Below are 72,089 nucleotides of genomic sequence, written 5' to 3' on the forward strand. Positions count from 1 at the left end.
CGAAACCGTGTCCATGACTGCAGTAGTGACAGGCAACCTCCGATTTTTGCTCTCCTCGGTCGCGTCGCCCCGCACATCTCCCGATATAACGTTGCTAAGACGGCAGACCCTCAACTCAATTCACCAGCTGCTCTAAAATCAACGAGTTTCAGCAGCCATCTTAGATGTATGCGGCTCCGTGACAAGTCGGGCATCAGATAACCTCCAATTAATTGAAGAATGTATGCCCAACCATATCAGATTCTTTCAATTTCGGTTGAATCTTCATCCGGTTCAGGTAACGTGTCACGTAACCAGCCCATCTCGATCTTAACTCCGTCCATTTTTTCCGGAATAGCGCCCAAAAGCTCGTAGCACACCGCTCCCCAATCACTAGATTGGGCAGACCCGGTGACTGAGTACCCGTCCACCGGCAATCCCAATTGCAGACTGACATCTTCTAGAGTGATAGTGCACTCTCCACATGGAAGATGGAATGTATGCGTCTCGGGTCTTCACCTCTCGATCAATGCACTGATTAGTTTTGGGTCCACCTTGCATCCCCGGCCTACAGTCGCCACGTGCCAAAAACTCGCTTCCCGCAGGTAGTTCTCTACCAACGGTGATGGAGGACCATGCATATTCCGGATATTGCATTCCAATACACGATCTACAGACTTTTATAACAAATAATTAATTAATAATTATCTAAAAATGCAAAAATAAAAAATTCTTAAATAATATTTAAAAATTAAATTTAACGCTTACCATTTTCATTTGTTCCACCGATATGTGATGCTTATCACGACGAGTCAATTCTCCGGCCATTGCTAAAATCGTACAAATTTTTACGGTTTAAAAAAATTAAAAAAAATTAAAATTATTTAAAAAAAGGGATTTAAGAGAAATTTAAGAGGAACTTGAGAGCAAATTGAGATTAAATATGGATTTGAGAGAAATTTGGAAGGAATTTGAAAGGAAATTTGAGAGAGGATTAGTTTGTGAAAAAAAAATGGTGGGGGTATTTATAGTTTTTTTTTACCGTTGTGGGGGGCAACGGTCAAATTTTTTACCATTGCACTGTTCACGCGCGAGGCAAGTCGCGATCACGTCAGCGCGCTTTGCTGACGTGGTCACGATTTCCTGGCACGTCCCCTGACATCGTGCTGACGTGGACGCGATTTGCTGGAAAAGGCACATTCCGGTAAATAATAAAATTTCGGGCCCATTTCGATAATTTTAAAAAAAAATAGGCTTTTTTTGGTAAATTGCCCATTATTTACTCATTCATACCTCTTTTAATTTCAAATTTAGTTATATATATACATACATACATTTTCATAATATATATCAATGTACACATATATATTTTTACAACTTATTTATATATATATACATACATACTCATATATATATATATTAATTTATATACATATCTATATATATATATATATACATTTTTTTATTTTTTATTTTCATGAATATATATACATACTTATATATATTTTTCATATTTTATAATTTTATATTCATATATATACATACATATATATCTTTTACATTTTATAATTTTATTCATTTTCTTTGTTTATTTATTTATTTACATTTCCATTATTATTTTGAAAGAATGTTTTACTTTTATTTGCTTATATACTTGTTATTTTGTATGTTATTGATTTGTCCTTTTATTTATCTTATTTTCGTTGTTATTGCTCGTATTATTTTTACATCATTGTATTCATTTTTGTTTTGTTACGCATATTGACATCGTGTTTCATTTCTACTATTTCATGTTAGATTAATTTTATTCAATGCATAAATTATGATTTTTGAATAAGCAAAATCTCGTGTTTAGATTCGAGAATGTCGTACCCTAACTACGAGGTTTCGATTTTCACAATAAATTTAAATACACGAATCTTTTCAAACTCAAGTTTTAAATGATCTCGGGAATTAACAAAAGATCGTGTTCTAACTTACTGGGCATGATCCCTTTTTTAATCTGAGATAGCTAAATATCTTTTAAATAAGTAAATTTTTGGCATCCATTTAAATAAGTAAATTTTAAATATCTTTTAAATAAGTAAATTTTTCGCATCCATTTCGCGCATCAGGAATTCAAGACATTGTGTCTTAACTTACTGGATATAATTCTCTTTCTCGATTAACGTGAAATATGCCCTTTTCTCGAGAATTAACAAAAGATCGTGTTCTAACTTACGGGGCATGATCTCTTTTCTAAACCCGAGATAATTAAATATCTTTTTAAATAAGTAAGTTTTCGGCGTTTATTCGCGCATCGAGACTTCAAGACATTGTGTCCTAACTTACGGGATATAATTCTCTTTCCCGATTAACTTGAAACATTCCCCTTTTTTCTCAAAAATTTTTTGCATTTCGACAAAGGATTGTATTTTTAAATCTCTTTAAAGTTTCTAATTCTCGACATAAAGACACTAAATAATCAACTAGGTACCAATTTTAGGCGTTACGAGGGTGCTAATCCTTCCTCATACGTAACTGACTCCCGAACCCATTTTTCTGAATTTCGCGGACCAAGATCGTTGTTTTAATAAAATCAAATCGTTTATTAAAAACAACCACTTTTCGAGGTGATCCGATCACACTTCATCAAAAAGGATTGGTGGCGACTTCCGTTTTTGTTTTCGTTTTCAAAATTCAAGTCGACCCCGTTTTCACAAAAAAATGGTGTCAACAGGCGAGATTCCAATATTGGGCAAGAGCTCGGAACAAGTGATTATCCACTTTGACATCGAGTAAATAAGGCAAATCACCATAGTTACAGTAGAATAACTGATTGGTTTCGTCGTCCTATTGGTCTCATACCTCTTTCAACTCTTGGATATTATTCTGAGTCACACTGATGCGAGTGAAATCTCATAATTCTGACACGTACCCCTCCGTCAGGCTGTTATCCTTCTCTTGTTTTGTCTTCTAAGACCACATTCGGATGGCCGTATTATTTTCCACTTTATCAAGAAATCCTTTTTCCATGACAAGCTCTCTATTTAGCAACTAAACGTGAATCAACACCCTTTTCTATGATGAAAATGCAATGCAATCATAGTAAAAAAAAAAAGAAACAAGTCAGTACATTTCATACAAAGCTAGAATTTAAAGCAAATAAGAAATAATAAATAGAGCACCTATTCGGGTGACCACTAAGGGTTTGGGTGTGGTTCTACATAGGGTGAGTTCTTAGGGATCATTATATGCGGTTTGGTTCTAAAGTAAGGGTTCCTGAACCAACAGATTTCTTGATCCTCACCCATTATAGGCTCATACGGACCGAGTTCGGTTCAAGGGAATACATTTCCCGATGGCTATACGGAGATGAAGGTCTCACGAAGACATAGGTGCGGATGTATCCCAAAAGTGATCCACTATCCTATACGGAGGTGAAAACCTCACGAAGGAATAGCTTTTTACTCCCACTTAAGAAGGGAAAAATCGAACGATTAAGCAATGCAATATGAGGAAATATACCAAGAGACTCGAACCAAGAAAGCAAACATATCATTATGTAACAAAGTGATAAAGACCACAAAAATGAATGATGAAATGCAATGAAGGGATCGTAAATTTAAACCAAATTTTTAATTTTCAACATTAATACATCAAGTAATCAACTCGCGGTTTGACTCTCTTATTATGTCCCCAGTGGAGTCGTCAAGCTGTTGAAACTTTTTTTGAAATTGACTTATATTTTGAAAACAAAAATGGGAGTTGCCACCAATCATTTTATCTACTAGGTGTGATCGGGTCACCTCATAATTTGATTATTTTAATAAGAATCTAGATTTACCAAAACGATGATTTTCGGTTAAAAATTTAGGAAAATGGGTTCGGGAGACAGTTATGCACGAGAAAGGGTTAGCACACTCGTGACGCCCAAAATTGGTACCTATTTGATTAATTAGCGTCTTAATGTAGAAAGTTGAAAATTTGAAAATTTAAATATAATCCCTCTTTGCATGTTTTTAATTTGAACCATTTAGTTAAATCAAAACTTATATAAGAAGCCTTTGTATTTCGAGATAACGAAAAAGGTCATGTCCTGTAAGTTAGGACACGAGATCTCGAATTCTCAAAAATAAAATTGCTCCTTATTCAATTATTATTTTAAGTCTCATGTGTTTTTGGTTTTAAAAGGATGTTCGATTATTTAGGTTCAAAGAGAAAATCAAACCCCGTAAGTTAGGGCTGATTTCTCGAATCTCTAAATAAGAACGTTGCCTTCGTTTTAAAATTTTTCTTTTACGCATCGAGTAAAAAGATAATATAACGTTTAAAGTGATGTATATTTAGTTTATTCGGGTATAGTATAAAATGGGCAAATACATTTAAAGACAGTGTAGAATATATGATAATGAAATAATATAAAATGGCCATACAGGTAGAATATTAAAATGATAAATAATAAATAAATAATAGAATACTATGATAACAATGATGTAATTATAATAATAGTATTGGTATTAATAATTATATCATAATAATAATAAAATAAATAATGTAACTTAAAATAAAAAATTAATATAAAAAGAATAAAAATGCTTGATAATGAATGTAGGAGAACATTAAAAGAAATGATAACATAACAAAAATAAGATAAAAATAATAGCAACAATAATAATAAATAAACAGAAAATGTACAAATAAAATGTAAATAACCTTATTTTTAATATGTAAAATAATAAAATAAATAAGTAATAAATAAATAAGCAAATAAATAAAATAAAAAAATTATAAAAGGTTAAAGTTAAATGAATAAAGGACTAAATCGAAATTGGAATGAAATTAAGAGGACAAATTGTAAAAAAAATAGATTGACTAATAAGGATTAAAACGTAATGAGCTAAAAATAACAAGCGCTAAATGGGAAAATATCCCAAAACCCGTGACACGTGTCATCCCCTCGGATCCACAATGGTCCAAGGACTAAATTGCACAAAAACAAAACCATAGGGGAAAAAATAAAAAATAATAAACAATAGGACGAAATTGAAAAGTAACAAAAAAGCGGAAGGGCCAAAGCAACAATTAGACTTCCCTTTAAAAAAAACGTGGATCCTACTAAGTAAACGTGTCGAGTTGAAAAATTAGGGAAAAAAATTCATTTTGCCCACTGTTTTTTTTTTTAAATTCCTTTTTCTCCTTTTTCTCTAAAAGGTTCTTCAGATCTGGTCATAGGCCTCCGTGGGCCACCACAGCCGCCGATCGCCGGTGACAGTGACCACCGTCTCTGGTGGCCAAAAATCGCTCAAAAATATTTTAAAACCCTCTTTTTTCATAGAACATAGATCTATGGACAAAATCCCCGAAAAAGCACCCCAAAGTTCAAAACAGTGATGAAACCTTTCGGTTTTTTTATTTTTTTTTTAAAAGAAGAAGAACGAAGGCCCTTACATTTTCGATCCGGCGAAAGCTTTTATTTTTTATTTTTCTTTTTCGAAAATAAATAATAACTGAAATAAAATAGACTACCTTTGTTTTTTAGAAATTTTGTTGTTTTCTTTTTTTGTATTTTTCTTCTTTTTTCGTATTCGCTAAAAAAAATCCTCGAATACAATTTGTTTTCCGACTTTTATAGCCAATACATTTTTATTTTTTTTACTGTTTCAATTGCTTGTGTTTGGTTTCTGTCTTTTCTTCCTTTTCCTTGCAAGCGGTGATGGTGGCAGAGCAGTCGGTGGTGGCAGGCGATAGGGTGCGACGGCAGCTCTAGGCTATGGTTTCTGTTTCTTTTCTGAAACAATTTAGGTGTTGGACCTATTGGGCCATTAGGGCTTTTCTTTGTTTTCGGCTATTTGGACTTGTAACTGGACTGTTTTTTTATTTTATAATTTGGACTTTATTATTTTTGGTTTAATTTTTTTTATTTGTTTGTAATCTGGGCCCGAGCTAAATTGGGCCATTATAGACTGTATTAATTTTGAATTCCTCTTAATTTTTGGTAAAGAGACCTCTGTAATTCCTCTTAATTTTGAAATTGACCCTTCTTAGAAAAATAGAAGCAATTTAATCCTTGTCAATTTCAAAAGCAAGCAACTAAGAACAATTAATCATGATGTTAATGCCTTCCACTAATTGTATGTAGTTTTATTGGTATAATAACAAATTTAGTCTTCTATATCTACATATTTTGTCATTTTGACTTTGATTCTAAAAAGTTAAAAATTTGGCCTCAAGATTTATACATTTACACAAATGTTGCAGACTAAATTTGTTAAATTAGGAGCAAATTGACAAAATGTGTAAATTTTGAGATCTAAATTTGTTATTATGTCAATCAAAATTTGAGCAAATTGATAGAAAACAACAACATCGTAATTAATTGTCCTTAGTTGCTCACTTTCAAAATTGACAGGGATTAATTTGTTCTAAATTTTTTTAGAGGAACCACTTTGCTCAATTTTGAAATTGAGATGAACTTGAGAGATTTTTACTAAAAATATTTACATACCAAAATAAGAAAATTATATAATTTAAGATCCAAATTATGTATGTGAAGAATGGACAAGACTCTTCCCTTCATAATTTTCATTTGTAATGTTGTTTTCATAATAAAAATTTGCATAAGTGAAAGTAATTTTCTTTTCTAAGTTTCGATTAAATTTAAAATCGAATCAAATAAAATTTTAAATAAAAATATTTTTATTAACATTATTTTCTCGATTCATAAAATTAAAATTTGAAAATTTACTCAATTAAATTTCTTATAAAGAAAAAGAAAAGTGGAGGGAGCCACCATCAACATGCCAACATTCTAAATGAAACTTCTTGGTTCTTTTTTTTTTTCCACTTTAACTTAGATCATGTGCTCAACAGCTAATTACCAAATTTATAGATAAGGGTCTTGGCTATTGATGAATTTTTATTTTAATCCCTTTAAAACATTATGAGATTATAAGTAATATCATGGTAAAAGTATATTTTAGTCCCTTAAAATAATAAATTTTAAATTAATCGCTTTAAAATTATAAAAAAAAAGTTTATGATGATAGAATTATAATTTCACCTCCTTTAAAATAAAATTTTGACTTTGTCACTAGATAACAAATTGATTAATTGAACTAACAATTATAATATGATCTTTGTTTTACAGTTCACGAAGATTAATTATTTTAAAATTTATGATTATCTCTCTCAACAGTGTTATCTAAAGGCAAATAAAAAGGGAGCAGTAGGAGCTTTGCCTCCCAAATGAAATATCGCTTTTAGTTCTTTTACAAATGATGAAATTAGAAGTTTATATGTGGTAAAATTATCGTTGATCCCTGAATATGAAAATATTTCTATTTAGTCGCTTTATAAGTTAATACATGACAAAATTACACTTTGATCTTTCAAAATTTTATAATTCAATTCTGATATCTCTAAAGCCAATTCTATATTCGACTGATGTTATCTTTAGAGTTCAAACATAATTTTCTATTTTTCTCTTTAAAGTAAATCATATCTTACCGTTACACACTTCTTTTCTTTTTTATAGTTTTCGTTTTCACATATTAGCCATAACAATTTTTGATAATTATATTTTGGGTAAACTACAGCATTAGTCACTTAATTATATATAAATTTTTGTTTTGGTCATTAAATTATGAAAAGTTATAATTTAGTCATTAAAATTTTTAAGATTATTATTTTTAGTCATCCATCCGTTAACTTATAATAGAATGGTGATGTGGCGCTAACTAAGATAAGTTTAATCCACCTAAATATGTAATGTGTATTTTACAATTTCCACATAATTTCCTTGTTAAATCAAACGATGCGTTTTACACTAATAAAAGCCATGTCTTCAGCTTCTTTCTCCTTTACCCCTCTACTGCTCTCTCAGAGTTAATTGAAAAATTAAACTAAACCCAGAATTCGACACCCACAAATTTCAAGCCACTGTACCCCCATCACAAGTTGATCTAAAACTTTGACCCATAATAGTTTTCACCTAAACTCTTCAAATCCAAACTTTGTTTCAAAGTTATTTTGTGCCTAAGTACTCGAGAACACAAGAAGGAAAATGTAAGTTGTGATATAACAATTATTACTGTAAGAGTGCGTGCATTTATTTCTAAATTCGAAAATCCTGCATAAAATAGTGAAAGACTGATAGAAGAACAAGAAAGTCTAAGACAAAAAAAGAAAAAAAGAGAAAACTTAAATGGAAATTTATAATATTAGTCTAAAAAACGATTTGGTGATATTTTTTTTAGCTTCACTGTAAATGTATTTCTTTTTCGATAACTTTACAAAATTTCTATTTATGAGCGTTAATGGAGTTAAAATGATACTCCCTCTCTCTTAGAGTCAAAAGCAAAGAACTTGAAGATGAAGCTTACTTACTACATTCAATATTAAAGTAACTGATATCTCCAGGTTAGCTTAGCAATGAAATTTTTGAAGGTCAAGTCAAATGGTTTAAGAGTTATAATTCGGTTTAGCTGTGAATGATATAGAGGTTGGATTTGAAGAGTTTACTAGGGGTCAAAGTTTCAGATTGACTTGTGGTAGGGGTATGGTGGCCTGAAATTCGTGAATGTCAGATCGTGGGATCAGCTTTGAAGAGAAGAGGTAGAGGGTGAAGGAGAAAGAAGCCGAAGAGAGAGATCTTTTTTTTCCATGCAAAACGCACTTATGTAAAAATTATAAAATCCACATGATATAATTATGTTGATTAAATTTATCTTAGTCAATGCCACATTAAGAATCAACAGACGAGTGACTAAAAAAACAATCTTAAAAACTCTAGTGACTAAATTGTAACTTTTTATAACTTAGTGATGAAAATAAAAAACTTAGATATATTTGAGTGACTAATACTATAGTTTACCCTAATATATTTAAAATCCAAACATCAACACGTGGAAAACAGCCAAACGACAATGATTCCCCTACATTTTTTTCTTACACTCAAATTCAACAAAGATATTTTTGTTCTTCCTTTTTTACCCTCTAAAAAACCCAGCATAAAAAATAAAAAAAACAGGCGGGGAAAGAGCTTTTTCACTTACCAATTACCATAGGGGTAAAAAAAAAAACAACCGCCATTTTTTAAGCGCATCCATTGGGCTTAAACCCGATCCGAGAGCCCGCTAAATCATAAGCAACCAGAAAACCTTGTTGCTGGATATTTCCAATTATGGACAAACCACTCATGGTACCGGCGAAAGCAAAGCAAAATGTCCCACTGCTATCGACCGGAATCAAATAGTTCGTCGCCGGTAATGACACGTCAGCTCCTCTGAAATGTAACACCACTGTCGGTACTTTAACTGAAGTCTTACCGGAAAAGTCGTAACATGTGTCGAATAGTGAGAAAGCGGGCGCCCGTTTCAGGTTCGATGACCCGAGACGGAAAGCATTCCTTAATGCGATGTAAGCGGGTCGGGTCAGACGGGTGACGGAAGTTCCCGAATCGATGATGACACCACCGTTACCGTCCCGGTCCATTTTGAACAACGACGGTCTGATTTTGGGGACACGTGTCCCACCAACACTGATACCCAACAGTTGGACGTAGTAAAAAGTGTCGAGCTTTGGGTTCGTTAACAATGGAGTAAACACGGCGGTTCGAGGAATCGCCGTGTCGCCGAAAAGCAGGGACGACGGTTTAGAAGAAGCGGACCGGTCGGCTAAACAGTAAGAGAACTTCCGGTTGAGTCGGCGTCCGGTTTGGGTAGGAAACGATAATCTTCCACGACCGAGACCTAATAAACCGGCGGCACCGACGAACAAGCCTTGGTTGTTGTGACCACAGCCGAGCGCCACGCGTCCAATTCGGTTCATTCTAAACGTCAACGTTTCGGTCGAGAAATCACCGTACGTAACCGAACCGTCGCCGTAGGATACTTGGTAAAGACACATTCGACGGTGGTTACAACCCGAAGAATCTAAACTACGGCAAAGTTGGGATCCACAGGGAATACCGGAAAATGACCGTGATTTAGTCGGGTCAAATATCGGGTCGGATTGAGAGTAACATTTCTTACAAGGCGAACATTGGACCCAAATGACGTCACTACCGGTGTCAAGCACCATGTAAAGATACCTCGGCGGAGTACCGACGCCGAGGCGCGTGAAATACTCTCCACTACCTTGAGCGAGTCCTGAAATAACAGAGCTACTAAACCCAGGACGCCTTCCGGGGGCGCGTGGATGCTTACGAGCAACGGCTTTTGAAACGAGGGAGTTGATTGTTTCTGCACGGAGCGCGTCGCGTTGGAGGCGGAGGTCGAAGAGTCTCTCCGGTGTTTCTTCCGATGACAAAGCGTCTAAATGGTGCAACTCCAACTGCAACCCCAGCGAAGTGTTGGAATTAACTGTGTCCAAATCGGAAGTTTCAACGAGAGAGTTGAAAGGAAGGTCGGAATCTTGCCATGATAGAACTGGCGCCGACGGGAGAGGGCGGAGAAGTAGGGAATGGAGCTGGAAAGGGGAGGAAACAGCAGCAGAAAGAGAAAAGAAGAGGAGAATAACGGAGGAGGAAAAGAGAAGGGTGGTCTTTGATTTTTCACCCATTGATTCGAGTGACAGGGAATGAAGAGGAAAGAGAGAGAAGAATCAATGGCGAAACACAGTGATTTTTACACTTCGCAGATGGAATTTAAATAATTTCATTATGACCCAAATTTTGCGAATTAACATCATTATTACAGTAGTTAGTGGCTTTATCACGTTCTGCTTCAACTGTGTTTTCTTGAGTAACAGTTTAATTTGGGATAATGACAAAAAAACCCCTGTATCTGTAGTTTCAATTTGTCCAACTTTTATTCCCTTTATCAATTTGGTACCTCAGAGAAATAGGGACTTGAATTAAATTTTCTCTTATATTTTTTTAAGCTCAATTTTATTAAATAAAGCAGAAATAAAATGACATGTTTCCTTCAAATTTAGTGCCTTTTATTTTTAAAATTTTTTTTATACTTAAATATATTACTAAATTAAAATTTTTAATTAATTAATTTTACATTTTCAATTTTCAATTTTCAATTTTAATAATCTTCTCTCTCAAATAAAATACATTAAGAGATGTCCCCTCCGGTCATTGGCACTATCGCCGCCGCCTTTTACGGTGATCGAATGTTTCCTTCACCCATTCGCTTCTCCTGATTCTGATATTCCAAAACCAACCAAAGGGAAAATTGAAAACTTTTCAGCTTCTTTTGACCCAATCTTCACGCTACTTTGGCCATCGCCGGTCAACCATCAACCGAGGAAATCAAAGTTGATCCAACATGTTTAACCTAGAAATCAATAGAAACGCAAAATCACAAAGCTTGAAGAGGAGGGTGGTTCAGTGGCCAATCCCAACAGTGAAGAGGCAAAGGAGGAGATGCACAACATAAGGCAAACCAAAGTTGATCCAACGGTGGAGATTGGGGATCGGATGAGAGAAAAACCGAATTTCAAGATTCGATTCGAGCATTTGGACTTGATTTTCGGGGAATTTAAACACACAAAGGTAAAGAGAGGCTTTGGGTTGTTATTTGGAGGTGTCCGTGTCGGAAACGATGCCGGAGACGACGCCGGAGTGGCAGTGGCGGCTAGGGTTCCAAAGGAATGTTTGAGAGGGAAAAAAAATCTCAAGATTTAGGGTTAAGTAATTAAATGAAAAGAAAATAAATTAAATGGGTATAATTACTTGGTAATTAAATGAAAAGAAAAGGAATAAATTTAAAAAATTGTATAATTGTTTGTAGGTCCCTTGTTTTGACCATTTTTTTCCTGACAAATAGTGTCAATTTGTGTCAGGAATTATAATCCTTTGAGCGAGGTATTAAATAGATAGACAAAATGAAAGTAAGGTACCACTTTGGACAAATTGAAATTATAGATACCACATTGGAAATTTTGCTGAAGTATGATGAGATTTGTTGCCATTACCCCTTTTGATTTTTGGTGAATCTATTTTTTTATTCTCGTGTCTTTACTATCTATATTCACGATTCGTAATTATCCCTTTCAACAATATAATCTTTAATACTTCGTTTTGGATAAACTATATTGGTAGCCACTCAACTATTAGTTGGTTTCTTTATTGTCATTCAACTATGAAAAAATTATAAAATTCTCATCCAACTATTCGACTAGTCTTTTTGGTCACCAACAATTAAGTGTTAACGAAAAGATAACATGACAATTTTTAAAATTGGCATAATAGCAAATTTAATTTTCAACATTTATGTATTATCTAATTTAGTCCTCGAGTGTGAATCTTATAAAACTAGTGAAGAGTGAGTCATCTCAGCCATTAGTTTGAAATCTAATGGTGGAGAATCAGAGCATCAAGAGAAGAATGAGAAAAGGTGAAAATTATGGTCCTTGGCATTTGGGTGTTTCGATTTTATGTATATTTTTTTTTATTAAATTTAGCTAATAATTTTGTTTTTTTAAAATATTTTTAGGTGAAATGATCACAATGAAAAATAAAACTACAAAAAAGACCAAATTACATAACGTGTAAAACATTGATCGTTAACTTTTTTTTAGAACCAAAACTAAATTGACAAAATGTGTGAATGTTTAAGTGTTAAAGTTGTTATCATACCAATTTTAAAAATTGTCATGTCATTTTTCCTCCAGCCATTTAATGTCTAGTGACCAAACAAATTATTGAATAGTTGAGTGATCATTTTGTAACTTTTCATAGTTGAACGATCAAAAAAAATATTAATAGTTAGGTGACTACTAGTGTAGTTTATCTTTTCGTTTTTTAGTAAGTAGTTTTGAGTTAAAATTTTATAAATGAGAAAACAATGATAAAAAAATTTACTTTTGTTAAAAATTCAACTCGACTTAATTTCTATTTTAATCGAAATTTAATATAGAAATGCTTTATACCCAAAATAAAAATATTGGACTAGTAATGCAATTATTGCATATGAAATCTATTAAATAAAAGCACTACTAAAGATGGCAGTTCCATAGTGGAAATTACCTCTCTTCAAAAAATCAGTTGTAATTTGATTTAGATGTAATTATAATACATATATTTAATATATTTAGTAATAATTGTAATTAATAGATTTTATTCATATTAGAATAATGGGTTTCAAAATTATTTTAAAGATTTTTAATTAAAATATGCTTTTAAGTTTATGTATTCTTTGTATATTTTAGATTTAATCCTTCTTACTTTTATTTATGGAATTTTAATTTCTTTATATTTTAGATTTTAAAATTTATATATCTAATTATTAACACTGAAAAATTCATCAAAATGAAATTTTGAAATTAAAGAAAGGAAGACTAAATTCCTTATAATTACTATACAAATAATTATACATTCTAAAAGTTACTTTATAATATCTAAACACATCCTAAGTTTTTCTCTTATAAAAACATACATGTTCATTAAGGATGGCAAAAAAAAAAATCCGAATCCGAATCCGACGGGTTGTGACTCGATCCGAAATATTTACAAAAATACCTTTATATCCATTAAATAAATATATAAAATATGTAATTGAGACTATGCTTGTTTTCAGCGTCGTACATACTCGTGAGTCGTGACTCACGTAGATTCATATCTTCAGCTACACACATCCCAATCTTTGTTTCTCCTTTACAGCCTTGCAAGATTCCTTAATCTGTAGCTCAAACTTTTTGACTCTATAATTTCTTTAATTTATTTACTTTCATATCATTATTTTCAAAACTTATATACTGATTTTAATTAGATTAAAATTAAAAACTTTTGGAATTTTAAAATTTAATTTTAGTTTTTCGGTTAAATTCAAATTTAATACAACATCATTTTTAATTACATGATTGTTAAGTGAATTCTTTATTGTATTTTAAAATGTCGACCAACAAATTTAACAATAATAATAGTGTTAATATCCAAAATTAAAAATAAAAAGACTTAATTCTTAAAAATAAAAATACAATAATTAAATTTTAATTTTTTAAAAAGTATATAAATTGATGTCATATTTTAACATTTACATTAATGTTTTAATATACGATGTGTTTTTTATTTCCAAATTAAATCTTGAATCCAAAAATGAAAATAATGCATATAGCGTGTATGTAATGTTATATTTAGTTAAAAATATTAACTTGCGAGTTAAAAAGACACCTTAAGAGTTAGGGTGTCAACGAGTTTGAATCGATAAGACTACATGTTTGACTTAAATTAGATATTTATCCTTTACACATACACATATCCAGGGATGAAGTCAAAAAATTGTTTTAAGAGAAGTAAAAAATGAATAATAAATTATTGGAAGGGTCAAAGCAAGGGCGGAACCAAGTGGGGTTGGCAGGGGCCTCGCCCCCCTAAAATAGAATTGTTCATCTTTAAATCTTTTATAATTTTAACAATTTTAAATTAGTTTATGATAAAATTACACTTTGCCCCCCTTAAAAATGAGAAAAATTTGATATAATCCTTTAGAAATTATAAAGATATGAAATTTCACTTTTGCTATCGTAAAACTATACAACTTAATTTCGACTAGGGCCGAAGCCAAAAAACTTTTTTAGGGGGTAAAATTAAATTATAATTTTTACAATAGTAAAAATGCAATTTTAAAAGGATTAAATAAAAAATTTATTATTTTTAGGAGGGGACAAATTGCAATTTTATATTTATTAATCTAAAATTTTAGGGGCCGGGGTCAAGCCTCTGCCAGCCCCTTAGATTCGCACCTGATTTCGACTCCCCTCAAAATTTTCTAATTCCGCCTCTAGGTCAAAGTGCAGATTTATCACTATTTTAACATATAATTTCATTAAAATTTAAGAGACTAAATGAAAAATCTATCCTTTTTTAGAGTCCAAGACGTCTACTTACCCCCTTGTACATATTCATTTTCTAAACATGATAACATATACTTACGATGAGAAGACACTCATTCTTTAAAGGCCTTATTGACACCCAAAAAAAGGTCAAGACACTTTCAACTCTCCTCTCCAATCCTTTTTCGAAGAATTTACGGTAAATGAATGAACCATCACAAACTTCCATAACCTTCTCATTATATCAAAAAAGTATATACATGTTTTGTAATATAACAAGACACTCCATTATTCACGAATAAATACTCCACTCACAAGCTTTACACATATTTGTAACAACATGACACATCCTTCTGATGTTGATTCTTTGTGAGTTTACAGGCACATGCAGCTTGGCCCCATTATGTTCAGAGCTTTGTGATATGCGATACCAACAACACATAGATGCAACATTATCTCTAAGATATTTAATTGATAGGTTCATTATACTAAACATTTCTAAAACCTTGTCTAAAGTTAGATCTTAATCGTTAATTTAAACATTAAATGTAACTTAAGTAGGATTATATAAATCAAATTTTAAATATGTTTATGTTTATTGTATGGACGACTTAAATATGATGTGTTAAAAATATAGATAGTGTCAATAGAATTTAGAAACGCTTTTACCTTCTTTTTACATGCCAAATTAATTCTAGTTGTATATGTAATAAACATACATAGTTTATAGTTTGATTCATGTGTTTAAAGATGTTTAATATCATATTTAAACTAAGGCTAAAAAGTGAGAGAAATTGAAAACCAATTCGAACTGATTTATTTAGTTGAGTTTTGGAAAAGAAGTTAAAAACCATGGTTGCCCAAAACATATAGAATTCTATTTTTAAAATTTTTTATTATTTTATGATGAAAAATAAATATTTTATATTTAAAATTATGAAAAGTATTTCATTTTTATATAATTTATTTACTTGAAAAACTATATTTTTTTATAAATATTTATAAAAAATACTTTGAAACTTCCGAATAATGTTTAAAACCCATAAAACAAAACCTATTTTGTTAAACAAGTCCAAAACCTTAAAACCCAAAATTAATACGAAAAACCGGAGGCTGCGATTTTAAATTAGCTAGCCTTAATAAAATCAGCTGTGAATGTATGTCAGCGAGCTATAAAGAGTTGCGATCTTAAATCAGCTAACTCGAATAATCGGAGGTTGCGATCTTAAATCAGCTAGCCTTAGTAAAATCAGTTGTGAACGTAGGTCAATAAGCTGTTAGGAGTTGTAATCTTAAATTAACTAACTCACATGATCAGAGACTGCGATTTTAAATAAGCTAACCTTAATAAAATCAATTGTGAGAATCAAACGAAATTAAATCAAATTATCATTGAACCAGATTCATCTCAAATTTAAACTGATATTTAATATCCAATTATTGACAAAAGAAACCAATTTATTTTACATTGATAATTTAAAACTTAATTAAAATGTTGTTAATTTACATGGTAATTAACTCTTAATGAAAAGAAAGAAATAAAAATATGTCATGTGCATGTAATGATGGATTCATAGAATTAGTCAAAAGTTTCTTGGTGGGTTCTATGATTGAGGGTACTATATATGATCCAATCCATCAATCATTTATTGCTATTTCTTTTCATATGGTTATTTGAACATATATATTAAAAATATCACCGTGCCCTTAATTGATATAGGTAAAGATTAAAATCTTTTGGTCTCACTTCCAACAGACATGTTCTTGTTGCATTAATGAAGAAAATGGTAATGTTTACACAAACTCATGTTCTCCATTTCCTAGTTTTCATCTTTTGATTCCACAACCCCATAATTAATGGATTCTCCAATTACCATTGATGAGTGCAGATAATTAGCAAAAGTTATAAACATCCATGATTGCTATCAAGAAAGAGTGCTCTAATTAATAATAAGCAAAAGGAGGGGTCAAGTTAAATATTTTATTTTGGAATGATTATGTTAAAATAACTTAGATATAAGGGGAGAAATTAGTTATTTTTATGAAACAACTTTAAATGTTATGGATCTATGAATTAAAATTTAAGTAATTTTATTTTTTGATCTCTAATATTGATTGTCAGATCGACTTTGACTTAAAAGTATATCCTTCTACTTGTCGATGGGTACTAATCCACTGTACCAATCATCGAATCGCCGCTTGAAGGTTGTCAATTAGACTTTAAAAAAAAACCACTTAACAGAACAAAGACTTGAATAAAACTTTTGAATAGTTAAAAGACTTAAATGAAAGCTTTCAAATAATTTAGTGACTATTTTATAATTTTTGAAGTTGAATGACCAAAACATAAATTTATTAATAATTTAGTGACCTTTAGTATAAATCACCTTTAATAATAAGAAAAGGTGAAGTTAGATATTTTGTTTTAGAACGGTTTAGATGAAACTAAAAATATTAGAAGATTGAGAGTAGAGTTAATTTTTTATGTTAAAATAACTTAAATTTAATTATTAATTTTAGGAGGTTCCAAAATATTTATATATATAATAAAAGGTTAAAAGAGATTAGATTAGATAATTAAATTTCAAAAAAATTAAAAATATATTATACCATTTAGCAAAGGGTCGTTTTATCTACCCAATTACATCCTTAAATGAAAGAGAAATACAACAATTATAAGTGCTTTTAAAAAGTATCGTGGAAAATTAGTTTTGCGAAGTACTCTTGAAAAGTTTGGTTTAAAATTTGAGTGTTTAGTATTGCTGTCAAAAAGTACTTCTGAGAAATAAAATGTCCATTTTAGACATGGTGTTATCAAGTAATAAATATGTATTTAAATAATGTTGAAATTAGTTAATATTATTATATTTTAGTAAGAATATAAAAATAATTTATTATAACTTGATGTTAATATTTTAATATATGAAATATAAATTTTAAATATTTTAAGTAATAAATATTAATTGTTTATAAAATTTAATTAGAATATATAAACTATATTTTAAATAATTAAATATAACTATTAAATATTTGTAATTAGATATTAACCCATTTGTATTATTTTAAAAATATTTTTATTTTTAATTAATGATTTTAATACATTAGTAATTAAGCGCCAAAAGTTCTTCTGGTAGGGGAAAAGTTAAAAATTTTAGCTTCTCCTTTTCAAAATTGTTTTTGAAAAGTCAAAAATTTCGACAAAAAACAGTTTATTTAGCTAACTTTTCTTCCAAAAGTGTTTTTTTTCAAGCAATACTAAACAAGTCATTAGTTTGTAAGATTAAAATATTTTGTGTCGACTGAACCACAAGTGAAATATATTTCAAATTTAAAATTAAATTATGATTCATGAAGCAATTGATACTTTACCGTGTCCTTAAACTTTAAAATTTCTAATTGAATCTTTAAAGTAAAAATTCATTTCAATTAAGTATTATTAGTTTACTTGTTAGATTTAGCGATAAATGCAATGAGGTCGAAAATTAAATTGAATCGACGGGCTGAATTGATGGCATAAAAACCACTTATAGATCAAAATATTTGTGAATCAATAAAAAAAAAAAAGGAAATCGGGGCAAAATCAGCAATTGAGCCATTTAAATTGGTTTATAATTTTTTAAAAATATTTTTATTTTATTATGATTTTTTTAATTATTTATTTAATTATTATTGAATAGACAATCAGATTAAGAATCTTGGTCTGACAAATCAATCACTAATTCAATTTTTAAAACATTGGTTAAATGTTAGAATAAGAAAATAACCTAAATGGAATGATACTTCACATTAATATTTGGTTAAAATATGCTCTAAGTTTATGTACTCTTTGTACATTTGAAATTTAGTTCCCATGCTTTTATTCTTAAGAATTCAACTCCCTCTACTTTTCGAATTTAAAATTCTAACCCAATTGTTAAATACAGTTAAAATTCTTTTATTAAATTCACTTATGTGACATTTTAACATAAAATACCCATTTTTAATATAAAAGTAGATAGGTTAAATTCCAAATATACGAAGACTGCAAAAGCTTAGAGCAAATTTTAACCTTAATAATTCAATCGAAATTTTGAAGCTTAGAAACCAATTTAGAATTAAGCCTATAATTTAGTGACATCTGAAATAATTAACCCAACCAAGACTATATAAATATTAAAAAATATTGATTACGTTAATTATTAATAATTATGTACAAGTTGTAATTTTATCATTTACCTAAGTAAAACTTATATAATTAACATATAATAACAACTAAAATTTATTATTCTTTGAATATTACCAAATTTATTTAAATTTTTTTCTAAAACATGACGTGGTCTGCCAAGCGCGGCTTAGCCATAGCCATTAACGGCTCGGCTTTGGGCATAGTCATCCCATAAACTTCCATCGTATTTATATCTTCGGGCCTCATACCATTCTGGGGAGCCCAATCAAAGCAATGAAAGAGCCGAGCCAAAGCCATGAGCACCAGCGTCACTCCAAGTGGCGCACCGGGACATTTCCTTTTCCCGGCGCTGAAAGGCAGGATTTTGAAATCGGCTCCGTGGCTGATCTCGACTCGAGCGCCGTCAGCCAGCCAATGCCTCTCGGGCCTGAACGATTCAACGTCGTCCCATAATTTAGTGTTTCGGCCCAGCCCATGGGTGTTGATGAAGACACGTGTCTTAGCCGGGATGTAAAAGCCGTTGATGGTCGTGGCCCGAAGGGACTCGTGTGGGATTAAAAACGGTCCGGCCGGATGCATGCGAAATGTTTCACGTACTACGCAGCGTAGGTAGTTAAGGTGCGGTAGATCGGATTCGTTGACCATTCGGTTGGGACCCACGACTGAATCGAGCTCATCTTGGATTTTGCGGAGGACACGCGGATGCTTTATTACTTCCGCCATGGTCCATTCGTTGGTCACAGCCGATGTATCTGTTGCCGCAGCTATCATATCCTAAAAGAAACAAAGTTGTAAAATTAGAACTATAATAAGAGGTCTAATTTAGTACTAGTCCATCAATAATGATGAAATTTGTGATTTAATTCTAAACTTTTATTTTGCGTAATTTGATCTTATATTTTTATAATGTTATCAGTAGGTTTAAATTGATACGAAAGTTAGCTGCTTGGAATATGTATTTGTATTTCAACTTGATTTACGTGTTTTAAATATAGCTTGCGTTAGATTTGAGTTAGCATTTAATACTCAAGTTAATAATGAAGCTATCAAAAAATCTTAATTGATACGATATTGGCACTTTCATAACTTAATTAAAACGTTTTGAAGTTAAAAAATTAATTTAGTACTTGAATTATAGTTTAAGGATGTCTGATGCAATTAACCCTAAATTCTAATTGGAATATAGAATTATAAAAGAATAAATGAAAGAGGATGATGGAACCTGAATTAGAGCTTTGATATCAGTATCATCCATATGAGGATTTCCGTCTTCACCAGGTAATGACAATAAAACATCAACAAAATCCATTTCTTCACCATAATCATCATCCTTTCCATATCCTTTGTTTTTCAATTCCCTTGCCCTCCTATGTTCTTCAATGATCCTTTCATGAAAATCATCCACTCTTTTCTCCACTTCCCTCATCCTTTTCTCACATCCATAAGGATCCACCCACCTCCAAATGGGCAAATAATCCCCCAAATAGATCACACCTAAGAGCCAAAACAATTCATGTGTTATGTGCATGAACTCCATGGCTTCACTTGGGCCGGCGGATACGGCCCCGAAATATTGCCTCCCTAGTAACATCCTAGTCACGTTGTTCATCGAAAACGCACCCAATACTTCCCTTAGGTTCACGAGCTGCCCGTTCTCGGCTCGGGCCGATACATCTCGCACCAAATGTTGAGCTTCATCGGCTCGGTGTTTCGCGAATGATTCAAGCCTTTTTGTTGTTAGTAAATGCTCCATACATATTCTTCTCATACGTTTCCAATGCGGGCCTAAGGGAGCCAAGGCAACATCACCACACCCATAGGCAAGGTGGACGGCAGCTAGGGTTCGTGGCCTAGAAGCAAAGACTTCGTCTTGGCGAAGAAGTATTTCACGTATGATATCTGGGTCATTCGTGGTGATGGCATCTACCTTACCGAGCCGGAGGTACACTAGTGGACCGTATTTGTCACATAAGGAAGCTAAGTCCCTATGTGGGAGTGAGCTTAATTGAAGAAGATTGCCAACTATAGGCCACCTTGGTGGACCTGGAGGAAGTTTTCTAGTCTTAAACAACGATTTCCAGTCGAGCCGCCATCGCCATAAGGCGTTGACAACAAGAGCTCCGACCAGAAGGGCCAAAGCAAAGGTGAATAATTCCATGTTATCAAGGGGAAAAAATATGGGTTTGTATGGTATCATATAAATAACAAAATATATGCACCAAAAAATATATAGTTTAATGTTGAGTTCCACATTCTTGACATGCCGAAGCTTGTGATAGCAAGGCCCTGCTAGGTTGGTGAAGGGTGATATATGTTATGATCCGTTGTGTTCTCTTACCACAAAGAAAATGGTATTTGCATGTAGTTAATATGCATTTGATTTTCAATTTTTATTTACAGTTTACCATTTAATTTTATAAATTGTTGATACGAAATTCTGGTTAAAAAAAATTCATGTATTAGTGTGAAGAATTTAAGAGCAAGCTGCTTGATGGTGCTAAAGATATTTTGATCGATTTTTTTTTTTGAAAAATAGAAAAAAATCTATTAATAGAGATGAAGACCGGTACATGGATACACATTGTTGCAGCATTAACAGGCCAAGGAACACTAAGCAGCCGAAAACATGACAACATCAAGACAAAACTGAATAACATTACAAAACATTAGCACCATATGATAATATTCGCATTTGTTCTCAGTAATGGAATGGCTGATGCTATTACTACCTAGTGGTGAGGAGTCTTGCGTTATTTAAAGCTTGGTGATAAATGATTTTTGTTTGGTGACGAATGTTTTTCTATCTTGTTTCACTCTTACTCTTATGTATATACTGTAGCGACTTAAAATTTTTTTTGCATGGGCGTTAGTCGACGTGATCATTGAAAATTTAAAAGTAAAGTTTCGGTTTTATTTAAAAAAGGGAGTCGCCACCGATTCTTTTTCCTAGGTGTGATCGGACACCTAATAAATCCTCTTCTTAATAGAAAAATTATTTTGTAAATTTTATTTTAAAAAAAAGCCGAGTTAGGCCCACGTCAAAATTCCAGACAAAATTAGGGTTCGGGAGTTAATTACGCGCGAGGAAGGTATTAGTACCCTCGCGACGCCCAAAATTGGTATCTCGTTAAACGTGTGTTGTCTTAAATTTAAAAAAAAACGAGTTCAATTTAATACTTAACCGTGATCCAAAATTTTCTTTTTCTCTTTTAAAAAAAACGAGAAATTTGATAAATTACATATTATTATTTATTTTAAAAAAATATATATAATTTGATAATTTACAAAAGATAATTTATTTTAAAACACGAGAATTTTTAAATTTTTCATTTTTTTAGAAGGATGTCTCGTATTTAACACGAACCGATGATATTCACCCAACATAGCGATAAAATCAATGGCTTAATGTTAAAACGATTCGTTGCCTTATCCATTAAAATTATTTTTTTAATTTTAAAAATGCAAGTAAAATAAATGTAATAATATTTCTAAAAAAGTTATTTAAAAATGCTAATTCAATTAAAACGAAACAACAATTAAATACATAGACTAAATTAAAAAGGATAAAAATATTACCTACGGCCCGAAATTATGGGCTTGAAGAATGGGCCCTTCTCTCTTTTTCTTTTTTTCTTTCTTCCTTTCTTTTTTTTCTGGAAGATTGGGCCACTCGGCGCTGGGCCGGATGCTGGCTTGCTGGCTGCTGCACGCTGGGCCTGGCTGCTGCTGGAGGGCCTGCTATGCTGCTGCTGGGGCTGCCTGGGTGCTGGGCTGCTGGGAGAGTGGGCCTGCTGTTTTTTCTTTTGCTGGGCTTGGGGCTGCTGGTGGTGTGGCCTGCTGATGCTGCACCGGTCTGCTGGCTGCTGTGGGTTGCTGTTCGGGTCGGGTCAACCCGGCTGTTATGTTATTTTTTTTTCTTCTTTTTCCTTTTTCCTTTTTTCTTTTTTTTCTTCTTTTTCTTTTCTTTCTTTTCTTCTTCTTTTCAAACCCTAGCCGCCGCCGTCTTTCGCCCGGTGATGCGACGATGCCGGCGCTCCTCCCTTCTCCTCCTCCGTCTTCTTTCTCTCCTTTTCTTTTTTTTCTCTTCTTTCTTCTTTCCCTTCTTTTTTCTTTCCTTCTCTCTTTCTCTTCTATTTCGACAATCCCCAAAGTTGAAGGCGTCGCCGCCGCGCTCGCCCTCGGCTCTTCTTCGCCTCGGTGGCCTGCGATTCAAAGGTAAACGTTTTTAAAAATATGATTCTTGGCTGCTGATTTTTGGAAATTTTTTGCTTTCTTCATTTTTTGTTTGGTTGCTTTGTGATTGGCTTTTAGGTGGTGGTGCGACGGTTGCGGTGGCGGTGGTTTATGCGACGGTGGCGATGGCCTTTGGCTGCTGTTGTTCGGTTTTTTGATTTTTTTTTTGCTTCTTTTTTTTGTTTTTTTTCGAATCCCCCTCTCCCTCTCATTTTTCTTCTTTTAATCTCACCGATTTGTTTTCTTTCTCTTTGTCTTCAGGTGACAGTGGAGGGCATCATGAACCTAGGGAGGCTGAAGGAGTAGCTGGAGGTGGCAATGCACGCCCGGATGCCGATTGGGTGATTTGACATGTCCAGAAAGACTAAATTGTAGAGGATGCAAAACTTCTGGGGCAAAATCACAATTTTAGAAAAATATAGGGCCAAAATGTAATTTTAAAAAATTGAAGGTTAAAATGTAATTTTGAAAAATTCAAGGGTCAAAATGTAATTTTTATTTTTATTTTTGGAAAAAACCATATACATTTACTGTTTTGAGGGATGATGATTGAGTTCTATTTTTCAACAATTTGTTTGTTTGTGTGAGTGCTTCAGTATTTTGGAGTTTTTGTAACATTTTGTTTATGGAAGAGGTTGGCATTAATAGGTCGTAGTAGTTAACTTTATTGAAATAATTGCAAAATGTTTAACATTCGGTTAAATAAATTACATTGAAGTTAGAAATAATTCTGATAATATTTTTGAAAGTTAATATTTATATCCATTTCATAAATTCTACATCAAAATCAAAAAATTAGTTCAACTAGCTTAATAAATAGAATTTTGTAATTTAACTGATTAAATCAAAATTAATTTTAAAATTTTATTAACTTTGGAAGCTGTTTTCAGATTGTGAATACTAAACTTTGAAATTCATTTTCTTTATTGATTTAGATAAAAAAAACAACCCCATTTAGAAAAGCTAAACTGTCTTACAATACAAATACTTCTCCCACATGCGTATTATATTTCAATAAGGGTCCAATTCTACCATTAGAGTTTACTAGAAAATTAATATCCCTACACAATTAAAATATAATTTAATCTTTCGATTAAAAAAATTAAAACACTAATTATCTAATTATGCTAGATATCAAATTTAATAGAAAGAAAATTCTAAAGAAATTAAAGGTAAGCAAATAAGAGAATGGAAATTGAGTTGAAATCAATTATATGAAAGTTAAAAATAATTCGATAATATATTTGAAAGTTAATATTTATATCCATTCCATAAATTGTAAATCAAAATTAACTCAATTGGTTCAACCGGTTAAATAAAAAAGTAATGAGTTTGATTTTGTGGTTCCACCGTTAAATCGGAAACTAACTCATCTAATTCTTGTTAACTTTTGAAGGTATGCCAAATTCGACTAAATCGTAGATCCAATGTAGCGTAGTTTATTTTCTCTTGCGTACGAGGCACGAAGATGTGATTTCCCAATTAGGCAAATAAAAATAATAAAAAATTTCTAACATAAAATAAAATTGGAATAATATATTTATCAAGTATAATAAATATGAAATAAAAATAAACAAAAAAAATATTAAAAAGTTGTAAAATAAAAAAAAATTCAATTAGCCATTTAAGATGCCTACTAGAGGTGCTCATGGGCCAGGCGGCCCGGCCCGACGGCCCGCCCAAAATATGGGAGGGTTCGGGTAAAAATATAGGCCCGAAATATGGGTTTGGGCACCACTTTTTTGGCCCGGGCCCAGCCCAACCCGAATATATAATAAATATTTTTATTTTTTATTTTTTTAATTTTAAAATATTTTTAAAATATTTTTTTTATTTTTTTATTTTTAAAATAAATTTTTGGTGTTTATTAAAAAAATAGGCCGAGCCGGGCCCGAGCCTAGGACGTGGGCCGAAATTTTTTTCTGGGCAATCCATGAGCACCTCTAATGCCTACATATGACTCCACAATAGATCCTATATATAATTCCCCCCATATTCCTTCACTTCACTTATCGAGTTAAAAGTGGGTACGCCCTTTCCATCCAAGATTTTCAAAACCTTGCCTTCTTCATTAAACTTCATTCCAATTGGACTAGGAGCACCGTTTTCAATTGTTCCTAATCTTCCATTGTTTAAGGCTACTCAAAATTTACCATTTTTATTCCCCTTTATATTATTCGCGAATATGTTGGGAGCTACTTTCGGGTCATGCATATAAAACTTCAAAATTCATTTTTTATTGGTTGATTCACTACAATAAATGAATTGTTTGCACTCAAAGCAAACCCATAAAGAAAAGCTAAACCAGCGTACAAAACATATACGTCTCTTGTATAAGGATTATATTTTAGCAGCCGTTCATTTCTATCACTAGAACTTATAAGAAAGTCGGCATCCTTACACAATTAAAGAATTCGATATGAAAAATCTCTATATAAATTATTTATATATAAATTCCCCTATTAATTATTTATATGTAAATCTCCCTAAATAGAATCAATGATTAATGATAATTTAGAAGCAAAAAAAAAAGATGTATCTTCTTTGGAAAAGAATGCTACTATCAGTAAAATAAACCATTCTAGTCATTGTATCGATGTCTAAGCCATTCGTAAATTTGAATGGAACTCCTTCTGCAGAAATAGCCAATCTTATAGCCGTCCCACCATTTGGTCTAACAACTAAAAGACCAAAATAGGCATCTACTACATACAAAAGACATGTTTGAGCATCGAACTTCAAGCCCAATGGTCTTCCACATATCAGTTTAATGTCTGAATCTCTTATGCCATCACACAATTTCCTTTCCCTATTCCAAAAGAAAAACCAAAAGTTAAAAACCTTTAGATGAAAAACTAATTTATAACTATAAAATAAAACAACAAAAACGAATAACATAAAAAAAAGAGTAAGATGTGAATATACCTAAACGGTGAAGGGATGAAAATTCTTGCCAACCAAATTTCGGCTTCCATTTTAATCTTCTTCCATCGGATAAACCGACATATGGTCCTTCACCTTTACAATCAAAGGTAATACTTTCCAATCCAGTAACACGATTAACATCGATTTGACTATAATTTTTCAAAAGAATACTGCCATCACCATCGATAACTTTTGTAAGATTGATATTAATATAATTTTCAAATGCTAAATCACCGTCACCGTTGGATGATGAGATAGAAACAAAGAAAAATAAAACAAAAATGTTAAAGGAAACAATTTTTTTCATCATGGTTGATTGTGACAGCAAATTCTATGAAACTAATGTATGATCTAATGATTGTGGAATTATATGTATTTATAATGTTGATTTGGGAGAAATAAAATTGAATTTCAATTCAAATCAATTTCGAAATTCGTATTGTTATTCAAATTCTATGAAATTTATTGTCGAAACCTTTTTTTGAGATCAACTTTTTATTTTAAAATAAAAATGGAGTCGCCACCAATTCTTTTTATTAGGTGTGATCGGATCACCTCGTAATTTGGTCATTTTAATAAAAGTTTAGATTTACTAAAACAATGATTTTTGGTCTACAAAATCCAGGGAATAGGTTCAGGAGTCAGTTACGCACGAGGAAGGATTAACACCCTCGTAACGCCCAAAATTAGTATCTAGTTGATTAATTGATGTCTTAGTGTCGAGAACTGAAAATTTGAAGAGAATTTAAAACACGATTCCTCTTTGCATAATTTTATTTGATTAAGATATCACTCAAATAAATTAAATTTTATGGAAAAGGGCCTTATTCCGAGTTATTCGAGAAGGAAAGATCATACCCCGTAAGTTAGGACATGATCCCTCAAATACTCGAAAACCAGAATAATTGCCATTTGATTGTTACCTAAATCTTGTTTTATTATTATTTTAAATAGGCTATTCGATTACTCTGGTTCTAGGAAGATGTCATACTCCGTAAGTTAGGAGCACGACTTCTTCAAATCCCAAAAATAACGAACATTGCCTCAGTTCTAAATATTTTCTATACGTTAGATGAAATGAATGTAACTTTTAAAACGATATTCATTTAGTTTATTTGAGCATAGTGTAAAAATGGATAAATATATTTTAACAAGATGGCATGACGATTGGCAAAATGAAGTAACATAGTGGCGAGTAAAAATGATGATATTAACATGATAGATGAATAAATAAATGAATAAATAAAATAAAAAAGAAAAATGCTATGCTAGTGAGTAATAATAATGCAAATATAATGAAAGTAAAACACCAATTTATGGTAATAACAACAATATTCCATCATGATTACTATCATAATATAAATATGAATGATAGAAATAATAATAACAAAAGGGATAAAATAAAAATACATAATAAAAAATAACAAGGATTTTGAATGTTAAAATAAAAGATATAGTAAATAAAGAGGCAACATCAAATAAATGAGGATTAAATCGAAATTTAAATGACATTTAAGGTATGTATTGCAAAAAAAGAAATAAATAAGTGGGTAAATAAAGAAAAAAGGAAATAAAAGGCTAAATTGAAAATATAACAAAATTTAAAGTCTAAATCATAAAGAAAAGGACATAAAAGGATTAAACTAAAATAGGATAAAATATACAGAGGCTCAAAAGGCAATTATCCCACCCAAATTTACATGTGTCCTTCCCTTAATGGGTCCATAGTGGTTGAAGGACTAAATTGCACAAAAAAAATAAAAGGGCAAAAATAAAAGCAAAAATAATAAGCAGTAGGACGAAATTGAAAAATAGAAAAAAAGCAAAAAGGCCAAAGCAACAATTAGACCCTCCCCTTTAAAAACTTACGAATCCTAAGAGAGTCCGGGTCAGGTCATCGGGTCACGCTTCAAAACGACGTTGTTTTGGGGTTTTTGAAGCCAAGCCAAAATGACGTCATGCCGATGCCCTATATAAGTCAAAAATTTCAGAAAAAAATCACTTACCCTGTGCTTTTTTTTTTTGAAAAAAATTCCCCTCCTTTCTCCATTTTTTTCCCTGAATGCAACCCAGGGTCTGGCCATTAGGCCGTCGGGAGCCCACCGTGGCCACCATCATCGGCGACGGTGACCGTCACCTCCGGCGGTCAGAGTTACAAAAATGAGCCCTTTCAGCCCTTTTTCGACCCAAATCTGAAAGCAAAGCCTTCTGTTCGCAAAAAGAAAATAAAAAATGAAGCCTTCGTCCCCTCCACCTAGCCAACGCATGCCTTCTACACCCTATTCCATCGAAGCCCAGGCCAAACCCTAAACGGTTTTGGGGTTTTTGATGTCAGAGAAGACCTTTGATGACGGAGGAAGGTGAAGCGACTTAGGTAAAAAATCGATTTTATCTTTTTATTTATTTATTTTTTGAAATGAAAAACAAAAATAAAAGAATCGCCTTTGTTTTTTTTTCTTTTAACCCTTTTTTTGTTCTTTGTATTTTTTGTCTGTGTTCATTACAAACTGTTTATTTGGCTTTTATAGCCGATTGATTACAAATATTGTATTTGTTTTTTTTGCTTTTCTACTTCTGTCTTGTCTCTTTTTTCTTTGCAAGTGGTGGTGGAGGGTCAACGGCAACGATAGGAGTCGCACCTTAGCCATTTCAATAAAACGATGGCAGAGCGGCAGACCTTGGGGCGCGGGTATCTTCAAGAGAAGTGCCCGCTGACGTGGCAAGGAGCGGCGGCTCATAAGGTCTAGGGTTTTTAGTTTTTCTGAAAAAGTTTAAGTTGTGGGCCTTGGGTTATTGGGTATTAGGGTTTTGGGTTAGGTTATATATTTTAGACTTAATTTGGGCATGTAATATTTGTTTATTTGTAATTTATCTGTTTTTTGGCCGGATAAAATTGGCCCGTTACACCCATGACATGATTTTATTTATTAGTGTTTTTTAATTTTTAATTAATTAATTTAAAATAAATAAGATAAAATATTTATTTATATTTTATATTTTTATATGAGCATATAAATCTTATTGTTTAAGATATATTCTTATTTATAAGAAGTACAAATAAAAATAAAAATATTTTTACCCATATGTTGTCGCAAGTTTTCTTCTTATAAATATATATTAAGAACTAATTTGAGTATAAATATATAAATATAAATAATCTTGATATTTTTGAATTTAAAAATTGAATTGAGAATAAATATAGAATAGTTTTATCTAAAATAACATTTATATTATTGTTAGAGATTATGTGACCCGAATCTCTTCACTTGTTGAAAAAATAAATATAGTGGCTAAATAAGGACCATATAGCAATTCGTATAGAACTATTATTCTTTTATTTGACTTAGATTATAACAGGGTTTTTCAACCCTTAAATAGTTGTAGTTGAAACTCCTCTTATATCATTCGTTTTTCAACATTAGTGAATTTCTCCTCCTCTGCTTATGATTTTTCCTGAAAGGATTTTCCACGTAAAATCTGTGTGTTCTTATTTTTCTTTTCTTATTGCTTTGCGGTCGTTCTACCGCTATTATCTACGTTTATTATATCAATTATAAAAACAAAACAATGAAACTGAGAAAAGAACAATATCTTAAAGTTGATGTATCAATTTATGTTAAAACTTAAAGTATAGAGATTAAATTTCAAAATTACCAAAACTAAAATTTCTCCATTTTTTATATACTCTTTAAAAAAAGGTAAAAGGGATTAGAATTGAAATATAACCGTTTTATTATAATGTCAAAAAAATCTTAGACGCGTGTCACGTAAAAATGCCTTACATTATAAAAGTTGAGGTACCAAAATATAAAAAAAATTAAAGTATAAAGATTAAATTTTAAGCATAGTATAGGGACCAAAATTAAAATTTAACTCTTATAAGATGTAAAAAGAAAAAGGGTTAAATAACTTTTTGAGGTCTGAACTTGGTAACATTTTTAATTTTGGGGATTAAACTTTTTTTTAATCCAATTTAGGCCCTAAGCTTAACAATTGTTCCCACATAGGGGCCTTTTTTTTTTTGTCAAAGTTAGGCCTTGAACTTGGTAATTATTCCCACATTGGAGCTTGAACTTTTTTTTCAAGTTAATATTTGAAAACCCTAAAATTTAAATCCCAATATGGGAACAAATGTCTATTCCAAACCCCAATATGGGAACATTATTAAGTTTAAGACTTAAACAAAAAAAAGTTTAAACCCCAATGTAAAGACGTTGTGACCCTAAATAGTTATTTAACTTAATGGAAAACATTAGCTTAAATGCGTGTCATGTAAGAAAGGATTTGGAGCCTGAATTAATTAAGTGGAGCCAAACCATTGGAAAGGACACCTTATAGTTAAGGTGTTGGATGGCAACGCAAAACAGAAATTATTGCAACTTTAGACATTGACAATACAACTGAAATTAATTAAGATTAGGTGGTGTCACACTTGGGTTGGTTTCTCTGGGTCTAGCTCCTGTTATTGTCCCAAGTCCTCAACATATCATTTGGGACATTGATTTCACTAAGACAAAGGGTAGATTTTATCCCCCCCCCCCCCCCATTTCTATTAGCATGCTTTGGTAAATTGGCAAGTTCAAACAAGCACATGGCAGCTACTCCAGTTAACTTCAATTTGTTATTGTTATTTTTTTTTTTGAAATTTGGGTTAATTATATCTTCAAATTATAACACGGTTTATTTATTGGTTCCTAAACTTCGTTAGATCCTTTCAATGGTTTAGTTATTCTTTTGAGCATTACATGTTAATTCAGACCTAATTTGAAGCATATTTAATATACATGGACGAAATTATAATTATGTGTGTTCCTACTATCTATACAAGATGGAATGATGTGTTAAAAATAGTCTTGTTAAATTTTATTAGTATTATCTATTTTTTATACACTAGATTTAATATGTTCATGAGGTAAATGCACGTGTGTTTATAATTTAATCTATATATTTTAAATATACTTCATGTTAAAATCTAACTGGAATTTAATATTTAAATTGATGAGTATTGTAACAGCTCAATTTTGTCCGGCCCAAATAACAAACAAAAAAATAAATGGATAATAAAAGTCCACTAATTACAAGCCCAAATGAAAAAAAACCCTAAAAGCTTAGAACATAAAAAATAAGCAGAAACCCTAGTTTCCCTAAAGCCTCCAGCACCGCTCCCTCACAGACACGCCGCCCGAGGTCCCCCCCTCCTTTCACCAAAATGGAAAGGCGCGGCTCCCCAGTGCCGTTGACCTTATCCCAAATACCTGCAAAGAAAAGGGACAGAGAGCATAAAGTAGAAATGGCAAAGAAAAAAAGAAAACAAAAAGAAAAAAGAAAGGATTTTGTAATATACGGCTATAAAAGGCATAACAATGGCATGTAATTTTTTATAGAAAATACGAAGAACAAAGAACTGTTAAAAGAAAACGAAGGTGATTTTTTACCTTTTATTTTTTTTTATTTTGAAAAAGTATAATAAGTAAAAGATAAAATATTTTTTTTCCCTGAGTCGCTTCGCCTCCCTCCGTCGCCGAAGGTCTTCTCCGGCACCCAAAACCCTAGAACCCATTAGGGTTTGGCTTGGGCTTCGCGGAACAGGGCGTGAACGACGTGCGTCGGTTAGGTAAAAGAGCTAGAAGTTCTTTTTTGTTTTTATCTTTTTTTGTGAACAGAAGGCTTTGCCTTCAGATTGGGGTCAAAAGGGGGTTAAATTTTTTTTTCAAAAAAAAGACGCTAAAAATGGTACTTTTCCAGCCACCGGAGGCGACGGTCGTCGTTGTCGAAGACCGGTGGCCACGGTGGACCACGATGGCTCAATGGTTGGCAGGAGGGAAGGTTGAGAGAAAAAAAAAAGGGTTTCAAAGTTTTTTTTTTTAAAAATCTAAGCTGAAATGATTTTTAATTTTTTTTATTTATATAGGCAGGACTAAACGACGTTGTTTTGGCCAGGGTTCATAAGTCCCAAAATGGTGTCGTTTCAAAGCTTGACCCGCCAACCCGACCTGGATACCCTAGGATCCGCGTGTTTTCGTGGAATGGTCTATTTGCTGCTTTAGTCCTTCTGCCTTTGAACCCTTTTTTAATATGGTCCTAATTCTTTTTTTTCTTTTTTTGATTGCATCATTTAATTTTAACTTACTTTCAATTTAGACTTCTATTTGTTGACCTTTTGAGGAATGACACGTGTCCTGGGGTTTGAAATAATTACTAATTTGGACCTTGTTTATTTTCGCATTTCTTATTTTAGTCGTTTATTTACTTGTCTATTTATTTTATTACAATTTATGCTTTTAATTTCATTTAAATTCCAATTTAGTCCTTTATTTATTTAATTTCAACTTTTTATGAACAGTTTTATTTATTTATTATTTCTTTACCTTTTTTAATATACTTAAAATTTAAGTTATTTATACTTCCTTTTATTGTGCATTTTTTGCCTTATTATTATTATTATTATTATTATTATTATTATTATTATTATTATTATTATTATTTCATTATTTACATTAATATTATGATAGTATCTATGACATGATATATGTATAAAAGAACATATTTCATTTAGCTCCTTCATGCCTACTATAACTAGTTATTTCGGTTTTTACTAGCGACTTTAACTATAACTTGACTTTATTTATTAGTCCGAGTAAGATCGACTTATTTGAAAATTAATTCAATGAACGAACAATTCATAAAAACAAAGCTTTTGTCCTATTCCATATATTCTATAGCTCCCTACCGTGTTAATTATCAATTATTAGGTATTGATATTCATGGGCAATAGAAATTAATATTTAGGGATATATATTACCTTTATTTTCTCCTTTCAAATAAATTGAAATGATTGAAGTTTTTCTATTTGGAATCGTCTTAGGTCTAATTCCTATTACTTTGGTTGGATTATTAGAATCGCATATTTACAATCTGAGATGTGGTGATCAGTTGGACCTTTAATTAATTAACATACCTCTGTTATTACTATAAATTGATGTTTTACTTTAATTATATTTGCATTATTATTACTCACTAGCATCACAATTTTTATTTTGTCTTCTATTTTATTTATTCATTATTTATTTATCTATCGCGTTAATATCATTATTTCATTTTCACCCGCTGCTCTGTTACTTTATTTTGCTAAACATCCATGCCGAGTACCGTGTTAAAGTATATTTATCCATTTTATTACTAAGCCTAGACAAAATAAAACATATATCTCTTTAAAAAGGGTATATTCGTTCTACCTAAAAAGGAAAATTTTAAAAACTGAGGCAATGCTATTTGTTTAGGGATTCGAGAAAAAGTGCCCTAACTTACAGGGTATGACTTTCTCCTTTAACCAAGATAAACGAGCATCCTTTTAATTTTTTAAAAATATATAAGACTTAGGTAATAATCAAATAAAGAGAATCTCTATTCTAGAGGATTCGAGATATCGTGCCCTAACTTACAGGACATGATCCATTTCTCGATTGACTCAAAATAAAGGGGGCTCTTTCATAAAATTCAATTAAATTTGCAATCATGCAAGAAGGGGATCGTATTTTCTTTGAATTTTAACTCTCAATATTAAGACATTAAGTAATCAATTAGCTACTAATTTTGGGCATTATGAGGGTGCTAACCCTTCTTCAAATGTAACCGACTCCCGAACTCATTTCCTGGATTTTTGTAGATCGAAAATAATTTTAGTAAAATTAACATTTTATTAAAATGACAAAACTTTGAGGTGATCAGATCACATCTAACTAAAAAAGATTGGTGGCGACTCCCACATTCGGTTTTTTAAATAAAAGTTGATCTCAAAAAAGAGATTCGGCAGCTTGGCGACTCCACTGAGGATAAAACAAGAGAGTCAAGCCGCGAGTTGATTACTTTTTGGTCGTTTTGTCTAAAATTGATAATTTGGTTTAAATTAACGATCCTTTCATTGCATTTCGGCCTTCATGTTTTGTATTTGTTACTTCAGGTTACATAGCGATCTAGTATATCTGTTTTATTGCTTTGAAAGTTTCTCTTTATATGTTGTCACGTATGTTTGATGGTCACTAAATTAACTATAAATACGACTAAGGCAAGTGCACCTATCGATCGATAGTATAGTCATGGTGAGTAGGGAATATCGTATCCAAGAGGACTAAAAGTACTAATAATTACCGTTTTTCTATTATTTAGCCGAAAAATTGGAGTGATTGTTTTTAATCTAAAATTACTAAACTAATCGAACTAAGAACGTTATAGAGAATGAAAAAGGAAAATAATCAAAGATAACCAATGAGATAGACAATACCCAAGAAAGAATCCACCTACACTTCACTTATTATTATGAATCTGAATTAAACGATTTATTCACTTGTGTCTTGATCCGTAAAAATCCCTAAATTATGTTAATATCTCTTTCGAGAGTAAGAACAACTGACTCTAGGTTGATTAATTGAAATCTCTTTCTAATTAAAACCCATATTGTAGCATTAAATCGATCTATGGATTCCCTTATTAGATTTGACTCTAATTCGGCAGATTTATGTCGTCCTATTTCTAGGATTGCATGGAACTCCACTCAATTATGCTAGATCTACTCTTAAACAGGGACTTTTGCTCCACTGAAATAAGCAAATTAAACTTGAATTAATATCTCAGAAATATTAAAACAAGAAATAAGCATACATAATTGAGAACAAGAATTAAGTATTTATCGCGTAAATCAGAAATCAGATAACAAGATTCATCATAGGTTTCATCTTCCCTAGGTATTTAGGGAATTTAGTTCATAATCCTGAATAAAAACATCTCAAAGTCAGAATAACTACAAGACATAAAGAAACTCAATAAAATTTCAAAAGAAATTAAATTGAAATCTTCGATCTTGAGGGAGATCCACTTTTTAGTTGATTCTGATGACGTTCTTCGAATGCTTTCTTCAATCTTCTCTAAGTGCCCCCTTAGATCTTTTTTTAATTGATATTTATAGACTTTAGAATGCTCAGAAAGCCTAAAAATTAAGTTTTTCCGTGTATTTAGGAAGTAGGGTGCAATATCGACACAGGCTGGTACATGGGCGTGTGGCCAGCCCGTGTGGAAAAGCCCAGGCCGTGTAGATCCTAAAAATAGCTCTATTTGTCTGATTTTGGCTCATTTTTCTCTCTTTTCACTCCCAAATGCTCTCCTAAGTATAGAAATATGAATTTAAAGGATTAGAAGCATCAAATTCACTAATTTACATAATTAATCATCCAGAAATGTATTAAGAATGAGATTAAAATATGTTACTTTTACAGCTTATTAATATTGCATCGCATAATTGTTCCATTTTGCCAATTCTTAAGTAGAAGTGAGAAGTTATTCCTTCGTGAGGTCTTCAGCTTCGTATAGGATAGTGGATCGCTTTCAAGATACATACGTACCTATGTTTTCGTGAGGCCTTCATCTCCGTATAGCCATAGGGAAATGTATTCCCCTGAACTGAACTTGGTCTGTATGAGTCTATAATGGGTGAAGATTAAGGAATCTACTGGTTCAGGTACCCTTACTTTAGAACCGAACCACATATAATGAGCCCTAAGAACCTACCCTAGATAAAACCATATCAAACCTTTAGTGGTCACCCGAATAGATGTTCTATTTATTATTTCTTGCTTTGTATTCTAGCTTTGTATGAATTGTACTTAGTTGTTTCATTTTGTTTTGGCTGTGATTGCATTGTATTGTTATCATAGAAAATGGTGTTGATTAACGTTCAGTTGCTAAATAGAGAGCTTGTCATGGAAAAATAGATTTCTTGATAAAGTGGAAGACAATACGGCTATCCGAATATGGTCTTAGAATACACAACAAGAGAAGGGTGATAGCCTGATGGAGGGGTATGTGTCAGAATTATGGGATTTCACTTGCATCAGTGTGACTCAGAATAATCTCCAAGAGTTGAAAGAGGTATGAGACCAATGGGATGACGAAACCAAGCAGTTATTCTACTGTGAATATGGTGATTTGACTTATTTACTCAAGATCAAAGTAGATAAGCACTTATTCTGAGCTTTTGCCCAATATTGGAATCCCGCCTATAGCTATTTCACTTTTGGGAAGGTAGACTTAGTGTCCACCGTAGAAGAGTACACAACTCTACTTTGTTGCCCGATGATGCAAATCGACAAAGCTTATTGTAAAGCTATCAACGTCTCGACTTTCTTAAAGTGACTAATGAACATAACAGGGATGAGCGAGCAATGGGTCGCAGCCCAGATTAAACAAAAGGGAGATAGTAAATGCATCCTTTGAAAAAGTTTTCGAGATTTGATCTTAGCATATCTGGATACGAGGAAAAGGGTCGACGTCTTTGGCTTGAGTATTTACGGGTTAGTCATCTTCTCTAAAGAACTAGGGCACATAGATGATACAGTTTCAGATCTATTTGACTGGCTTGAAAAATGGTTACGCCCGTCCCGGTAATTTTGGCTAAAACGTTTAGATATTTAAGTGCGTGCTGAAGAGTAGGTAAAGGAAGATTTATTGGATGTACACAACTCTCACTAGCCTGGTTCTATAGCCATTTTTGGAAGGTAGAAAAGGTCTCTTATCGAGTGTTCTCCGAGGACTACTCTCCGTTGAAAGAATTCGTAGCTACCCCAAGGCGAGACAACATTTCTGAAAAAAATGGATGGCAATTCTCCAGAGTCTTCAAGACGAAGATGTTGAATGGAGGGCCCATTGGATGATCCTTGATAAAATTTTGTACAGATATGGAGACTTTGACTGGGTCCCTCTACTCGGGATATGGGGAGCAGTTGGATATTCCCTTCTATATGTATTGAGACAGTATAGGTCGATGCAGTTTATATCGGTACGGCAAGGGTTGGCTCAATGTGAGTTTGCATACAAATGTGACAATTACAAAAAGAAGGTTTGTGAAATATCGAACGCTTGAAACCAAACTCAAAAAATGAAAAGATTTTCTGTATATCGCATGACCACCCCCAAATATGATTGGTGGTGAGGTAGCCGAATTAATAACAATGTCCCTTCATCAAGTCAAAAAATCACTCGGCTAATAGAATAACACTTGCAAGTGATCCCGTCTGAGTTAGAGATCGTAAAGCAAGACTTCGGAGCTGGAACAAAACATAGAAAAGTTGGAAGAGGAAAAAATTCAGCTAGGATTTGACGTTAACATCCAAAAGTTAGAAGCTAAAAAATGAGAAAATGAAATAACAAGGCTGAGGAAGACTTGGACAGTCTAAAAAATGATTATAAAAAGCTGCTTTTGTAGTTGAGGACTATCAGGTTGGGTAAAACATCGAAACAATGGCAGAAAGAAATTCAAAAAGAAAATATTAGAGCTGATTAGTGGGAAAAGAAATTCCAAGACGCTCAAATCTGAGATGATGCTTTAAAAAGGGATTTTTTTAGAAAGCCAAAATGAAAAGGTTAGACTGCGAGCCCGGGTAGCAGAATTAGAAAGGTCGTTGCATCAATATCGTAGTCGTAACTCTGTGATCCTGTTGAAAGCACGCCTGACTAAGATTGAAAAGTTGAAAGGAAAGAAAGAAAAGCTCGAGGCCGCATCGTAAAATTGTGAACTTAGAATTGAGCTTCTTGAAACAAATAATGAACAATTGAAAGAGTAACTCCAACATTTTCAAGGTCAAATCAGGGATAGAGATCACATTATGGGCAAAACTGTAAATCAAGTACGGAAAGTAGCTAAATATTTGTAAGCCCTAGCGGCTCAAGCTGACCTGTTGAGCTTAAGAAACGAATCAGAATCAGATCGGGGCCAAGAATTAGCATGGCTTTTTAGGAAAGTTAAGGCTTTGAGTATTAGGGCAAGACCGTATATGTAAAATATATCTGTTTTATGTAAAAAAAATTAATTTTCTAGTAAAGTTGTTATAATAGAATTGAATCAGAATCAATACCTCTTTTTGCATTCATTCATTCATTAGCAGTACATTTCATCATATGCATTAAATTTCATAAAAAAGGCCCTAATTAATCAAAATTATGACAGTTACCCTGGAAACCAACAAGAATCTACCAACCGAATATCATTACGGTATCCGCGGTAAAACCAAAGCCATAGATCAAAGGTTAGAGAGACTGGAACAAATTCAGAAAGACATGCAATATCAGTTGCAAGCGTAGCTGCATGACCAATTAGCTAATGTACAGCAAGACATGAGGGATCAAATACAATAGTCCTAACGAAGCATGATAAATTAGTTGACCCAGTTACTGACCGGAGGGATTGAAAAACAGAAAGGTCTGCCCCCAGAAAGAAAGAAAATAAAGTAAACACCACGAGTGTGTATAATAAGAGATATTCAAAACAAGTCACTGTAGGCTAACCGAGGACCATGACAACTAGTCATCAAGGCCATTCGAGGCAAGAATCTAACTTAAGGCCAAACACAAAAAAATCTAATTCACACATCCTGATGACCTATAGTGAGTTATATCAGAATTTGTTCGACGCACATGTGGTATCTCCATTTTATTTAAAACCCATGCAACCTCCATTTCTAAAGTGGTATGATGCGAATGCTCAATGCGAGTACCATGCGAGAATAACGGAGCACTTGATTGAGAATTGCACTGCATTAAAGAAGATGATCGAAAGGTTCATAAAGATGGAAATTGTAAGGTTCGATGATCCCTCGGGACCTAATGTGGCAGGAAATTCGTTACCTAGTCATTCTGACCAAGGGGTAAACGTAATAATCGAGAATAGAGGAAAGTGGACTTAAATCGATGTTACGAAAGTGAAATCCCCACTAAAATGGGATTGGCAAAAAATGATAGTCGTGGAATTAATTATTCAAGATTTAGAGGAGATACCTAAAGGAGTGAGGAGCTACTATGAGTTCCACGCTAAAGAAAGTCATGAGATCCAGGAGTGTACTAAATTCAGAGCTCTGGTACAAAGTCTGATGGATAACAAAGAGTTAGAATTCTTTGAAGATGTTAAGGGCTCAGAAAGAGGAGATGTTTGCATCTCAAAGGAAAGATCAATGGAGAAATTCAACAAGGTCAACCACCCAGTGGTGATTATTTCATGACCGAGAAGTAATGAAGTGGGAGCATAAGCTATACCTAGAGTCAGAATTTAAAAACCCGTGGCTTTTACCTACAAGGATAGCAATAGGGTTCCATAGAATTATAATTACAATGTGATGATCCCAGGAGAGGAGAACTTAGTTGGCACTTCAGAAGGGGGCTAGGATATTGGTTTCTTCACGCGCAGTGGGAGGCGTTATGATCTTTCAAGTGTGAGAATCGAGCCCATTAAGGAAAAAAACCGTGGCAGTTGTGCATAAGAAAGAAAAATAGCTATACTTGAATCACCTGTTAATGAGATAGTAACTAAAAATGAGGCTAAGGAATTCTTGAAGTTCTTAAAATATAGTGAGTATAGTATTGTAGAACAGCTACACAAACAACCAACTCGCATATCAGTATGAGCTTTGCTCTTGAGCTCAGAGACACGTCGTAATACGTTGACGAATGTGTTAAATGAAACTTATGTCGCTGATAATATCTCTGTAAACAAGCTAGACCATTTGATTAACAATCTGAGTGTCAGCAATTTCATATTTTTCAATGATGATGAAATACCTCCAAGGGGCGTGGGATCCAAACAGGCTCTACATATCACTACCTGTTGTAAAGGATATACATTGCCAGAAGTGTTAATCAATAATGGATCTACGTTGAACATCTTGCCTCTATCCATACTAAATAGACTGTCAGTGGATAGCTCTCACATGAAGACGTGCCAAAATATAGTGAGAACATTTGATAATACAGAAAGGAGGGTGATGGAGATGATTGAAATGCCTCTCTTAATTGGTCTGAACACATATGAGGTAGAATTTTTGGTAATAGATATCAAACCCTCTTATAATTGATTGTTGGGTAGGCCTTGGATTCATTCGACTGAGATAATACCGTTGTCATTGTACCAAAAATTAAAACTGGAAACAAATGGTTGATTGGTAACAATAAACGCTGAAGAGGATATCATTGCATTCATTACTAATGACGCACCATACATAGGAGCGGATGAAGAGACAATAGAATATTCATTTCGATCACTGGAATTTGTTATTGCAACTTTCATTATTGAAGGAAACAAGATCCCAGTGTCAAAAATATCCAAAACCACGATGATGGGCTTACAGTTGACGGTTGGGAAATGAGTCTTGCCTGGAAGAGGACTCGAAAAATACCTTCAAGGAAGAGTCGATGCGCCAATTCTGATGGACAAACAAGACTACTTTGGCTTAGGTATAAGCCAAATGCAAGACAAAAGAAGAAGGAATTGGAAAAAAAACAAGAAATGAGAAGAGCACGACTAAGTGGAGGAGAGGTCAAATGGGAACCGATAATCTTTCCCTATATATCTAAAATGTTCATGTCAAGAGAAATCATTTATCCCGGACGAAATTGTGGAAGGAATGTTGGGAAACATGAGCATCAATGCCATACTCGAAGAAAGAATTAGGGAAGAAAACCTATCAGGCATTCGTCTTTATATCCCCGAAAGTGTTCTGAACAATTAGACTGCAGAAGAGATCCCTGTAATTTTTAAAACTAATTTAGAGTAATATTCAAAACACATTGATTGCTCTAAGCCTAGGAGCAATAGGAATTCTTTTTGTGAAAAATATATATGTCCACTATTTTTATTTTAATAAAATAATGCATCATTGTGTCTCATTTGACAAATATTCTTTTAATTTTTTCATTCATACTCATACCACATAGATAATTATTCTTAGATTCATTTGTTCTTTGGATATTCTTTTCTTCTTATAACAGGTCTCTAGATATCAATGATGCGAGCGACACTACTGTTGACTCAGAATCTCCTTTTGAGCAGGATATGTGTCCAGAGGAACCTCAGGATTTTGAAGATGATCAATATTGTAACGTATCCCCTAATTTGTTAAGAATGGTAGAACAAGATGAGAAATAGATCCTACATCACAAAGAATCAGTAGAAATTGTGAGCTTAGGAGACGAACAAGAAAAGAAAGAGGTGAAGATCGTAGCTTGTATCACTGCAGAGACAAAGTGAGACCTCATTGAGTTACTCCAAGAATTCAAATATGTTTTCATATGGTCATATCAAGACATGCCTTGTCTAAGTACTGATATCGTGGTGTACCGGCTTCTATAAAGAAAGAATGCAAGCCGGTTCAACAAAAACTTCAAAGGATGAGGCCCGACGTCCTGTTAAAAATAAAAAAAAAGAGGTCAAGAAATAATTCGACGTTGGTTTCCTACAAGTGGTTAAATACTTAGAGTGGGTAGCCAATATAGTCCCCGTCCCTAAGAAAGATGGGAAAGTACAGATGTGTATAGACTATAGGGATTTAAACAAAGCCAGCCCGAAGGATAATTTCCCATTACCTCACATCGATACCTTAGTGGATAACACGGTAGGTTATTCACTTTTCTTTTTCATGGATGGCTTCTCCGGATACAACCAGATAAAGATGCCTCTTGAAGACATGGAAAATACCACATTTGTAACCATGTGGGGAACATTTTGCTATAAAGTAATGCCATTCGAACTAAAAAATATGGGAGCGACGTATCAAAGAGCCATGATAACTTTGTTTCATGATATGATGTATAAAGAAATCAAGGTTTATGTTGATGATATGATCGCAAAATCCAGAACAGAAAAAAATCATGAACAAGTCCTGTGGATATTGTTTTTGGGGTTGAGAAAATTCCAAATAAAGCTTAATCTAACAAAATGTACCTTCGAGGCCACATCAGAAAAATTGCTAGGATTTGTAGTCAGCGAGAAAGGGATTGAGATCGACCCAGATAAAGTTGAAGCTATACAAGAGTTGCCTCCGCCATGCTCTCAAAAGAAGGTTCGGGGTTTCTTAGGGAGATTAAATTACATCGCCCGATTCATTTCACAACTAACTGAGAAATGCGACCCCATATTTCGTCTCCTTAAGAAACACAATCCAGGTGTATGGGATGAGGAATGCCAAAAAACCTTTCACAATGTCAAACATTACCTGTCCAATGCCCTAGTGCTGATGTCACCTAGTTCAGATAAGCCACTGATACTGTACTTGGCAGTATTTGGAATTTCTATAGGATGCGTGTTTGGCAAACATGATGAGTTAGGAAGAAAATAAAGAGCATATACTACCACAGTAAGAAATTTACTGAATATGAGACAAGATATTTGCCAATTGAGAAGTTGTGTTGCGCATTAATTTGGACAACTCGGAGACTGAGACAATACATGCTGTACCATACAACCTGACTAATCTAAAAAATAGACCCTCTAAAGTACATGATTGAGTCGACTGCTTTAAATGGAAGAATAGCCCGGTGACAAATTCTGCTCTCCGAATTTGATATAATCTATGTAAACCAAAAGGTAGTAAAAGGGAGTGCAATAGCGGACTTCCTAGCTAATAGAACTCTAGATGATTACGAGCCTTTAAATTTTGATTTTTCAAACGAACATCTGATGTATGTTGCGACTACTAAAGAAGGTGCTCAAGAAGAACATCCTTGGAAACTAAATTTTGATGGGGCCTCAAAAGTAATGGGTAACGAAATCGGGACAGTCCTAATATCCCCAAACAGAGATCATTATCCCTTTACTAGTAAACTGGATTTTGATTGCACAAATAACATGGTAGAATATGAAACATGTATCATGGGTATCCGTGCAGCCATAAAACGCAAGATCAAGGTACTAAAGGTATATGAGGATTCTGCACTAATGATCTATCAACTCAAAGGTGATCGGGAGACTAGAGACCCCAAGTTGATCAATTATCGAAGGTTGGTCCTTGAGTTAATTAAAGAGTTTGATGGCATCACCTTTTGCTACCTCCCGCGAGATGAAAATCAGATGGCTGACGCCCTGGCTACCTTAGCTTCCATGGTTGAAGTGAACAAACAATAGGATGTGAAACCTATCCAGATGAGTATATATGAGGCTCCATCCCATTGTTACAACATCGAGGAAGAAGAAAAGGATGATCACCCTTGGTACCACGACATACTGCAATATGTAAAGAACCATAAATACCCTAAGCAATCAACCGAGAATGATAAAAGGACGTTAAGAAGGCTAGCCAACGAGTACGTCCTAGATGGGGAGATCCTATACAAGAGAAGAAAGAATCAGGTGCTACTAAGATGTGTAGACATCGTTGAGGCCAAAAAAATCTTGGAAGAAGTTCATGAGGGCGTGTGCGAAACACATGCTAATGGTTTCACAATGGCCAGACAAATAATTAGATTTGGATATTATTGGTCCACCATGAAAGGTAATTGTATCAATTATGCTAAGAGATGTCATAAATGCCAAATTTATGCAGACAAAATTCATGTGCCTCATTCACTCCTTCATGTTAAGACTTCTCCATGGCCTTTCCCTATGTGGGGCATGGATGCCATTGGGCCAATCTCCCCAAAATCTTCTAATGGACATTGATTCATCTTTGTGGTCATCAACTACTTCACCAAGTGGGTAGAAGCCGCTTCTTATGCAAATGTTATTAAGTCGGCAATTAGCAAATTTTTGAAGAAAGAGATCATATGTCGATATGGAATGCCAAAAATGATTATATCTAACAATGCATTAAATTTGAATAACAACACAATAGCAGAGGTCTGTAGTCAATTCAAGATCAAACATCACAACTCATCACCATATCGCCTAAAAATGAATGGTGCAGTGGGGGCAGCCAATAAGAACATTAAGAAGATCGTGGGGAAAATGATCGAAACTTATATAGATTAGAATGAGAAATTACCATTTGCCCTCTATACTTATTGAACATCTGTCAGAACCTCTACCGGGGCAATACCTTTCTCATTAATTTATGGAATGGAGGAGATTTTACCCATTAAAGTTGATATTCCTTCTCTTTGAGTTTTTTCATAGTTGAAGTTAGATGAAGCAAAATGGATCCAATCTCGATATGATCAATTGAACATGATTGAAGAGAAGAGACTAAAAGCTATCTGCCATGGTCAGATGTATTAAAAATGAATGACGCGAGTTTATGACAAAAAAGTTCATCCCAGAGAATTCCATGAGGGAGACCTGGTATTGAAAAAGATCCTTCTCATACCAAAAGACTTTAGAGGAAATTGGATGCCAAACTAAGAATGACCTTATGTGATAAAGAAGGCCTTTTCTGGAGGAGCACTGACTTTGACCGAGATGGATGGAAAAAACATGCCTAATTCTGTGAATTCAGATTCAATCAAGAAATACTTCACCTAAAAAAATAAAAAAATAAAGAAAGAGGCCAAGGCGAAAACTCGCAAAGGACGCCTTGAGACCAAAGGGGTTTTGAGTTGAAAAGGCAACTCAAATTTTGATCAACAATGGGGCATGTGGTAGTCTTGTCCCCTCAAAAGTAACAAGGAGGAGAAACTTTGCATCTTGAAGCATTAACGAGGTACTCTAGATCTTCTAGACACTTATCAGGCTCAAAATGGCCGTCGAGAAGTTTGCGCAGAGAAGCTCACGTTGCGATATATGGGGCACCTAATTTTATCTTACTCACTTTGTATTTTAGCAACATTTGCTATTTTGATTAATCCATCCATTTCGAGCTTTGCTCCCAATAAATTTCAATCTTGTCCATTGTTACAACCTTATTTTTCAAGCATTTTTACATTGAAATAACGATCAATGGACTAATAATATTTAAGTAAAATAATTTTTACATATTGGTCTGAAAGGTTTTTAAATAGTATAAAGACCTGAAACATGATCACTAGTTAGAACTAACCAAATCTAAGGGTTTGAAAAATCTGGGAACGAATATTCTAGATTGTGATTACTTATTCGGGTTTTCTGTCAAAGATATCAGATCTGAACAAGAATGCATGGTAACACATCAGTGATGAAACCTTGACAAACAACGAGCACGGGCGCTAATCGAAGTAATTATTAAAAATTTGAAAACAGAATCTCGATTTTATTTGAAAAATGAGTCGTCACCGATCTTTTTTCTAGGTGTGATCGGACACCTAATAAATTCTCTTTTTAGAAGAAAAAATTATTTTTAATTTTTTCTAAAAAAGAGATGATTTTAGGTCTACATGAAAATCCAGAGAAAATTAGAGTTCGGGAGTCGGTTACGCGCGAGGAAGGTATTAGCACCCTCGCGACGCCCAGAATTGGTATCTTGTTGAACGCGCGTTGTCTTCATTTTCAGAAATACAAGTTCAATTTAATAGGTAATTGTGATCCGATCAAAATACGATTTTTTTATAACACGAAGATTTTTGAAACAATTATTTTTTTTGAAACGCGAAAATTTGTGAAACACTAGAATTGTTGAAAACACGAAAATGTTTGAAAACATGAAAATTTTTGAAACACGGAAGTTTTTAGAAAACACGAAAAATATTTGATCATCGGAATTTTTGAGGACACGAAAAATTTTGAAACACGGAAGTTTTTAGAAAACACAAAAAAATTTTGATCATCGGAATTTTTTAAAACACGAAAATTTTCCTATTTTTTATTAAGCACGTATCGTATTTAACACGAATCGGTGATATTCACTCAACATAGCAATAAAATGAACGAATTAGTGTCAAATCGATTCGTTGCCTTATTTTTCAAAACACGAAAATTTGTGAAACACGAGAATTGTTGAAAACACGAAAATTTTTGACAACATGAAAATTTTTGAAACACGGAAGTTTTTAGAAAACACGAAAATTTTTTGATTTTTTATTAAGCACGTATCGTATTTAACACGAATCGGTGATATTCACTCAACATAGCAATGAAATCAACGAATTAGTGTTAAATCGATTCGTTGCCTTGTTTTTGAAAACACGAATATTTTTTGAAACACGAGAAAAATTTTTAAAGACACAAAAATTTCGAAACAAGGGAATTTTTTCGAAAACACAAATTTTTTGAATATTTTTTTATTTTTAAAAGGGCGTATCGAGTTTAACGCAAACCGGTGATATTCACCCAACGTAGCGATGAAATCAACGATTTTATGTTAAATCGATTCATTGCCTTATTTATTAAAATTATTTAACATAAAGTAAAATTAAAAATATAAATACAAAATTATAAAATGCATGAAGTACTAATAATGTTAAAACGAAATAGCATAAAAACACGAGCATTAAATTAAAAATGAAATAAACAAAATTACTGAAAAGATCCCGAAACACGAACTTCGTCGAACGGGTTACGCAAATAATTTTTTTTTCTTTTTCTCTTTTTCTTTTTTTCTTCTCTTTTTTCTGGTCTGCTGGGCATTTGGACTTGGGCCTGCTGCTGGACAAGATTGGGCCAAGCAACTGCTGGGCCGACGGGACAGGCCTAGCCTGCTATGGGTGGCCTGCTGTTTGCTGAAAATGGCTTGCTCTTTTTCTTTTTTCTTCTTTTTTATCTTCCCCTATCTTTTCTTTCTTTCTTTCTTTCTTTTTTTCAGCTTCCAACCTCTGTTCGCCTATCCCTTTCTTTCACGGCAGCCGCTGATTCCTCCGCTTGGTGGCACGACGGTAACGGCATCTTCCCCTCCTTCTTCCTCTCCTCCTCCTTTTTCTTTTCTCTTTTCTTTCCTTTTCTTTTTCGAAGCTTTTTCTCTCTCTTTTTTCTTTGAATTTTTTTTCTTTGCTTGCTTTTTCTTTTTCTTTTTGCTTTGGCTCTTGTTTGCTTTGCTAGGTGTCGGCGAACGGCGGTGCTGGTGTGATGACCGGCGGTGGGCTGCTGTTTTTTCCTTTTTTTTGGCTCAAAAAGTTTGTTTTTTTCTTTGTTTCCTCCTTGGCTCCCCATTTTTTGGGGTTTAAAACCCCTTTTAAATTGTTGATTTTTCTTCCTTTTTGTAGGTTGCAGGTGGCTAGGGAGGGCTAGGCCGGCCGCCGCAGTTGCAGGCGCAAATTGCGCTGATTGCTGCTAGAGGGACCAAAATGTAAATACAGTAAAAGTTTTGGGGCCAAAACATAATTTTGAGAAAATTTTAGGCTCAAAATGTAATTTAGTAAAGTTTATGGATATAAATGTAATTTTGAGAAAGTTTGGGGTCAAAACGAAATTTCCCGGACAAAATTCAGTGATTATAGCTGCCCCTCTTTGCTCATCGCTATGAAACAGGGATAAAGCAAAGTCTTAAAAGTACTGAATTTTGTTCGACCGTCCAAAATTTTCTTTTTATTTGAAAAGCAGAAATTCGAGAATAGCTCGGCGTGGGATCCGAGACTCAACTCACCTCTCGCAATAGTTGATTTTTGAAAAATAGAATTTAAAAAAAAATACCTCAGCATGCGACTCGAGGCTCAACTCACCCCTCGCAATATGAGTTGATTTTTGAAAAACAGAAACTTAAAAGAAATACCTCAACGTGTGACCCGAGGCTCAACTCACCTCTCACAATATGAGTTGATTTTTAAAAATAGAAATTGAAAATAAACACCTCGGCTTGTGACCCGAGGCTCAACTCACCCCTCGCAATATGAGTTGAGTTTTTTGAAAAACAGAAATTGAAAATCCCTCGGCATGTGACCCGAGGCTCAACTCACCTCTCTCAATATGAGTTGATTTTTAAAAACAAAAATTGAAAATAAATACCTTGGCATGTAACCCAAGGCTCAACTCATCCCTCGCAATATGAATTGATTTTTTTGAAAAACAGAAATTGAAAATACCTCGGCATGTGACCCGAGGCTCAACTCACCTCTAGCAATATGAGTTGATTTTTGAAAAACAAAAAATTAAAATACCTCAGCGTTCGACTTGAGACTCAACTTACCTCTCGCAATATGAGTTGATTTTTGAAAAACAGAAACTTAAAATACCTTAGCGTACGACACGAGGCTCAACTCACCTCTCGCAATATGAGTTGATTTTTGAAAACTAGAAATTGAAAATACCTCTACATATGACCCGAGGCTTAACTCACTTCTAGCAATATGAGTTGAGTTTTGAAAAACAGAAACTTAAAATACCTCAGCGTGCGACCTGAAGCTCAACTCACCTCTCGCATTATGAGTTGATTTTTGAAAAACTGCAATTGAAAACTACCTTGGCGTGTGCCCGAGGCTCAACTCGCCTCTCGCATTATGAGTTGATTTTTGAAAAAACAGAAATTGAAAAATAATTCTTGAAAAAACAAGGTTTCAAAAAAACGTCGGGTAAAATTAAAAGCCTTCTTTTTCATTGATTCTGTGCAACTTTCTCCCAAAATCCCTTTCTCTACTGGGATACCTGTATATGTCATGTATGATGTTATCATGATATGCACGTGTTTATCCTAAATGCTTTTATGCCTACATGATCATGCCATGCGCCCTGGGTTATTTGTCACATGCCCCCTTTTCGTGAGGGACCGCATTCATTGCCTCAATCATTGACTTTTCTCTCAGGTTTCGTTTTCATCTTCAAATTTCTCGAATAATCCCCATTTCTTCGTATATCACTCTCTTGCCCCCTGTTAAACTTTGTTCTTGCTTTGGGGCCCTCGTACTTATTAAATTCTCATCCAGGTAATGCTCAACATTCCTTTTGTTTAGAGTATGTCATCTTACTATTTATCATTTAAATGAATCAAACACGAGATGCATAAAAAAGACAAAGTAGGCTTCAAAGAAATACCTCTCATTCATATTTTTTTCAAAAGCAACAAACAAAGGAAATTGACAAGGAAAGTTTAATAAATAAATCGTCATAAAGAAAAGAAAGCGAATTCAATGGCCACAAATGCTCTAGATATCCAATGCATGAACTTCTCCACGTTTCTTCATCCTGGATCTTTCCGAGCATAGCTTCTTGTGTAGAATATTTCGAGCTTCTGAGAATGCTTCAAATATTGTAACTTTGCCATTCGACTTCCCATTCAAGTCATCTTACTCCTTAAGCTCGAGCCCACTTCATTAGGACGCCCTTTCGGGTTTTCATCCTAATCCTCTTGTTTATCAAGACGCCTTTTTTGGGTTTTCATCTTGATTTTATTTTTTATTTTTTGTTTTTGTTTTTTTAGGCATAATATTTCTTCACAGCATCTGAGTTCACTGGATTAGGTAATTCTTTCCTATCCATCTCAGTGAGAATCAGAGCCCCTCCTGAGAATGCCTTTTTTACAACGTACGGCCCTTCCCAATTTGGCGACCATTTTCCTCGAAAGTCTTTTTGTATCGGGAGGATATTTTTTAGTACCAATTCCCCTTCGCGAAATTCTCTTGGCCGCACCTTTTTATCATGGGTCGTGATCATTCTTTTCTGATACATTTGTCCATGACAAATTGCCTTCAAGCGTTTCCCTTCAATAAGGTTTAGTTGATCATATCGAGCTCGAACCCACTCTGATTCTTCTAGTTTTGATTCCATCAAGACACGTAGGGATGAGATCTCTACTTCGATGGGCAGAACAGCTTCCATTCCGTAGACTAGAGAAAAATGAGTTGCCCCCGTAGATGTTCGCACAGAGGTGCGGTATGCGTACAAAGACAATGGTAGCTTCTCGTGCCAGTCCTTATATGTCTCAGTCATCTTCCCGATAATCCTCTTAATGTTCTTATTAGCCGCTTCTACTGTTCCGTTCATCTTCGGCGATAGGGTGAAGAATTATGATTCTTTATCTGAAATTGCTCACATACTTCTTTCATCATGTTGTTGTTCAAATTTAAAGCATTATCTGAAATGATTCTTTCAGGCAGACCATATCAACATATAATTTTTTTTTTAAGAATCTATAGACTGCAACCTTGTCACATTAGCAAACGAAGTGGCTTCTACCCATTTTGTGAAGTAGTCTATAACCACAAAGATGAATCGATGCCCATTAGAAGCCTTCGGAGAGATTGGCCTTATAACATTATGCCCCACATAGAAAAAGGCCACGGAGAAGTCATGACATGAAGGGGTGAAGGAGCCGCATGAATTTTATCACCGTAAATTTGACATTTGTGGCACTTTCGTGCGTAGCCGATGCAATCTCTTTCCATCGTCAGCCAAAAATAACCGAGTCTCATAATCTGCCTGGCCGTAGTGAGACTACTGGTATGCATTCCACAAATTCCTTCATGAACCTCATCAAGTATCTTTCTAGCTTCAATAGCGTCCACGCATCTCAGGAGCACTTGATCTTTTCCTCTTTTGTATAGAATATCCCCGTCAAGAACAAATCCAATCGCCATTCTCCTGAGAGTTCTTTTGTCAATTTCGTTTGCTTGCTCGGGGTACTTTTGATTCTTGATATACTCCAAGATGTCATGGAACCATGGTCGTCCATCTGACTCCTCCTCAATACTAAAACAGTGTACGAGGGTCTCATATATGCTCATTTGGATAGGCATTATTTCAGTTTCTTTGTTTGCTTTGAGCATTGAAGCCAAGGTGGCCAGGGCATCAGCCAGGTGGTTCTTTTCCCGTGGAAAGTAGTTAAAAGTCACTTCATTGAACTCTTTGACTAGTTCCGCAACGAGATCACGATACTTTACTAATTTTAAATCCCTCACTTCTCAATCTTCACGAATTTGGTAAACGACTAATGCCGAGTCCTCGTGTACCTCTAAGATTTTGATTTTCCTCTCGATAACTGCACGAAGGCCCATGATACAAGCTTCATAATCTGCTATATTATTGGTACATAAAAAATTCAATCTAGCAGTGAGCGGGTAATGATTCCCTTCTAGAGACACAAGACTGCCCCGATCCCATGCCCCAATGCATTCGATGCACTATCAAAACTCATCTTCCATGTTTGATCTTTTGATGATTCACCTTCGGAAATGCACATCAAGTCTTCATCTGGGAAATCAAATCTCAGCGGTTCATATTCCTCCATCGCTCGACTTGCCAAGAAGTCAGCTATTACACTTCCTTTTACCGCCTTTTGGCTCACATACACAATATCATACCCAAACAACAGGATCTGCCATCGTGCCATTCTCCCTGAGAGTGCGAGTGATTCTATCAAGTACTTTAACGAATCTAACTTTGAAATTAACCACGTTGTATGATACAATATGTATTGTTTGAGCCTCCGAACTACCCAGACCAATGCACAACAGAATTTTTCAATTGACGGGTACTTCGCCTCACATTCTGTGAACTTTTTTTTAATGTAGTAAATCCTTTTTTCTCTTTTCCCTGACTCGTCATGTTGCCCCAGTACGCAACCCATTGAGTTTTGGAACACGGTCAGGTACAATATTAAGGGTTTTTCAGGGGTCAGCGGTACTAGCACCAGAGGATTATACGAATACTGTTTTATCTTGTCAAAAGTCACTTGGCACTCCTCATTCCACTCTCCTGGATTATGTTTTCGAAGGAGTCGAAAAATTGGATCACATTGGTTGGTAAGTTGAGAAATGAATCGAGCAATGTAGTTCAACCTTCCTAAAAATCCTCTAACTTCTTTTTGTGTACGCGGAGGTGGCAGTTCTTTAATGGCTTTTATCTTGTCTGGATCAACCTCAATTCCTCTCTTGCTGACAATGAAACCTAGCAATTTTCCCGAGGTAGCCCTAAATGTACACTTGGCTGGGTTAAACTTTCTTAATCTTTCGAACAGCTTCTTGAGGTTCCCAACATGCTCTTCTTTTCCCCGGGACTTGGCAATCATATCATCGACATAAACTTCTATTTTTTTGTGCATCATGTCATGGAACAGCATCACCATGGCTCTCTGATATATTGCCCCAGTATTCTTCAATCTGAATGGCATCACTTTGTAGCAGAACATTCGCCACATTGTCACGAATGTGGTTTTCTCCATGTCTTCGGGAGCCATCTTTATTTAATTATAACCCGAGAAACCATCCATGAATGAAAATAAAGAATGTTTTGTCGTGTTATCTACCAACGTATCGATGTGTGGCAAAGGAAAATTATCTTTAGGACTTGCTCGATTCAGATCACGATAATCTAAGCACATTCGTACCTTGCTGTCTTTCTTCAATACCGGGACTATGTTTGCTACCCATTTTGGATATTTAAAAACCTGTAAGAAGCCAGCATCATATTGTTTCTTGACTTCTTCTTTTATCTTCAGCAGCATTTCAGGTCTCATCCTTCTTAACTTCTGTTGAACGGGCTTGCATTCTGGTTTCAATGAGAGTCTGTGGACCACCACATCCTCATTCAACCCTGGCATGTCCTGATACGACCAGGCAAACACATCCTTATACTCACGGAGCAAGGCGATCAAATTCTGTTTGGTGTTCTCTGAAATGGAAATCCCAATCTTCACTTCTTGTTTCTTTTCTTCACTTCCCAAGTTCACTGTCTCAACAAATTCTTGATGGGGTAAAATCTGTTTCTCTTCTTTTTCAACCATTCTCAATAAGTCAGGAGGCAGGACACAATTTTCAACATCTTCCTTAGCTTCGAATTCTCCTAAAGAAATAGCCTTCTCGAAATCGATTTTAGGACTTGTAACGGAATTGTTCATGCTATGGATATCTGAGAACCTGAAAGGTGAATGGGAAAGAAAACTATAGAGGAACATCAAAGTACTGGGATCAACACAGAAAATGTTATGGAATGATATGAAATACATGGAGAAAGATGATATGAAGAGAAGGGATAATTACGAAACTAATAGAAATAAAAAGACAATGAAAAATGCATCTTCATTGATGTTCATTGAAATGATAAAGAGCAAATATAAGCTCTTACAAAAGGAATCCCACTATTTAAGGACATACAAAATAATAGAGAATTAACATTGGGCATTACTCTGGAGAGGACTTAGAAACTACGAGGAGTTTCACAGCAGTCCAATTGTTCAAAACATATCCTGGAGGACAGGGGTGTATCATTGAAACATCCTCAATTGTATCACTCTCATTGAGTTCAGCATCCATAGCTCTAGCTCTTAGATGTGTTCTATAAGAATGACGTGATTCCAGACTTATAGTGTCACATCTGTGGATTGTACGGTTCTAACCTTGGTGAATGGTTAGGGTGATATGTACATGCAATGCATGAATGAATGAATGACAACTGAATGTTAGTCATGAATAAATATACAAGAATTTGGTGTTCATTTCAAGATAGCCCCATATTTTGGCGTTTCATTAATCAAAAGAGCCCATTACAAAACGTTTTTCCATGTTGGGCTTAATAGTTACACAAATTCCCTGGCCACATCGCATTGTTTCTTCACACATTCTAGGAACTCCGACATGTTTGATGTTTGGCTTAGAGGGAATTGACAACTGAGAATTTTTGCTTCATCTGATAATTGCACTATTTGCATAGTCGCCTTACGAATTTCATTAATCAAATTGTCGATGTGCATATCCTTTTCTTGGAGGGCTCCATCGTAGGCACGAATGCCTCTGTTATGCTGACCATTCTTCTCTTTTAGGGCTCTTAGGAGATTATCCAAATGTTGCTGATGGGCTCTCAGTTCTGGATTTTTCAATTTAAACATCAATCTTCAGCTAGTAGTTTTCCTCTTGAAGAGAACTAATATCTCATAACAGCTTGGCTTTTTCACGTTCAAATTCATGTTTTGCCACTTCCAACTCGAACGACATTTCTTCTGAGAAATGATTCTGGAAAACATAATTCGTCGGTGAGGTTTGTTGACTATTCACTCGTCGTTGTCTCTATATTTCGTAATCTTGAATGATAGTATCAGCATAGATGGCTAACTCCATTAGATAGATTTTCTTCCAAGAATTTCCAGTATCTCTGACCTTTTTCATGTAACCTTCACCCGAAAAGGTGAATTCCAATTGTGCCAATCCATGGTAACTGGTACAAATTGTTGCGAAGTGAACTGTTTTTGAACCATCAATGGAACATATCCCACTCCTTCCCATAATCCTAGCAATATCACCGAATCTTGGTTTTCACACTTGTATAACAGAACAGAAGAACGAATCCAATGTGCTCTCCAGGTTATACCTTCGGCATTGAGGTTCTGAAAAATCGAGACCCAATGTTGTTCAGTGACATCCTTCGACCAATCCTTTTTCAAGAATGCTTCCAACGGAGCGAATGTTTTTGAAAACATATGAAAAGGTGTGCGTTCTACTTTTCAAAAATGGCTGAAAATCCAAACATTAAGTAGCTGAGCGCATCCGATAAAACGCCCTTCCCTTTTTTCCTACAAGCATTTAGAGATCTAAAAGTCTCAGCCAAGATAGTTGGGACGGGGTTGATTCCTTGCCTCAACTTTTCAAAGAAATCTACAACTGCAACTTCAATATGCCCAAGAACCTTCGGGAAGACGATCAGTCCATAAACGGCCAAGGCAAACAAATCTACTCTTTTTAAAACATCTGGATGATTCTAAACTAACTTCTGAAGAGAAAACCATGGAACACAACAAATCTACTGTTTTTCATTCCATGTATCTATCATCCCCGTCAACTTCATTAACTTCTTCTTGAAGGTCATTGGTTTAGGCTCCTTCACATATATCTTGTTGAGTTACGCATTGTCAATGTGAAGCAAGGCAACATACTCTTCTATGGTCAGAGTCATATCTTCCTAATTGAAAGTGAAACACTGATAGGTTGGGTCCCAGAATCGAACCATGGCTTGGATCAACTGCTCGTTCACATTGATTGCGATCAAGTGAGCTATGTCACCGTACTTTTCGGTGAAGATGCCCCTAGTATCTGAATTCCATTATCCCCAGATCCTAATCAAGTCTTCGAGGTTATTCTGAAGGGCATTCGAAGTCACACGCTCAGGAATATCAGAGATGTAACCTTCCTTTAAACTGTCCCCTTTTTCTCTTTGGGTTCTCAAAGACCAGTCTTGAACTACAGCATTCTTCTCGGTTACTTGTGTAATTAACTCCTCCATTAGAAACCTGATTTGGCAACCAATCTCTAATAAACACCTTCCTAATAAAATGCCTATGATACATGATGAGAAATAAAATAAAGGCAAATAAACTTAGTTAGCAATCACGACAAAGATAAGAAGCGTTTCTATTGCAAATAAATGTAAATGTAAAAGAAATACAAGGTAAGAAGCGTTTCTCGCATGTATTTATTTTGGTGACTATTCATCTGACAGAGGTTCGGCATGGCTCTAATTGGGTGGCTCATACAGTTCACTATATGTGGTTTCGGTTCTAGAGAGGTACTCAAATTGTCCATATTGTCACCTGTTAAGGTTAGTATGGAGCCTCGGTTATCACCCGTCATAGGCTTGCAAGCTCAATTTGAGGGATTACATTTACTTATTGCATATGCGGAGGGACAAGTTAACTCACGAAAGCATAAGTCATATGTAACCCGAAAGTAATTCACTAGCCTGTGCGGAGGGATGAGTTAACTCACGAAGGCGTAGTGTTTACTTCCACATAAACGGACGGAGCCCCGGTAGAGAGCTCATGTTATGCAAGAATGCAAGTGCACAGTGTGGGGAGAAACTCACAAACCTTTTTATTTTTTATTTTTACAAAAAAAACAAACTAAAAAAACGTAAAACTTATAGCTGAAAAAAATAGAAAAATAAAACACGTTAGAAAAATATTAATTTAAAAACCGAATGCAAATGCATGACTTTTCAAAACAAGATTCAAGGATCACGATTAAAAATTAATTTGAACAAGAAAATTTGAAAATTTTGACAACACGTGTTTAACATCAAACTCGACTCTCAAAAGGTCCCCAGTGGAGTCGCCAGCTGTAACGACCTAAAAATTTGAGCACGAGTGCTAGTCGAAGTAATTATTGAAAATTTGAAAACAGAATCTCGATTTTATTTGAAAAAGGAGTCGCCATTGATCTTTTTTCTAGGTGTGATCGGACACCTAATAAATTCACTTTTTAGAAGAAAAAATTATTTTTAAATTTTTCTAAAAAAAATGTGATTTTAGGTCTACGTGAAAATCCAGAGAAAATTAGAGTTCGGGAGTTGGTTACGCACAAGGAAGGTATTAGCACCCTCGCGACGCCCAAAACTGGTATCTTGTTGAACGTGCGTTGTCTTAATTTTCAAAAATACAAGTTCAATTTAATAGGTAATCTTGATCCGATCAAAATACGAATTTTTTAAAACACGAAGATTTTTGAAACAATTATTTTTTTTGAAACGCGAAAATTTGTGAAACACGAGAATTGTTGAAAACACGAAAATTTTTGAAAACATAAAATTTTTGAAACACGAAAGTTTTTAGAAAACACGAAAAAAAATTTATCCTCGAAATTTTTGAGGACACGAAAATTTTTGAAACACGGAAGTTTTTAGAAAACACGAAAAATTTTTTATCATCGAAATTTTTGAAAACACGAAAATTTTCCCATTTTTTATTAAGAACGTATCGTATTTAACACGAATCGGTGATATTCACTCAACATAGCAATGAAATCAACGAATTAGTGTTAAATCGATTCGTTGCCTTCTTTTCGAAAATACGAATATTTTTTGAAACACGAGAATATTTTTTGAAGACACGAAAATTTTGAAACAAGGGAATTTATTCGAAAACACGAAATTTTTTTGAATATTTTTTGAAAACACGAAATTTTTTTGAAAACACGAAAATGGCGTATTGAGTTTAACGCAAACCGGTGATATTCACCCAACGTAGTGATGAAACCAACGATTTTATGTTAAATCAATTCATTGCCTTATTTACTAAAATTATTTAACATAAAGTAAAATTAAAAATATAAATACAAAAATATAAAATGCATGAAGTACTAACAATGTTAAAACGAAATAGCATAAAAACACGAGCATTAAATTAAAAATGAAATAAACAAAATTACCGAAAAGATCCCGAGACACGAACTTCGTCGAATGGGTTACGCAAATTATTTTTTTTTCTTTTTCTCTTTTTCTTTTCTTTTTTCTGGACTACTGAGCATTTGGACTTGGGCTGCTTGAGTCGTGGGCTTTATTCTTTGGACGAGATTGGGCCAAGCCTTTCTTGGTCCGACAGGATGTGCTGGCTGCTATGGGTGGCTTCTTGTTTTTGAAAATGGCCTGCTCTTTTTCTTTTTTTTCTTCCCCTTTCTTTTCTTTCTTTCTTTTTTTTTCAGCTTCCAACCTCTGTCTGCCGCTCCCCTTCTTTCACGGCAGCCGTTGATTCCCCTGCTTGGTGGCGCGACGGTAACGGCATCTTCCCCTTCTTCTTCTCCTCCTCCTTCTTTTTCTTTTCTCTTCTCTTTCCCTTTCTTTTTCGAAGCTTCTTTTTCTCTTTTTTCTTTGAATTTTTTTTCTTTGCTTGCCTTTTCTTTTTCTTTTTGCTTTGGCTCTTGTTTGCTTTCCTAGGTGTCGTGACAGCGGTCTTGGTGTGACTGACCGTGATTGAAATTCTTTTTCTTTTTTTGGCTCACAAATTTGTTATTTTTTCTTTCTTTGTTTCTTCCTTGGCTCCCCATTTTTGGGGGTTTAAAACCCCTTTTAAATTGTTGATTTTTCTTCCTTTTTGCAGGTTGCAGGTGGCTAGGGAGGGCTAGGTCGGCTGCTGCCGTTGCAGGCGCAAATTGCGCTGATTGCTACCAGAGGGACCAAAATGTAAATACAATAAAAGTTTTGGGGCCAAAACATAATTTTGAGAAAATTTTAGGGTTAAAATGTAATTTAGAAAAGTTTAGGGGTAGAAATGTAATTTTGAGAAAGTTTGGGGTCAAAATTAATTTTTTTTAAAAATACGAAATTTCTCGGACAAAATTCAGTGATTACAATGACATTTTACATTCATTCAAATATCGTTCATATACATCTAGTTAAGAGCATTTGATTCATTCTGGTCATAACATCCTAATCGCTTGGCATAAATATAGGCCTATGAAATGGATTCTACAGGTCATGTACCTCAGAGAATGGAGTACCAGATCAGTGAAACCATAAATCTTATACCCCCGAAGTTATAGTGGGTCGGATTGAAGTCACCATAACAAATCTTATCTCCCTGAAGTTGCAGTGGAGTAGATTAAAGCTACGAACCTCATCTCCTTGAAATTGCAGTGGAGCAAGTTGAAGTTACGAATCTTATCTCCTTGAAGTTGTAATGGAGCAGATTGAAGCTACAATTTCTATACCCCTAAAGTTGCAGTGGGTTAGAATGAAGCTACAACAACGAATCCTATCTCCATGAAGTTGCAGTAGAGCAAGATGAAACTACATTTCCTATACCCCTGAAGTTGCAGTGAGTTGGAATGAAGCTACAACTACAAATCCTATAACCTTGAAGTTGTAGTGGGTTGGATTGAATCTACCATAGCGAACCTTATCTCCCTGAAGCTGTAGTGAAGCAGATTAAAACTACGAATCTATCTCTCTAAAGTTGCAGTGGAGCAGATCGAAGCTACAAATCTTATCTCCCTGAAGTTACAGTGGAGCAGATTGAAGCTACAATTCCTATACCCCTAAAGTTGCAGTAGGTTAGAATGAAGTTACAACAACAAATCTTATCCCCGTGAAGTTGCAATGAAGCAAGATGAAGCCGTATACTAAATCTTGCCTTCTTGAAGTTATAGTGAAGCAAATATAGTAAAGTAGAGTAACCAATGGATGGAAAGAATGAGCCACTAGAAAAAGATGAGCACCAAAGAAGTCGAGATTTGATAGGACCAGACAAAATTGACCATTTCTCAAAGTCTCTACTCCATTCCCATTACACGACAATGAGCAAAGAAAGGCAACTGTAATAACCCAATTTTGCTCGGCCCAAATAACAAACAAACAAATAAATAAATGGATAATAAAAGTCCACTAATTACAAGCCCAAATAGTCCAAATGAAAAAACCCTAAAAGCCCAGAACATAAAAAATAAACAGAAACCCTAGTTTCCCTAAAGCCTCTAACGTTGCTCCCACGTAGACATGCTGCCCGAGGTCCCTCCCCCTCCTTTCACCCAAATGGTAAGGCACAGCTCCCCAGCGCTGTTGACTTTACCCCAAATACCCACAAAGAAAAAGGACAGAGAACAGAAAGTAGAAATGACAGAGAAAAAAGAAAAAAGAAAAAGAAAGGATTTTGTAATATACGGCTATGAAAGCCATAACAATGTCATGTAATTTTTTTTTACAGAAAATACGAAGAATAAAAAAATTAAAAGAAAACGAATGTGATTTTTTACCTTTTATTTTTTTATTTCGAAAAAGTATAAAAAATAAAAGATAATTTTTTTTACCTGAGTCGTTTCGCCTCCTTCTGCCATCGGAGGTCTTCTTCGGCACCAAAAACCCTAGAACCCATCAGGGTTCGGCTTGGGCTTCGACAGAACAAGGCGTGAACGACGTGCATCGGTTAGGCAAAATAGCCGAAAGTTCTTTTTTTTATATTTTTTTGCGAACAGAAGGCTTTGCCTTCAGATCGAGGGTCAAAAGAGGTTAAAAAGTTTTTTTAACAAAAAAGAGGCTAAAAAGGGTACTTTTTCGGCCACTAGAGGCAATGACCGCCTTCGCCGATGATCAGTGGCCACGGTGGACCACGACGACTCAATGGTCGGGCTAAGCGAAGGTTGAGAGGAAAAAAAAGAGTTTCAAAGTTTTTTTTTTTAAATTTAAGCTGAAATGATTTTTTTAAAAAAATTGTTTATATAGGCAGGACTAAACGGCGTCGTTTTGGCCAGGGTTCATAAGTCCCAAAACAGTGTCGTTTCAAAGCTTGACCAGCCAACCCGACCCGGATCCTTTGGGATCCGCGTGTTTTCACGGAATGGTGTATTTGCTGCTTTAGTCCTTCCACCTTTGAACCCTTTTTTTAATGTGGTCCTAATTTTTTTTCTTTTTTTGATTGCACCATTTAATTTTAGCTTACTTTCAATTTAGTCCTCCGTCACCTGACCTTCTGAGGAATGACACGTGTCTTAGGGTTTGGAATAATTACCAATTTGGACATTTTTTTCATTTCTCATTTTAGTCCTTTATTTACTTGTCTATTTATTTTATTACAATTTATGCTTTTACTTTCATTTAAATTTTGATTCAGTCCTTTATTTATTTAATTTCAACATTTTATGAACTGTTTTATTTATTTATTATTTCTTTACCTTTTTTATATACTTGAAATTTAAGTTATTTATACTTCCTTTTATTGTGCATTTTTTGCCCTTATTATTTCATTATTCACATAATATTATGACAGTATCTTTGACATGATATCGTTGTTATTACTATAAATTAATGTTTTACTTTCATTATATTTGCATTATTATTACTCACTAGCATCACAATTTTTATTTTATTTTTATTTTATTTATTCATTATTTATTTATCTATCGTGTTAATATCATTATTTCATTTTTACCTGCTACTATGTTACTTCATTTTGATAAACATCCATGCCGAGTACCGTGTTAAAATATATTTATCCATTTTATTACTAGGCCTAGACAAAATAAAACGCATATCATTTTAAAAGGGTATAATCGTTCTACCTAAAAATGTAACAGCACGTTTTCAGTAAAATCGGAACAGTGGTTTAGGGACCACAAATTTAATTTCAGAAAAAAATTATTTTTATATTATTTTATGGTATTTGGCATGATAATAATGTGGTATAAAAATTTTGTAAAGAAATTTTACCGATTACATGTTTAATTTGATAAAGGACCAAATTACACAAAGTGCAAAAGTTGAGTTCTAATAGCTAAAAGGATTTATGGAATTCAAAATTTGAGGTCCTTATATGAAAAAGACACCATTAAAAATGCTTAGTGGTTAAGGATGATGATTCATCCATGGAAAATAAAATAAAGAAAATGATAAAATTGGAAAGTGAAATAATAAAAGATGATAAATAATAAAAAAAATTAAAAAAATCATCATTTATATCATCTTTCCCAAATTAAAAGCATGAAAACCATAGCCATGGAAACTTAAGCTCAAGCCAACTTATTTTGCTTGATTAGGTAAGTATTCTTGCCCACTTTTAATGATTTTTATATTTCTGAGATCGTAATAGCTTAATCTAGCTATCTCGAGGATTAATTTGCAAAGTTATCAAGGTACTAGGGTTTTGTCATGGATGAACATAGATGAATTATGAAGTTTTATGATAGAAAATGAAAGGTTGTTGATAGATAAACAACTTTTTTAAAGGGAATTTTGATGAAATTATGATTTAGGGACTAAATTGAAAAGATGTAAAATTCATGAAAAAATTCTGAATTTTATGAAATACATGGGCTGTAAATTTTAGATGTAAGAATCGGCTAGGCTTGGAATAAGGATTAAATTACATGAATTTTATTTTTCGAACCTAGGGACGAAATCATCATTAATTAAAAGTTTAGGGGCAAAATGGTAATTTTGCCTAAGATATGAATTGAATTGAAATGAACATGAATTAATGTTAAATTCATTCATATAGATTCGGATAGACCAAATTCGGAGTTAGAACGAGGAAAAGAGAAAATGTCAGATTAGTAGATTTTACGACACAAAATTTGTCGAGGTAAGTTCGTGTAACTAAATTATGTATATTAATATGTTTGAATTGAATTTTGTGTATGTGAATTGTATAAATGCCAAATATATGAAATTGGTTATGTATCCAACAAAGCCCGATAAATATTAAATCTCGTTTGAATAATGGAATTCGATGGTTACAGGATTTTCCTGATTGGTTGTGGTCCTGCATGTGTTGTGGACACACAACAGCTCCTACGAGCACCCCGTTATAAGTCCTCTTGAGCTTCCCGTTATATGGTTCCTGCGAGCATCCTGATCGGTAGTGATCTTGCATGTGTTGCGGACTACCGCAACTCTTTGTGAGCGTCCTGTTATATGATCGGTTGTGATCCTGCATATATTGCTGACTACCGCAGCTCTTTGTGAGCGTCCGGTTATATGCTCGGTTGTGATCCTGCATATATTGTAAACACAAACGCAGCTCTTTGTGAGCGTCCTGATATGACTCGCTTGAACTTCCCGATATATGGCTATTCGAAGCTCTTGATTAAAGGCTTTTCGTGAGCTTCCTGATTAAAATTTATTTGTGAACTTCCTGACTATGGCTCTTATGAGCTTCCTGTTATATAGCCCAAATAAGTTTCCTAATAGGCTCTTTGTGAGCTTCATGTTATATGGCTTGAGAGAGGATTTCCCGATTATGTGCTTTAAAGAACACTCCTGAATATGAATTGACAGATTTCTGATTTGTACACTTCGAGTGTAGTACCTATGTATCCATCGATGTTTTCAATGATTCAACGGGCAAAATCCTGACATGAGAAAATATGACCATGAAATGAATTAATACACGTATCTACCTGAAATACATGAAAATGATGATACATAATATATAGAAATACGAGATGATAATATATGAACATGGAATTTGTTTGATGAATATGTTCATCCATGATTATAGAATTGTACACCTTGAGTGTATTAACTGTGTAGCACTGACATTTCAAATGATTTAATGGGCAAAGTTTTGACATGAAATAATCTGAACTCAAGACGAATTATTATGAAAATGTACTTGAAATAGAAGGATATGATTTGTATATGTTATATGAATATATGATGTGGAAAGTATATGTATATGGAAATCTAATTATTGTTGAGCCCATACATGTTTCTTGATATTTTTATGAAATATATGGCTAACAAGGGTGATGATGATATGTGTTAGGGCTCGTGATCAAGTTGATTGAATGTGCCTTGTATGTTTATATTGAATTTAAATGAGTGGTAAGTTAATTACCATGTATATGAACTTACTAAGCATTTTATGCTTACTTTGTTTTATTTTCCCCTATTCTATAGTAATTCGGAGGCTCATTGGATTGGAACCTTGGCGGAGATCACTCACACTATCCATCAGCCCATTTCGGTATATGATAAATCAATTATGGATTGGTTATAATGGCATGTATAGGTTAATTGGCCCATATCGGATATAAATGCTTTAATTGTAATTAGCCATTGGAATGGCTTGTGATGGATATGTTTGGTATGTGTTTGAAATGGTTGATTGATAGAAATTATATCGGCGTATTGATGATTGAATTAAGTTAGCATAATTGATAAGATATGCATATATGTTAACTTGGTAAATTAAGTAAGTGTGTATACTTGATTAAATGAGGTACTATATCATGTATATGACTTGATTGAGTTGGATTAAATGACCTATAATAGCTTGTGAATGTGTTAAAGTGTTGGTGTAGGAGGATGACAAAATGGGGTGAGAAATATGGCTTGAAAAATAGCTTATTTTCATCCACACGGGCGTGTGACCTGGCCGTATGTCCCCTGCATCTTTAAAATTTCAAAACAGAATGCTCAGGTATTTACACACGGCCTAGCACATGGGCGTGTGTCTTGGTCGTTTGACCCAAGTCAGAGAGTTACACGGCCTAAGACACGGGTGTGTCCCTTGGCCGTGTGAACCACATAGCCTGACCACACGGGCGTGTAACCCCTGCACCTAGGAAAATTTTGAGATTTTGAGAAAAATTCTCTGAGTACCCGATTTAGTCTTGACTCGTTTCTAATGCATGTTTTGGACCTCGAGGGTTCATATAAGGGACTTTACGTTTGATTTCTTACACGAATACTGTATAAAATGAAATATCTATTTACTTGATCTATATATTCTGATAATGCTTCGTAACCTTATTCCGGCGATGAATACGAGTTAAGGGTGTTACAAAAAAGGAAATTTTTAAAAATTGAGGCAATGCTCTTTGTTTAGGGATTTAAAAAATAGTGCCCTAACTCACGGGATATGACTTTCTCCTTTAACCAAGATAAACGAGCATCCTTTTAATTTTTTAAAAATATATAGGACTTAGGTAATAATCAAATAAAGAGAATCCCTATTCTAGAGGATTCAAGATATCGTGCCCTAACTTACGGGACATGTTCAATTTCTCGATTGACTCAAAATAAAGGGAGCTCTTTCATAAAATTCAATTAAACTTGTAATCATGCAAGAAGGGGATCGTATTTTCTTTGAATTTTAACTTTCGACATTAAGATATTAAGTAATCAATTAGGTACCAATTTTGGGCGTTATGAGGGTGCTAACCCTTCTTCAAATGTAACTGACTCTTGAACTCATTTCCTGGATTTTTGTAGATAGAAAATAATTTTAGTAAAATTAACATTTTATTAAAATGACAAAACCTTGAGGTGATCCGATCACATCTAACTAAAAATGATTGGTGGCGACTCCCACATTCGTTTTTTAAAATAAAAATCGATTTCAAAAAAGGGATTCAACAAGTATATTTATGGAAGAAGTCGATTGATGGAATATTGTCACTTTAAAATATTTATCCTTTTGAATAGTGAAGAATGATGAATGAGGGATTTTCATGGCTTCTCCTTTCTCAAATGTTGGCCAATCAAGCTTTGCCACTCAATTGTTGACTATGCTATTAGAATGACTTAATTAATACAAAATCGATACTTTAAAGACCTAATTTGAATATTTTAAAGATTAGGATCAGTTTATACTCTAAACTATAGTTTGGGAACATTTTACTGAACTTACCCATTTGAACTTGATAGATGATGAACAATGGATTTTCATGGCTTCTCCTTTTCCAGCCACGTGGCAATGTTCCGTCCACTCCTGGCTATTTTACCAAAATAATCCAAAAAAAATTTATATTTACAAAAATAACTCAAGTTTTAAAACATTCACCAAAATAACCCGAAATGAACAGTAAAATGGGATTGTGGCCTGTCAATGGCCGGCACCACCTGGTATTTTGCACCCATGATTGTCTGATAATTGTGTCAAACTTTAAAAAAATGAATTTTTTGGTTCTGGCCTGTCAATGGTCGAAACCCGTGTATTTTTTTAAATCATATATTATTGGTATACAGAAAATCGGAAAAAAAAGGAAAAAAAAACTTTTTTTGGTGCTGGCCTATCAATGGCCAGCACCCCCTTTATACGAAAAAAAAATTAGGTGTTAATCTGTCAATAGCCAGCACCCCCTTTCTACAATAAAAAAAATTATTTGGGGGTGGTCTGACAATGGCCAGCACCCCCTTTCTACAATAGTTTTTTTTTTACTTTTGGTGTGTCAATGGCCGACATTGACAAAGCCAAGACCCCTTTATCTGAAAAAAAATTCGGTGTTGATCATCAATAGCCAAGACCCCTTTCTACAATAAAAAAAATTATTTTGGGGTGGCCTGACAATGGCCAGCACCCCCTTTCTACAATAATTTTTTTTTTACTTTGGATGTGTCAATGGCCGACACTAGTATACGAAAAAAGTAAAAAAAAATTTAGGGGGTGGCCTGGCAATGGCTGGCACCCCCTTTATACAAATTTTTTTTTTACTTTTGATTTGTCAATGTCTGGCACTTGTATACAAAAAAGTAAAAAAAAAGATTTTGGGTGGCTTGTCAATAGTCGGCACCCCCTTTATACAAATTTTTTTTCTACTTTTAATCTGTTAATGGCCGACACCAGTATACGAAAAAAGTAAAAAAAAATTTGAGGGGGTGGCCTGGCAATGGCTGGCACCTCCTTAAAACAAAAAAAAAATACTTTTGGTGTGTCAATGATCGGCACCAGTATACGAAAAACGTAAAAAAAAATTTTAGGGGTGGCCAGGCAATGGTTGGCACCCCTTTTATACAAAAAAAATTTACTTTTGGTGTGTCAATGGCTGGCACCAGTATACGAAAAAAGTAAAAAAAATTACTTTTGGTGTGTAAATGGCCGGCACCAGTATACAAAAAAAGTAAAAAAAAATTGTATAAAGGGGGTGCCGGCTCCCAATTTTTTTTTACTTTTTTCGTATATTGGTGTCGGCTATTGACACAACAAAAGTAAATTTTTTTTGTATAAAGGGGGTGCCAGCCATGGTCAAGCCACCCAAATTTTATTTTATTTTTTTTCTTTTTTCGTATACTGATGCCGGCTATTGACACACCAAATGTAAAAAAAAATTATTGTAGAAAGGGGGTGCCGGCTATTGCCAGGCCACCCCTCAAAAAATTTTTTTTTTACTTTTTTTGTATTCTGGTGCTAGCCATTTACACACCAAAAGTAATTTTTTTTTTACTTTTTTTTGTATATCAGTAATATACGATTTAAAAAAAATACATAGGTTCCAGCCATTGACAGGCCAGAACCAAAAAATTCAATTTTTTTTTAAGTCTGACACAATTTTTAGGCAATCATGGGTCCAAAATACCAGATGGTGCCGGTCATTGACAGACCACAACTCTATTTAATGGTTCATTTCAAGTTATTTTGGTGAATATTTTAAAATCTTTTTTGTAAATATAAATTTTTTTTAGATTATTTTGATAAAATAGCCTCCACTCCTAATTTTCCTTAAAAAAAAGGCTAGTGATTGAAGGGAGTTGTAAGTTGATAAAGTGACGTGCAGGTCCTTGTCTACCACGTGTCCCAGACAACAACATGACAGATAAAGCCATGCCAACATGTCCTCAATAATAACTCCACCCTCTAGCTTCAAATTCCACATGTTTTGGGATGAATAAATTAGGATTTATTTTGAATTAAATAGTATACACGTTACTTGATAATTTCATTCATAACTTCGATTTAAATTCATAAATAACTTTCCCGATTCTATTTTAACTCATCTTAAAGTTTTAAATAATGTATCATAATTAAATAAATTTTACAAAACTAAACCAAATGTACATTATAAATCTTATAAAATTAAAAATTTGTAATTAAATATTTTGTAAATATTCATAAAATTAAAATATGTGTTGTAACTTCTTATAAAATTAAGAAATTATAATTAAAAGTAGTTATATCATTGAAAGAGAATATACACAGTTAAGACAATGAAATTCACCTAAAGTTAACTCGCCTAATTAAAAGTATCATAGAGGCCTCTCTATTAAAAGTTAGATTGTATTTTGTTATTTTTATTTAACAAATAGTAAAATCAGTTATTATATGTTAGATCAAAGAGTAAATTAATCTTTTTTGTTAAAAAATTCATCAATTTGTATGGTTAAAAACTGACGTGGCTGATGAAATAATCAAACAGTGATTTGAGGTGTGCTACATGTGCCTAATGTTGATGTACATAGATCAATTTTTAACAGTAAAAATGGACAAAATTTGATGTTGAGAAAATTGGTCCCTCTAAAAAAATTAGTGGTGAACGTTCGATTGAGTCAAATGAAGTTTTTTTGAGTTAATTGAGTTCACGAGTCCTATTTTGTCATCCTAACTCAATTTGAATTTTTTTTGAATTGATTCGACTGAAATGAAATCCGAGTCGAGTCGAATCGACTGAAATTGTTCGAGTTAAATTAAAAAAATTAAACACATCAAATAAAAATATTGTTACAGTATAACTAATTCCATGTTAAAGCACATAAATTTCAAATCATATATATTTGAAAAAAATTCAAAGCAAAATAATAATAAAAATAAGATACTTTAGTATGATAAATTTCAATCATTAATTAAGTCCCAAAATTATTATTTTAGACTTTTTTTTAATTTTAACTTTTATATATATACTAAATTTTATAATTTTTTAAAAATTTAAAATTTAAAATTTTATAAATATTTTGAATCTTAAAACTATTTTAAATTATTTTGTAATTTTTGTTGTGAGAGAGACCAATTTGCTTATTTTTAAAGTTGTGAGGGACCAAAAGGGTATTTACACCTATCTATTATTTGAATTATTCGAATTGTGAAATTAAACTCAACTCGGACTTGAAACTTGAATCGAGTTATTGAAGTTGACTCGAATAACTCGATTCGATTAACTCGAAATTCGAAAAAAAAATTTGATTCGAATCGAGTTTTTTCACCCTAAAAAATTGAAGCAATTTAGTTCCTGTCAATTTTGAAAGTGAGCAATTAAGGAAAATTAGTCTCGACATTAATATTTTCTGTCAATTGCACGCAATTTTCAATGGTATGATAACAAATTTAGCTCTAATTTTAGATATTTTGTCAATGTGGTCCAGATTTAACAAATTTAGCCTATAACATTTGTGTAAATGCGTAAATGTTGAGGTTAAGTTTGTTGAATTTTTCAAAAATCAAATTGACAAAACATGTAAATATTAAGGGCTAAATTTATTATTATACCAATCAAAATTGGGTACAATTGATGGAAAACATTAACGTCGAGACGAATTGTCCTTAATTGCTCACTTTCAAAATTGATAAGTATTAAATTGCTCTGATTTTTTAAGAGGGACCAATTGCTAAATTTAAAAAAATGGTAGGGATTGGAGAGGTCTTTTTACCAAGAAAATTTTAATAGAAAGACCAGTTTCCTCTTTAATCTAACATGGAAGGACTAATTTACTCTCTTTTTTAATAGAGAGAGAAAAATGCAATCTAACTTCTAATATAAGGACCTCCTTAATACTTTTACAGAAAAAATTAAACTTTTTTATAGAGTCGAGACGGATCAAAACTCGATAAATTATTTTTTTTAATCACCCCTAAAGAAAGCCAAAGTATAGGATACCTTTGCTCGTTAGATATGTATAATTTTACTAATGCCAGCAATTTGAGATAAACAATAATTAAATATGTTCCCATTTGAATAATATCTTACAAAATAATTTATTTTAAAAATTAACATACGAGGAAGTTCCTGAATATGTACCTATTTAGTATTTAAACTTTTTTTGGACTTAACTAGTTCTTATTTTTTTTTTCTGTTAAATAATTGGTTCATAAATTAGGAAATCATAAGCTAATTGGGTACTTTTTTTAGGTAATTAATATTGTAATGCCGACGTGATATTGACGACCAATAACATGCTGACACATGGCTGTTGACACCATTTTTTTGATAAAACGGGATCGACTTGAATTTTAAAAATAAAAACGAAAATGGGAGTCGTCACCAATCCTTTTTGATGAGGTGTAATCGGGTCACCTCGAAAAGTGGTTGTTTTTAATAAGCGATTTGATTTTATTAAAACAATGATTTTGATCTACGAAATTCAGAAAAACGGGTTTGGGAGTCGGTTACATACGAGGAAGGATTAGCACCCTCGTAACGTCCAAAATTGGTACCTAGTTGATTAATTAATGTCTTAGTGTCGAAAATTAAAAATTTTGAAGAGATTTAAAATACGATCCTTTATTGAAATGAAAAATTTTCGGGAAAATGGCATATTTTACGTTAATCGAGAAAGATAATTATATCCAGTAAATTGGAACACAATGTCTTGAATTCTCGATGCGTGAATGGATGCCAAAAGTTTGCTTATTTAAAAGATATTTAGCTATCTCGGATTTAAAAGAGGGATCATGCCCAGTAAGTTAGGACACGATCTTTTTAATTCCTGAGATCATTTAAAACTCGAATTTGAAAAGATTCGTGTATTTAGATTTATTGTGAAAATCGAAACCTAGTAAGTTAGGGTACGACCTTCTCGAATCTAAACACGAAATTTTGCTTATTCAAAATCGTAATTTGTGCATCGAGTCTAACTCGAAATGGTAGAAATGAAACTCGGTGTTAATACACATATAAAACAATATTGAATACGTTGGTATAAAAATAATACGAGTAATTGAAACAAAAATGAATGAATGTAAAAAAGGACAAACTAATGAATATAAAAAGGATAAACTAATAGCATGCGAAATAACAAATATAATAAGCAAGTAAAGTTAAAATGTTCTTTTAAAATAATGATGTAAACGTAAAAAATAAATAAATAAAGAGAATGAATAGAATTATAAAAGACATATATGTATGTATATATATTTATGAAAGTAACATATGCATATTGATATATATATATATAGATGTGTATATAAATTTTAAAAAACTATGAGCATGCGTATGTACATATATAAATAGATTATAAAAGTATGTACATCTATATGTGTATATATATTATAAAATGTACTTATATATATATATATATATATATATATATATATATATATATATATATATATTATAAAGCATACATAAAAATATAAATAAGGATATATTTAAGTCAAAGATGTATATGCATATATATATATATATATATAATTAAATCTAAAATTAAATGGCACAAATGAGTAAATAATAGTAATAATGATAATGATAATGATAATGATAATGATAATAATAATACAAAATTAAAAGATATTTAAACTTAAATAATAAATAAAATAGAAATATAATAACAGCAATGATACACAAATAATAGCCTAATATAATAATATAATAGTGAGAAATAAATAAACAAAAAATAACCGAATTAATTAATAAAATAATAAAATAGCAAAAAAAAGGACTAAATCGAGAAAGAAATAAAATTAAAGATCCAAAATTTAAAGAAAATAAAAAAAGATTAGGGTCCCATTGTGTCGCGCGTAAAAATGAAGGGGCCGAAGGGAAATATTCCCACGTTACTCGAACGGCGTCGTTCCAAGGGACGACATCTGCGCATGGTCTATGGACCGAATTGAACCAAAGGCAAAAGTTTGTGGCCAAAATCAAAAGAAGAAAAGGATCATATTGAACACTCCGCGAAAGCGGGGGGATCAATCGTGCAAATAGACCATTAAAGTCAAAACGCGCGGATCTACCCTGCGGGTCGGGTCGACGCGCGGATCCTTAAGGGGAAACGATGTCGTTTTAGGGATATCAGAACCAGCCCTAAACGACGCCGTTTAGTAGCTCTATATAAATTAGTTTTTTAAAATAAAAAAAATCATTCTTCTTCCCTTTTTTTTTTTAAAAAAAACAGAGGGCCTCTCTCAATCTCCCCTCTCCGGCCTAGGTCTCCAATCGAGGGCTCCGGCGTACCTCCACCGTAGCTTCGCCGTACGCGGCGGCCGAAGGTGCAAAAATTGGGCCTTTCTTAGCCCCGCTTAAAGCTTGTCACTCCTAGAACCTAGATTCAAGACTGAATCCTTTGAAAGGTGGCCATCAGCCCTAGAATCGGAGGGAAACCGTTTGGCTTCTCCTCCTCCGGTGCGGCGCAGGTAAAGATTCTCCTTATCCTTTCTCTTTTATATATATATATAATCCTGTATACATATGCTAGAAAACTAAAAAAATAAATAAATAAATCAGGAGACTGAATGAAATAGAGGAAAAATGAACCCCTTTCTTCCAAAAATTTCGATTTTTATTGATTCAGCAATAATTTTTTGTATTATTCAACCGTTTTCATCAGAGTCCCCCCTTACATTGTTTGGTTTTTGGGCTTTTTAAAGCCGAAATACAAAATGTTTTTCTTTTATTTTTCACTGCTATTACGTGGCCTCTACTGTTCTTGGCTGCTATTTTCGTCCTTCTTGCAGGTTATGGGGCAAGGTCAACTTGCTGTTTTGGTGCAAGGCTGACAAGCGGTGGCAGAGAAGGCGTATGGCAGCACATGGGAGCAGCAAGGGTTGCGGTGCCCTAGGGTTGGGGATTAGGGTATTTTGCTGAAATGTTTTAGGTCTTTTGGGGCTTGTTGGGCTAGGTTTCAATTTGGGTCAATTTGGGTTTGATTTAGGCCATGGGTTAATTTATGTTATTATATGGACCCGGGCAAAATAAGGTCTATACAATGGCAAACTCACATTTTGACACGTTACAAAAATAAATAAATAAAAAGTTGTCAAGTATCATCATGATATTTGTCGTTAATGTTACGTCAATATATTTTAACAATATTAATCAGGTAACTAAAAAAAATCCAATTAAATTATAATTTTTAAATTAAAGTATCAGTTAAATTCATAAAGTGGCTCCGTATATATGTATATATTAAATCTAAAAAAATTTACTACGAATTATTGTTTTCTAATTGGAAACCGGAAACACCATGGTTGTCGGTTGATTCCAAATACCATAACCCTAAAAGCAACGAGTCGAAAAGACATCAATATATATATAGCCACATGCAAGATCTCCTTGCTTGATTTGCACCAACCATTCCTAATCCAACAACGGTAAGCTCCGGACTCGAATTTCAATTTAACTCCTTTATTAATTTTTATATTCAAAATCGATCAAGTTTATTTGAATTCATGTTTGAGTACATTCATATTTAAACTCTTTATATATATTTACTTATTTTTTTGGTTTGTCATCGGTTATTGTTCTGTTTTGCATGCAGATTTAGAAAAGTGTGTTGTTTTGCTACGATGAAATTCCAGAGCTAAGATGTGGTGATTCTGGT

General features: G+C 33.5%; 3 protein-coding genes and 1 pseudogene across 3 annotated transcripts; 1 reads left to right on the top strand and 3 right to left on the bottom strand.

The window, feature by feature from the left end:
• Window positions 1-8,752: 8,752 nt before the first annotated feature.
• Window positions 8,753-10,614, bottom strand: LOC105763909 (aspartyl protease family protein 2). The gene has a single exon (XM_012582317.2). The coding sequence runs from the start codon at window positions 10,519-10,521 to the stop codon at window positions 9,055-9,057; it is 1,467 nt and encodes a 488-aa protein (XP_012437771.1). The 5' UTR covers window positions 10,522-10,614; the 3' UTR covers window positions 8,753-9,054.
• Window positions 10,615-18,994: 8,380 nt separating this feature from the next.
• LOC105762440 (cytochrome P450 703A2) lies at window positions 18,995-21,068 on the bottom strand. Its single transcript, XM_012580244.2, has 2 exons — window positions 20,133-21,068; window positions 18,995-19,684 (listed from the first exon to the last, which is right to left on the bottom strand). The coding sequence occupies exons 1-2, from the start codon at window positions 21,066-21,068 to the stop codon at window positions 19,046-19,048; spliced, it is 1,575 nt and encodes a 524-aa protein (XP_012435698.2). The 3' UTR covers window positions 18,995-19,045.
• A 1,726-nt stretch (window positions 21,069-22,794) lies between these two features.
• Window positions 22,795-23,677, top strand: LOC105762158 (uncharacterized). The gene is made up of 3 exons (XM_052624653.1): window positions 22,795-23,125; window positions 23,222-23,287; window positions 23,405-23,677. The coding sequence occupies exons 1-3, from the start codon at window positions 22,927-22,929 to the stop codon at window positions 23,491-23,493; spliced, it is 354 nt and encodes a 117-aa protein (XP_052480613.1). The 5' UTR covers window positions 22,795-22,926; the 3' UTR covers window positions 23,494-23,677.
• Window positions 23,678-25,040: 1,363 nt separating this feature from the next.
• LOC105762159 (protein STRICTOSIDINE SYNTHASE-LIKE 10-like) lies at window positions 25,041-39,785 on the bottom strand (annotated as a pseudogene).
• Between the last annotated feature and the right edge of the window lie 32,304 nt (window positions 39,786-72,089).

The sequence above is a fragment of the Gossypium raimondii genome, chromosome 12 (assembly GCF_025698545.1).
Source record: "Gossypium raimondii isolate GPD5lz chromosome 12, ASM2569854v1, whole genome shotgun sequence".
Classification (NCBI taxonomy): domain Eukaryota; kingdom Viridiplantae; phylum Streptophyta; class Magnoliopsida; order Malvales; family Malvaceae; genus Gossypium; species Gossypium raimondii.

Coding starts and splice junctions, on each gene's coding strand:
- LOC105763909 (XM_012582317.2), bottom strand. CDS start 10,521: ATGGGTGAAAAATCAAAGACCACCCTTCTCTTTTCCTCCTCCGTTATT.
- LOC105762440 (XM_012580244.2), bottom strand. CDS start 21,068: ATGGAATTATTCACCTTTGCTTTGGCCCTTCTGGTCGGAGCTCTTGTT. Junction 19,685..20,132: donor ATATCAAAGCTCTAATTCAG/GTTCCATCATCC, acceptor TGTTTCTTTTAG/GATATGATAGCTGCGGCAAC.
- LOC105762158 (XM_052624653.1), top strand. CDS start 22,927: ATGCGACGATGCCGGCGCTCCTCCCTTCTCCTCCTCCGTCTTCTTTCT. Junction 23,126..23,221: donor CGGTGGCCTGCGATTCAAAG/GTAAACGTTTTT, acceptor ATTGGCTTTTAG/GTGGTGGTGCGACGGTTGCG. Junction 23,288..23,404: donor GATGGCCTTTGGCTGCTGTT/GTTCGGTTTTTT, acceptor CTTTGTCTTCAG/GTGACAGTGGAGGGCATCAT.